Raw genomic sequence first — 71217 nt, 5'->3', positions numbered from 1 at the left:
CAGGGAAGGGGGAGGGGGGAGGGGTAGAGGCATTAGGCCCAAGGGAGGTGCAAGGGAAAGGGGGAGAGGTAGTGGTATTACCCAAGGGAGGTGCCAGGGAAAGGGGGAGGGGTAGTGGTATTACCCAAGGGAGGTGCCAGGGAAAGGGGGAGGGGTAGAGGCATTACCCAAGGGAGGTGGCAGGGAAAGGGGGAGGGGTAGAGGCATTACCCAAGGGAGGAGACAGGGGAAGAGGAGGGGTAGTGGTATTACCCAAGGGAGGAGACAGGGGAAGAGGAGGGGTAGTGGTATTACCCAAGGGAGGAGACCGGGGAAGGGGGAGAGCAAGCGGCATCACCCAAGGGAGGAGACAGGGGAAGAGGAGGGGTAGTGGTATTACCCAAGGGAGGAGACAGGGGAAGAGGAGGGGTAGTGGTTTTACCCAAGGGAGGAGACAGGGGAAGAGGAGGAGACAGGGGAAGAGGAGGGGTAGTGGTATTACCCAAGGGAGGAGACAGGGGAAGAGGGAGAGCAAGCGGCATCACCCAAGGGAGGAGACAGGGGAAGAGGAGGGGTAGTGGTATTACCCAAGGGAGGAGACAGGGGAAGAGGAGGGGTAGTGGTTTTACCCAAGGGAGGAGACAGGAGAAGAGGAGGAGTAGTGGTATTACCCAAGGGAGGAGACAGGGGAAGAGGAGGGGTAGTGGTATTACCCAAGGGAGGGGCCATGGGAAGGGGAGGGGCCATAGGAAGGGGAGGAGTGAAGGTATTACCCAAGGGAGTGGCCAGGGGAAGGGGGAGAGCAAGCGGCATCACCCAAGGGAGGAGACAGGGGAAGAGGAGGAGACAGGGGAAGAGGAGGGGTAGAGATATTACACAAGGGGGGGGCATGGGAAGGGGAGGGGCCATATGAAGGGGAGGGGCCATAGGAAGGGGAGGGGCCATAGGAAGGGGAGGGGTATTAAGATTAAGATGGCGCCGATGGAGACGGCAGCATCTCGACGAGCACTGAGAAAACTTTGCACTATTTAGATTTTTTTTTATGTACAATTATTTACATTATTAGCTCAGGAAATGTGTTGTGTCATGACATACAGCCGGGAAGAACTATTGGATATTAGAGGGGTGGTAACTCACCAGAACTACCAGTATTACGACCAGGAATACGACTTCCATGGAGCAGATCCTTTGTTCACTCTTCCCTAAACAATTTAACTTATTCCAGAGGTCGACCTAAAACATCGCACTCGAGACGGCCTGCCCACCAGCCACCGCTTCCGAGTAAATTACTAGCTAATGTTCAGTCTTTGGATAATAACGTTGATGAGCTTAGAGCAAGGATTACTTTCCAGGGAGACATCGGGCTTGTAAAATACTTTGTTTCACAGAAACATGGCTCTCTCGGGATACTCAGTACAGGATTCAATACAGGATACTCAGTACATCGCGCACACAGGAATATATATCTCTCCAGGGAAGCAGAAGTGCAGAGGGGGTAGGGGGTGTTTCATGATTAACAACTCATGGTGTAATTCTAGGAACAAGTAATTTTGTTCACCCAACCTAGAATACCTTACAATTAAATGCTGACCTTATTATCTCCCAAGAGAATTCCCCTCTGTCATCGCTACAGCCGAAACCTCGACAGCCCTCAAAGAACTTCACTGGACTTTATGCAAACTGGAAACCACATATCCTGAGGCTGCATTTATTGTAGCTGGGGATTTTAAAAAAAGCAAATCTGAGGACTAGGCTGCCGAAATTCCAACAACATATTGACTGTCCTACTCGCGCTACTAAGACTCTCGACCATTGCTATTCAAACTTTCGGGATGCTTAAAAGGCCCTCCCCCACCCTCCTTTCGTCAAATATGACCCGACGCCATCTTGTTCCTACCGGTTTATAGGCAGAAACTCAAACAAGGAGTGCCCGTGCTTCATATTATTCAATGCTGGTCTGACCAATCAGAATCGAAGCGTTGGGATTGTTTTGATCACATGGACTGGGATATGTTCCGGATAGCGTGCAAAAATAATCTAGACGCATACACGGATACGGTGACTGAGGTCATGAGGAAGTGTATAGGAGATGTAGTACCCACTGTGACTATTAAAACCTACCCTAACCAGAAACCGTGGATAGATAGTAGCATTCGAGTGAAACTGAAAGCGCGAACCACCCCATTTATCAATGGCAAGGTGACTGGTAACATGGCAGAATATAAACAGTGTCGTTATTCACTCTGCAAGGCAATCAAACAAGCTAAACGTCAGTATAGAGATAAAGTGGAGTCGCAATTCAACGGCTCAGACACGAGACGTATGTGGCAGGGACTACAGACAATCACGGACAACAAAAGGAAAACCAGCCACGTCGCCGAGACCGACGTCTTGTTTCAGAACAGACTAAACACCTTCTTTCTTCACACGCTTTGAGGATAACACTGTGGCACCGACGCAGCCCGCTACCAAGGACTGTGGGCTCTCCTTCTCCGTGGCTGACGTGAGTAAAACATTTAAAAGTGATAACCATCGCAAGGCTGCCGGTCCAGATGGCATCCCTAGCCACGTCCTCAGAGCATGCGCAGACCAGCTGGCTGATGTGTTACGGACATATTCAATCTCTCCCTATTCTAGTCTGCTGTCCCCACATGCTTCAAGATGGCCACCATTATTCCTGTACCCAAGGTCAAGGTAACTGAACTTAATGACTATCACCCCGTAGCACTCACCTCTGTCATCATGAAGTGCTTTGAGAGACCAGTCAAGGATCATACCTTACCTGCCACCTGAGAACAACTTCAATTTGCTTACCACCCCAATAGATCCACAGACGATGTAATCGCCATCACTCTGCACACTGCCTTATCCCACCTGGACAAGAGGAATACCTATGTAAGAATGTTGTTTATTGTCTATAGTTCAGAATTCAACACCATAGTATCCTCCAAGCTCATTATTAAGCTCGGGGGCCTGGGTCTGAACCCTGCCCTGTGCAACTGGGTCCTGGACTTCCTGACGGGCCGTCTCCCCAGGTGGTGAAGATAGGAAACATCACCACCACTCCGCTGATCCTCAACACTGGGGCCCCACAAGGGTGTGTGCTCATCCCCCTCCTGTACTCCCTGACTGCGTGGCCAAGCATGTCTCCAACTCAATCATTAAGTTTTCAGACGACACAACAATAGTAGGCTTGATTACCAACGATGACGAGACATTTTTACAGATGCACAACTGAAAGCATCCTGTCGCCTGGTACGGCAACAGCACCACCTGCATCCACAAGGCACTCCAGAGGGTGGTGTAGTCTGCCCAACACATTACCAGAGGAAAACTACCTGCCCTCCAGGATACCTACAGCACCCGATGTCACAGGAAGGCCAAAATGATCATCAAGGACATCAACCACCCTTAGCCACTGCCTGTTTACCACGCTGTCAACAAGAAGGTGAGGTCAGTACAGGTGCATCAAAACTGGGACCGAGAGACTGAAAAAGGAGGCCAGTCTAACCCTGATCACCAGTTTAATGGTGGCTAGGCTGGGAGGCCAGTCTAACCCTGATCACCAGTTTAATGGTGGCTAGGCCGGGAGGCCAGTCTAACCCTGATCACCAGTTTAATGGTGGCTAGGCCGGGAGGCCAGTCTAACCCTGATCACCAGTTTAATGGTGGCTAGGCTGGGAGGCCAGTCTTACCCTGATCATCAGTTTAGTCTCTTAGATGTAATGGCAAAATGTAGATTTCCACCTAAATAGACAGACCCAAAAGTAACTGCTATTTATGTGTAATTACATGATTCTTACATGGTATATGGTATTTGGAAAGAAGACATCTGGGAGATTATGAGGACATGATCATAAGATAGATAGGAGTTACATAGTTCATAATAAACAAGTTCAAGCACACACAAAATAACTTTTTTTTATTATTTTGTTTTTAAAGTAATTTTTCATTGACAAGCTATACATTAATTATTGATGACTAGAGCTGGAAACACATTAGATGTCTTGCACAACATGTGAATGATATCAGAATAAATTGGATTGATAGACCTAACTAGAAATGGGCAGATGTTTTAGTAAGTGGTGTCAGGTGTGGATGTTTCCAAGTGTCTCTAAACCTCTCCAAAGTGGCATAGGTCTGTTTCCAAGTGTCTCTAAACCTCTCCAAAGTGGCATAGGTCTGTTTCCAAGTGTCTCTAAACCTCTCCAAAGTGGCATAGGTCTGTTTCCAAGTGTCTCTAAACCTCTCCAAAGTGGCATAGGTCTGTTTCCAAGTGTCTCTAAACCTCTCCAAAGTGGCATAGGTCTGTAAATCAGATAATTCCAGTGATATTACATATTCAGATTCATATATATATTCATATTCATATTTTTGATGCGCAAAGATATAGTCACTCAGTGGACATTTAATGTTGCCATTAAGTCAAACATCATCAGATAACATGGCAATAAGCTAGATCTGTTCCAACCAACCTAAGGCTTCATTTGATACCACCCCGTGTAGCTTTAGCTCAAACACAGAACAAATCGAAGTATACCTTGTAAGATGTTTGCTGCTTGGTGAAAACATTGTGTAAAATAAACATTTTGACTCTCGGGGCTGGTGATCAATAACGGTAGGTCACAGCCAATCAGATAAGATTATCCTCATGATCTGTGGAGTCCCAGCTTTCAGTGTGTATCAACGTGTTCCGTGTCTATTTCCTTTATGTTTCACAACGCTAACCTGAATGTAGGTAGCAGCCATCTTGAAATTAGGTCAATCGGCTCGGCCTCCCCTTATAAATGCGTATACCCATATATGGTAGTAAGTCACACCAAAGATTAGAAGGCATCGGTCAATTGCCGAGATACTCAGCTTTCTGCAGACACCCTGCTTTTTCAGATAGGGACTACCATTCTCATACCAGACTGAATTGAATTGTAAAAAATCTATAGGGTCCCTAAATATGGGGATGTTACTTTTAAGAGTTTAATGGCAGCTAAGCCGGGACATCAGTCTAACCCTGAACACAAGTTTAATGGCAGCTAGGCCGGGACATCAGTCTAACCCTGATCACCAGTTTAATGACAGCTAGGCCGGGACATCAGTCTAACCCTGATCACCAGTTTAATGGCGGCTAGGCCGGGAGGCCATTCTAACCCTGATCACTAGTTTAATGGCAGCTAGGCCGGGACTCCAGTCAAACCCTGCATCTCTTGGCCCTGTACTCGGCATCAGGGTGTGTTCCCATGGAAAAGCCGTTAGACTGGCCGCGGCAATGAGGGATGAGGAACAAGTCTCCATCAGGTCTACCAGGCAACATGGATGTTCACATATTGTTGTGCCATGTTAAGACAGCCCCATAAATTGTAATACAGTGAAGCCTGAGGGGTTTAAACAGGTGGTTAAAATAGTCTGTAGGTGTTTTTTTAAATCATTCATACAGGTGTGTGTGTGTGTGTGTGTCGGTTTAGCCTCAGGTTTTTCACGGACGTGTTTCGAGTCGACCTATAGGATTGATTCGCTGGGGTTGTCTTTATTTGTGTTGTTGTTTTTGCGTCGTCAGTCTCCCTGTTGCCATGTAAAAGTAACTTCTCCTCCTCTAGGGCGAGGGTTCTCCTCTGGGGAATGGGTTTTCCTCTGGGGTGAGGGTTCTCCTCTGGGGAGTGGGTTCTCCTCTGGGGAGTGGGTTCTCCTCTGGGGAGTGGGTTCTCCTCTAGGGCGTGGGTTCTCCTCTAGGGCGAGGGTTCTCCTCTAGGGCGAGGGTTCTCCTCTAGGGCGAGGGTTCTCCTCTAGGGCGTGGGTTCTCCTCTAGGGCGAGGGTTCTCCTCTAGGGCGAGGGTTCTCCTCTGGGGAGTGGGTTTTCCTCTAGGGCGAGGGTTCTCCTCTGGGGAGTGGGTTCTCCTCTAGGGCGTGGGTTCTCCTCTAGGGCGAGGGTTCTCCTCTAGGGCGAGGGTTCTCCTCTGGGGAGTGGGTTCTCCTCTAGGGCGTGGGTTCTCCTCTAGGGCGAGGGTTCTCCTCTGGGGAGTGGGTTCTCCTCTAGGGCGTGGGTTCTCCTCTGGGGAGTGGGTTCTCCACTGGGGCGATGGTTCTCCTCTGGGGGGTGGGTTCTCCTCTGGGTCTGGTTCTCCTCCGGGGCATGACATCTCCTCCGGGGAGTGGCTTCTCTTCTGGGTCTGGTTCTCCTCTGGGGCGAGGGTTCTCCTCTGGGGAGTGGGTTTTCCTCTGGGGTGAGGGTTCTCCTCTGGGGAGTGGGTTCTCCTCTGGGGAGTGGGTTCTCCTCTAGGGCGTGGGTTCTCCTCTAGGGCGAGGGTTCTCCTCTAGGGCGTGGGTTCTCCTCTAGGGCGTGGGTTCTCCTCTAGGGCGAGGGTTCTCCTCTGGGAAATGGGTTTTCCTCTGGGGTGAGGCTTCTCCTTTGGGGAGTGGGTTCTCCTCTAGGGAGTGGGTTCTCCACTGGGGCGAGGGTTCTCCTCTGGGGTGTGGCTTCTCCTCTGGGTCTGGTTCTCCTCCGGGGCGTGACATCTCCTCCGGGGTGTGGCTTCTCTTCTGGGTCTGGTTCTCCTCTGTGGCGTGGCTTCTCCTCTGGGTCTGGTTCTCCTCTGGGGCGTGGCTTCTCCTCTGAGGCGTGGCTTCTCCTCTTGGTCTGGTTCTCCTCTGGGGCGTGGCTTCTCCTCCGGGGTGTGGCTTCTCCTCTGGGTCTGGTTCTCCTCTGGGGTGTGGCTTCTCCTCCAGGGCGTGGCTTCTCCTCCGGGGTGTGGCTTCTCCTCTGGGTCTGGTTCTCCTCTGGGGCGTGGCTTCTCCTCTGGGTCTGGTTCTCCTCTGGGGCATGGCTTCTCCTCTGGGTCTGGTTCTCCTCTGGGGTGTGGCTTCTCCTCTGGGTCTGGTTCTCCTCTGGGGCGTGGCTTCTCCTCCGGGGTGTGGCTTCTCCTCTGGGGCGTGGCTTCTCCTCTGGGGCGTGGCTTCTCCTCCGGGGTGTGGCTTCTCTTCTGGGTCTGGTTCTCCTCTGTGGCGTGGCTTCTCCTCCGGGGTGTGGCTTCTCCTCTGGGTCTGGTTCTCCTCTGGGGCATGGCTTCTCCTCTGGGTCTGGTTCTCCTCTGGGGTGTGGCTTCTCCTCTGGGTCTGGTTCTCCTCTGGGGCGTGGCTTCTCCTCTGGGTCTGGTTCTCTTCTGGGTCTGGTTCTCCTCTGTGGCGTGGCTTCTCCTCCGGGGTGTGGCTTCTCTTCTGGGTGTGTTTCTCCTCTGGGGCATGGCTTCTCCTCCGGGGTGTGGCTTCTCTTCTGGGTCTGGTTCTCCTCTGGGGCGTGGCTTCTCCTCTGGGTCTGGTTCTCCTCTGGGGTGTGGCTTCTCCTCTGGGTCTGGTTCTCCTCTGGGGTGTGGCTTCTCCTCTGGGTCTGGTTCTCCTCTGGGGCGTGGCTTCTCCTCCGGGGTGTGGCTTCTCCTCTGGGTCTGGTTCTCCTCTGGGGTGTGGCTTCTCCTCCGGGGCGTGGCTTCTCCTCTGGGTCTGGTTCTCCTCTGGGGTGTGGCTTCTCCTCTGGGGCGTGGCTTCTCCTCTGGGGCGTGGCTTCTCCTCTGGGTCTGGTTCTCCTCTGGGGTGTGGCTTCTCCTCTGAGGCGTGGCTTCTCCTCTGGGACTGGTTCTCCTCTGGGGCGTGGCTTCTCCTCTGGGTCTGGTTCTCCTCTGGGGCGTGGCTTCTCCTCTGCGGCATGGCTTCTCTTCTGCGTCTGTTTCTCCTCTGGGGCATGGCTTCTCCTCCGGGGTGTGTCTTCTCATCTGGGTCTGTTTCTCCTCTGGGGTGTGGCTTCTCCTCTGGGGCGTGGCTTCTCCTCTGCGTCTGGTTCTCCTCTAGGGGGTGGCTTCTCCTCTGAGGCGTGGCTTCTCCTCTGGGTCTGGTTCTCCTCTGGGGCATGGCTTCTCCTCTGGGTCTGGTTCTCCTCTGGGGCGTGGCTTCTCCTCTGAGGCGTTGCTTCTCCTCTGGGTCTGGTTCTCCTCTGAGGTGTTGCTTCTCCTCTGAGGCGTGGCTTCTCCTCTGGGGCGTGGCTTCTCCTCTGGGTCTGGTTCTCCTCTGGGGGCGTGGCTTCTCCTCTGAGGCGTGGCTTCTCCTCTGGGTCTGGTTCTCCTCCGGGGCGTGACATCTCCTCCGGGGTGTGGCTTCTCTTCTGGGTCTGGTTCTCCTCTGTGGCGTGGCTTCTCCTCTGGGTCTGGTTCTCCTCTGGGGTGTGGCTTCTCCTCTGGGTCTGGTTCTCCTCTGGGGCGTGGCTTCTCCTCCGGGGTGTGGCTTCTCCTCTGGGTCTGGTTCTCCTCTGGGGTGTGGCTTCTCCTCTGGGTCTGGTTCTCCTCTGGGTCTCCTGGGGTGTGGCTTCTCCTCTGGGTCTGGTTCTCCTCTGGGGTGTGGCTTCTCCTCTGGGGCGTGGCTTCTCCTCTGGGGCGTGGCTTCTCCTCTGGGTCTGGTTCTCCTCTGGGGCGTGGCTTCTCCTCTGAGGCGTGGCTTCTCCTCTGGGACTGGTTCTCCTCTGGGGCGTGGCTTCTCCTCTGGGTCTGGTTCTCTGGTTCTCCTCTGGGCGTGGCTTCTCCTCTGCGGTCTGGTTCTCCTCTGGCTTCTCCTCGTCTGTTTCTCCTCTGGGGCATGGCTTCTCCTCCGGGGTGTGTCTTCTCTTCTGGGTCTGTTTCTCCTCTGGGGTGTGGCTTCTCCTCTGGGGCGTGGCTTCTCCTCTGGGTCTGGTTCTCTTCTGGGGCGTGGCTTCTCCTCTGAGGCGTGGCTTCTCCTCTGGGACTGGTTCTCCTCTGGGGCGTGGCTTCTCCTCTGGGTCTGGTTCTCCTCTGGGGTGTGGCTTCTCCTCTGTGGCATGGCTTCTCCTCTGGGTCTGGTTCTCCTCTGGGGCGTGGCTTCTCCTCTGGGTCTGGTTCTCCTCTAGGGGGTGGCTTCTCCTCTGAGGCGTGGCTTCTCCTCTGGGTCTGGTTCTCCTCTGGGGCGTGGCTTCTCCTCTGCGTCTGGTTCTCCTCTAGGGGGTGGCTTCTCCTCTGCGGCATGGCTTCTCCTCTCGGTCTGGTTCTCCTCTGGGGCGTGGCTTCTCCTCTGGGTCTGGTTCTCCTCTAGGGGGTGGCTTCTCCTCTGTGGCGTGGCTTCTCCTCTGGGTCTGGTTCTCCTCTGGGGCGTGGCTTCTCCTCTGGGTCTGGTTTTCCTCTGAGGCGTGGCTTCTCCTCTGAGGCGTGGCTTCTCCTCTGGATCTGGTTCTCCTCTGAGGCGTGGCTTCTCCTCTGGGGCGTGGCTTCTCCTCTGAGGCGTGGCTTCTCCTCTGAGGCGTGGCTTCTCCTCTGAGGCGTGGCTTCTCCTCTGGATCTGGTTCTCCTCTGAGGCGTGGCTTCTCCTCCGGGGCGTGGCTTCTCCTCTGAGGCGTGGCTTCTCCTCTGGGGCGTGGCTTCTCCTCTGTGGCATGGCTTCTCCTCTGGGATATGTGTTCTGCCTTGCGTCATGGACTGCGGCATCACTTTTCCCATCCGCATCAACGCATTTTCTTTCCTCCGCAATTTTATTCAAGCAGGATTTTCAGCTTTTCCTCATTACCAGCTAATCTTCAGAATGTTATTAAAACAAGAACCAGATAAAAGGCCAAATAAATGGAAGAATGTGATATTCCCCCAGTCAAATGTATATTCATAATAGGTTGCTCATAGACGTGACTTCCTTTAAACACTGACTTCGTTTGTCGTGTTATGTTTTTCAATTTACTGTACCCTCCTGAAAGAAACAAATATTTTCGAGGATCTAGCCCACATCAAAGTCATTCTCAGCTCAAAATCCAGTGTTAATCGCATTCATTTGCCTTTCTTTTAAAAACTGCGGTCACAACCACTTGACAGATGATCTTTATCACAATCTCAGAGTATTATTATACTGCGTGTGTAAACAGTAGCAACCAAACAGAGCCTATCCCCAGTATTGAGTGCGGCTATTGCTTGGTTAGTTTTCTCCTCATTTACCCTCTCTTGTGGGGATACAAACACTAAATCATTGTTAACTTCAAATATGGATTAATAAAAGAGCCAACATCAATTTGAAAAACATCCCAGACTTCTTACCTGCTGTGAAATACTGAACAGCCTTCTTTTCTCTAAGACCCTTAGGCTTAGATATTAGATTGCGGCTTTGAGCTGGCACAATCATGCCAGGGAAATATCAATCTTGTCTTTCTGAAAACATATATCACAATCTGGTGTTTGTCTTTTGATGTGTAAGATCATCCCTGTAATGATGAGCTTGTTGCTCAACACTGAGCAAGCAAGTTCTTGGCTATCCACGTATTGTGACATGCAGAATTTCAGTTGCCATATACGTAAATATCCCATTGATATTGTCTTTGTTTTATATATGATTTTAATTGTACATATTATCTTTATTTTATATATTATCTTTGATTTATATATTATCTTTGATTTATTTTTTTACAGCCATACCTTCATCTGAGATTATATATCTGTGCTAAAATGTCCTCTTTTCTATGTCGTTTGTGCGCCGCTTGTGCCACCCAAACCCTAAAACATGTTTTTTCCACATGGTTCAAAAACACAAGTGGCACACACTTTCTAGGCTTAGAAAAACATTGCTTCGACCAACTATTTGTGGCTTTGCAGTGAACATTGCAATGCATGCTCTTAAAATGTTGGGGGAAATGTTGACTTTTATTCTTTTAAAAGCAAGTCCACAATGATGATGATGATGATGATGATGATGATGATGATGATGATGATGATGATGATGATGATGATTAATGAATCATTACTATTTGTTGCTGTTTTTACTATTATTATTAACTATTATTTACTATTAGTATAAATTATTATTTACTATTATTATTAACTATTATTTACTATTCATATTAACTATTATTTACTATTAGTATTAATTATTATTTACTATTATTATTAATTATTATTTACTATTATTATTTACTATTGGTATTAATTATTATTTACTAGTATTATTAATTATTATGTACTATTAGTATGAACTATTATTTACTATTAGTATGAACTATTATTTACTATTATTATTAACTATTATTTACTATTATTATTTATTATTATTTACTATAATTATTATTTACTATTAGTATTAATTATTATTTACTTTTAGTATTAACTATTATTTACTATTATTATTATTTATTATTATTTACTATAATTATTATTTACTATTAGTATTAATTATTATTTACTATTAGTATTAATTATTATTTACTATTAGTATTAACTATTATTTACTATTAGTATTAACTATTATTTACTATTATTATTACCTATTATTTACTATTAGTATTAATTAGTGGTCCTTTATTAGTTTAGCATGCGCTTATAACGCCAGGGTAGTGGGTATTAATTATTAGAATGTTACATGACTTAGTATTTGGATATTCTTTATATTATTTATTTATTTATTTTTATTATTTACTATTAGTATTAATTATTATTTACTATTAGTATTAATTATTATTTACTATTAGTATTAATTATCATTTACTATTAGTATTATTTATTATCATTTACTATTATTAGTATTAATTATTATTTACTATTATTATCATTTATTATTTACTATTAGTATTAATTATTATTTACTATTAGTATTAACTATTATTTACTATTAGTATCATTTATTATTTACTATTAGTATTAATTATTATTTACTATTAGTATTAACTATTATTTACTATTAGTATTCATTATTATTTACTATTATTATTCATTATTATTTACTATTAGTATTAACTATTATTTACTAGTATTATTAATTATTATTTACTATTATTATTTATATTATTATTATTAATTATTATTTACTATTATTATTCTTTATTATTTATTATTATTATTAACTATTATTTACTAGTATTATTAATTATTATTTACTAGTATTATTTATATTATTATTAATTATTATTTACTATTATTATTTACTATTGGTGTTAATTATTATTTACTATTTTATTAATTATTATTTACTATTATTATTTGCTATTGGTATTAATTATTATTTACTATTATTATTAATTATTATGTACTATTAGTATTCATTATTATTTACTATTATTATTAACTATTATTTACTATTATTATTAATTATTATTTACTATTATTATTAATTATTATTTACTATTATTATAAACTATTATTTACTATTATTATTTATTATTATTTACTATTATTATTATTTATTATTATTATTTATTATTATTTACTATTATTATTATTTATTATTATTTACTATTATTATTTACTATTATTATTTATTATTATTTACTATTATTATTTATTATTATTTACTATTATTATTTATTATTATTTACTATTATTATTTATTATTATTTACTATTATTATTTATTATTATTTACTATTATTATTATTTATTATTATTATTTATTATTATTTACTATTATTATTATTTATTATTATTTACTATTATTATTTACTATTATTATTATTTATTATTATTTACTATTATTATTATTTATTATTATTTACTATTATTATTTATTATTATTTACTATTATTATTTATTATTATTTACTATTATTATTTATTATTATTTACTATTATTATTTATTATTATTTACTATTATTATTTATTATTATTTACTATTATTATTAATTATTATGTACTATTAGTATTCATTATTATTTACTATTAGTATTAATTATTATTTACTATTATTATTTATTATTATTTACTATTATTATTAATTATTATTTACTATTATTATTATTTATTATTATTTACTATTATTATTTATTATTATTTACTATTATTATTTATTATTATTTACTATTATTATTAATTATTATTTACTATTATTATTATTTATTTGTAATTGCTGTCATTGAACATATTTTCATTCATCAAAATGTCATGAAAACCATTTGCATTATTGTTGAACTCTTTTTCATTGTATGCACATTCATGGTATGTGATTTTAATGTTTCGAAAGTCATTTAAACTGAGTGATATAACGTTGCCACGAGAAGCAAAATGAACCAAAGATGTTAAAATGTCATGACTAGCCACTAGCCAGGCATCACAATTTGCATCAGGTTCAACTAATCAGAATCAACTAATAAGGATGAACTAATTAGGTTCAACTAATCAGAATCAACTAATAAGGATGAACTAATTAGGTTCAACTAATCAGAATCAACTAATAAGGATGAACTAATTAGGTTCAACTAATCAGAATCAACTAATAAGGATGAACTAATTAGGTTCAACTAATCAGAATCAACTAATAAGGATGAACTAATTAGGTTCAACTAATCAGAATCAACTAATAAGGATGAACTAATTAGGTTCAACTAATCAGAATCAACTAATAAGGATGAACTAATTAGGTTCAATTAATCAGAATCAACTAATAAGGATGAACTAATTAGATTCAACTAATCAGAATCAACTCATCTCAAATCCATTCTATTCATGCGATACTTCACACCTAGTAAATGTGTTGCAAATAACATTAAAGTTGCTGAATCCTGTGTCATAAAGGCCACTTTCAGATGGATAAACTGTTGTTTGTCTAAAAACCATACCGTTTCCGTCATGTTTGCTTATGAAATATGTTAAAATGTAACTGTGACGTTTGGTTATGGAATTACAACAAAGTTGAAACCTCTGGCTCTTCCATCCGTATCCCCACTGGATTTCATGTGGAACTACCCCAATGCACCAATCAGCCCCCTCTTCTCCTTCCACCTAACCATGGCAGGCTTGCCTCTCAGTGTCATCAGCCCCCCCTAACCCTCCAGCCTTCCTCCCTCCCTCTCCCCCTAAGCTTAAGGCCAGCAGCCCCCTTCCCCTCCTTTAGAGCTGCAGCCCCCTCTCCTCCTTCCCCCTAACCTCTCAGTGTCATCAGCCCCCTTCCCCTAACCTCCCAGTGGTATCAGCCTCCTCCCCTCCTTCCCCCTAACCTCTCAGTGGTATCAGCCTCCTCCCCTCCTTCCACTTAACCTCTCAGTGTCATCAGCCCCCTTCCCCCTAACCTCTCAATGGCATCAGCCCCCTTCCCCTCCTTCCCCCTAACCTCTCAGTGTCATCAGCCCCCTTCCCCTCCTTCCCCTAAGCTTAAGGCCAGCAGCCCCCTCCCCCCTTCACCCTAACCTTTAGAGCTGCAGCCTCCTCCCTCCTTCCCCTAACCTTTCCTTCCCCTCCTTCCCCCTAACCTTTAGAGCAGCAGCCCCTTCCCTTCCTTCCCCTAACCTTTAGAGCAGCAGCCCCCTCCCCTCCTTCCCCCTAACCTTTAGAGCAGCAGCTTCCTTCCCTCTAACCTTTAGAGCTTGCAACCCCTTCCCCTCCTTCCCCTAACCTTAAGAGCAGCAGCCCCTCCCCTCCTTCCCCATAACCTTTAGAGCCGCAGCCCCTCCCCTCCTTCCCCCTAACCTTTAGAGCTTCAGCCCCCTCCCTCCTTCCCCCTAACCTTAAGAGCAGCAGCCCCCTCCCCTCTTTCCCCCTAACCTTTAGAGCCGCAGCCCCCTCCCCTCCTTCCCCCTAACCTTTAGAGCTTCAGCCCCTCCCCTCCTTCCCCCTAACCTTTAGAGCAGCAGCCCCTCCCCTCCTTCCCCCTAACCTTTAGAGCAGCAGCCCCTCCCCTCCTTCCCCCTAACCTTTAGAGCAGCAGCCCCCTCCCCTCCTTCCCCCTAACCTTTAGAGCAGCAGCACTGTGCAAAATACCCAAATGTAATAAACTGTTATTTATAGGACCGTAACAGCCTTGTAGTTTGTCTTTCACAAACCCCAGAGGAGGACACTTATTGATGCAGCGGCAGAGAAAGACGACTGGGAAGCAGAACACTACATTGCCCTCCCCTGGCAGCATGTGCATAGGTTCCTGCAGCAAACCAGTTTGGTTCATAATTTTTTTTCGGCCACATGAAAGCTGAAAACTTAAGCGTATAAAATTTTTGTGGTGAAGAAAAAAATGGTAATAATCAAACTCAACCCAAGTCTTCGTCATAATGTCATTGGAAAAAATCTGTAACATCATTAAAATATATACGCAAAGAGGAAGAAGAGGACAAGAAAAACTTATGACACCACATTTGCAGCATGGCGAAAACATGTGTCCCTCGCTTGTTAAAATGTCAAAATAAAATAGCTGGTGGATTATTATTTATTTATTTATTTTATATATATATATATATTTAACCTTTATTAACTAGGCAGGTCAGTTAAGAACAAATTCTTATTTACAATGATGGCCTACCCCCGGCCAAACCCTAACCTGGACAACACTAAGATGCAGTGCCTTAGACCGCTGCACCACTCGGGATAAAAATGTTGAGAGAAAAAAAAAACAGGTCAACATGAGGTAAGAGTAGGTTTGGAGAGAACATTGGTCGTGTTGTTGGATCAGCACCGTGTTTACGAGGCATATGCTGTTGATGAATTTGACTGAGTGTTCTCCTTCCATGAGAATCAGTGAGCTCCCCCAGTTCTCACACTAGGAAGCCGGTGAGTGAGTGGGATTTTCCAGAATGAGCCACCGCTGAAACCCTCCATTAGTTCATAGGAAGGCTGAGTGTGGCTTGCGTCTGTCCGTTCAAAGCGCGGGAAACAAAAACATGGCTTCTGCGGCTTGCTCTAGGGCCATCATGGCCACTGAAACTGCAAAGGAGCATGGAATATGTAGTTGAACAAGTCCATGTTCAACCAGGTCCAGAACCCCTTCGATTGATTCCCTGTCTCCCACTGTCACTCGTGATGGAGCTGACCGCTCAGAAATGTAGTCGTTCATGTAGATGAACACCACATGTCCGCTCTTATTGCTCACTGGCCGGCAGAGAGTATTATAACCCCTCCAGTTGGCGCATGAAGATAGGCGACAATGAGCGTTTCCACACCACCTGTTGACAGGGAATATTCACCTCTGATCGGCCTGGTTCCAGACCAACCTTCTCTTTTTCCACAATGGGCCTTTGTCACAGACAATATCTGGCAGGTATTCAGGGGGTACGCCCCTGAAGCATGCTGATGCCGCCATCACCAACCACGGTGTGTCACCCAAGCCGTGGCCAGGAGCACTGTCCGAATCCATCAGAGTCCACCTTCGGAGCCAATTTACACTGTATATGTGGATTCACCTTCGGAGCCAATTATATATGTGGATTTTTGTCAAGAGACCAAGTGTTTGGACCTGGTTCAACCTGGGCTGGTTCAAACTGGACCTGGTTCAACCTGGACCTGGTTCAAACTGGACCTGGTTCAAACTGGACCATGTTCAACCTGACCTGGTTCAAACTGGTCCTGGTTCGACCTGGACTGGTTCAAATTTGACCTGGTTCAACCTGGACTGGTTAAACTGGACCTGGTTCAAACTGGATCTGGTTCAAACTACACTGGTTCAAACTGGACCTGGTTCAAACTGGACCTGGTTCGACCTGGACCTGGTTCGACCTGGACTGTTTCAACCTGGACTGGTTCAACTTGGACTTAGGGGTAGACGTAACATAGTAGATGTAAAGCTATGAGACCAGGCTGCCTGGTTGGGTGTAATTGGTGACAGCTTTTCTCATTCAGGGTGGTATGGATGGGGGCTCTGTCTAGCTCCAGCCTGGATTTCAATGAGGAAGAAAGAGTGGGAGAGAGAAGGGGGGGGGATGCCAGAGTGAAATAGATTTTCCTCTCTAGGAGTGAGTAAGAGGGTGACAGGAACAGGTTCTTTTCAGTATAGCTGAATACTGTTTAGCTGAATAATGTATAGCTGAATACTGTATAGCTGAATACTGTTTAGCTGAATACTGTATAGCTGAATACTGTATAGCTGAATACTGTTTAGCTGAATACTGTTTAGCTGAATACTGTATAGCTGAATACTGTATAGCTGAATACTGTTTAGCTGAATACTGTTTAGCTGAATACTGTATAGCTGAATAATGTATAGCTGAATAATGTATAGCTGAATACTGTTTAGCTGAATACTGTTTAGCTGAATACTGTATAGCTGAATACTGTATAGCTGAATACTGTTTAGCTGAATACTGTATAGCTGAATAATGTATAGCTGAATACTGTTTAGCTGAATGTATAGCTGAATACTGTTTAGCTGAATACTGTATAGCTGAATACTGTTTAGCTGAATACTGTATAGCTGAATAATGTATAGCTGAATACTGTTTAGCTGAATAATGTATAGCTGAATACTGTTTAGCTGAATACTGTATAGCTGAATAATGTATAGCTGAATACTGTTTAGCTGAATACTGTATAGCTGAATACTGTATAGCTGAATACTGTTTAGCTGAATACTGTATAGCTGAATACTGTATAGCTGAATACTGTTTAGCTGAATACTGTATAGCTGAATAATGTATAGCTGAATACTGTTTAGCTGAATACTATATAGCTGAATAATGTATAGCTGAATACTGTTTAGCTGAATACTGTATAGCTGAATAATGTATAGCTGAATACTGTATAGCTGAATACTGTTTAGCTGAATACTGTATAGCTGAATAATGTATACATAGCTGAATACTAAATATACTTAGGTGGCAGTGGTAGCTTCAAGGTTAGAGAGATGGGACAGTTACTGGATGTTTGTCTGTTTGTGTCCCAGGGCTGAGAAATCTGGTGAGAGGGAGCTGGCAGCTGGACGGCTGCTGGCATCAGAATCTTCAGGTGCCACCTACTGAGTTGTGCCCTTCACCAAGAGAGTGGTAGGGTATCCTAGTGGTTAGAGCTTTGGACTAGTAACCGGAAGGTTGCAAGTTCGAATCCCCTAGCCGACAAGGTACAAATCTATCGTTCTGCCCCTGAACAGGCAGTTAACCCACTGTTCCTAGGCTGTCATTGAAAATAAGAACTTGTTTTTAACTGACTTGCCTAGTTAAGCTCTGCGGCTGAGACTGTGCTTGTATGATATCCAGGGGGTTAGGGATAATGCACGAGAGAAAGAAGACATTTAGGTTGTATGGGGTTGTATGGGGTTGTATGGGGTTGTATGGGGTTGTATGGGGTTGTATGGGGTTGTATGGGGTTGTGTTGGGGTTGTATGGGGTTGTGTTGGGGTTGTATGGGGTTGTGTTGGGGTTGTATTGGGGTTGTGTTGGGGTTGTGTTGGGGTTGTGTTGGGTTGTGTTGGGGTTGTATTGGGTTGTATTGGGTTGTATTGGGTTGTATTGGGTTGTATTGGGTTGTATTGGGGTTGTATTGGGTTGTATTGGGTTGTACTGGGGTTGTGTTGGGTTGTGTTGGGTTGTATTGGGTTGTACTGGGGTTGTATTGGGTTGTGTTGGGTTGTGTTGGGGTTGTATTGGGGTTGTATTGGGTTGTGTTGGGGTTCACTGGAGAGGTGCAGTGAAATGTGTTGTTTTACAGGGTCAGCCATGGTTGTACAGTGACACTGGAGCAATTTAGGGTTAAGGGCCTTGCTTCCCCAGTGAGTTTTCACTGGAGGACTAGGTGCAGTCAGGAAATCTGTTCAGGACTAGGACCCTTTCAGGACTAGGGTCAGGACTAGCCATGGACTAGAACCCTACCACTCTCAGGACTGACACTGGAGCAATTTAGGACTTACCACTCTCAGGACTAGGCCTTGACTTACCACCCAGGTAGGAGTTTACCCATGACTCTACCACTGACTAGGACTCTACCACTCTCAGGACTAGGACTCTACCACTCTCAGGACTAGGACTCTACCACTCTCAGGACTAGGACTCTACTACTCTCAGGACTAGGACTCTACCACTCTCAGGACTAGGACCCTACCTATCTCAGGAATAAGAGCAATCGTAAATACAGTAAGGAAAGGACTTATTTTGGGGAATGAATGCTTAGTCCTTTGGTATTTCGAGAGAGCAAATAGTGCCACTCTGTGGTCCAAAACAGAAAGTGCTTCAACAGAATGCACCGTAGCGCGAGGCCACCTCTCCAAATTGTATCATATTGCTCGTCGATGGAACTTTTGCCTTGTCCACCTTGGAATGTAGGTCGGGTAAAGTTGTATAAGTGTTTCAGATCTACACAGCATCATTTCTTCGCTGCATTCGCAATCGATGACCATACATTACTGAAGTCAACCGCGCGGCAACTTGCTCATAAGAGAAACGCGCACTGCAGATGTCGAAAGACAACGTGTTTCCTTCATGACAAAGTGTTAGAGAATCATTTAAAATGTATGTTTCTGAATTACATCCTTGACATGGGTATCAGATTTGACCATGGTTCATTTAACTCATTGCCTGAGCCTAACCGGAAGGGCGCATAGGCAAACGGAGCATCTTCACCTGGGCTCCGCTATGTTATCTCTGTCGCATCAGTAATGTTTGTGGGGTCTGACACGCTCGACAAATCGAATGAACCATAGGCTTTTGATCGTTACTGACGGGTTAGAGTACACGTTATAGGGACAGCAGGCACACACACGTAATGCTTGTAGTTGCATGGGAATCGCACGGCAGACTAAACCCATGCATGTCCCCCAGGTCGATGCCCAAATGGATGCATTGATATAAAGTAAATGAGCATTAGTATCGTCTAATATCTACCAATTACTGACAATAACCAAGGAAACAGCCTATCAGAGAGCGCATATTAGGCTACAATTCTACAGCAGGTCCACACGACGCACAACCCCCCAAAGTTCAGTTTCATTCTCATTTACAAGGAGGTTGGAGTCGTTGTAATTGCCTAGATCTTTTGAATTCAAGTTATAGACACTCGTGTTTTAAAGTTACGCATTATTCATTATTTTTTTTCACATGTTGGTGCACAGGCTGAATAGACCTATTTGTTATTATGAGTTACTGTATATCAATAGAAAATACAGCTGACTAACGAATACATAATTCCAAACAAAAATACACATTTATTTACCAAGACAGTACATCTTTTGGAATGGTGTTTGATTTAACCCCCCCCCCCATTCTGCGTTAATGAGTGGGTTTATCATTCCCCACGAAATCTGTTGCATTTAACAAGTCAGGTCTTGATTTCTTTGGAACTCATTGTCCAACCTCATTTCCTCGCGGTGGGTGGTTGGCATTTGAATAGAGTATCATGTGTCTGCCAATGCCACACTGCTACACTTGTGAATTGCATATCATTGCTCCTTTTCAAGCAAAGCAATTAAGTATTGTTTTGGTGGAAAACCAGTCGTAGTGGTGCATGGTGAAACAGTAATGTAATGGGTTTTTTTTTGTTTTATTTAATTAATTTAAGCCATAATGACCGGTGTAGATATCATTTTAATTCATAATTTAGCATGACGCGCTCCTCAATAGATTACGCAGGTAGGCCAATGCAGAAGGGGAAAAAAAACGAAATTGGCAAGGTACAAGAGGGAGGGGGAAGGAAGACCATTACGCAGGTTGTCATGACATCACCAGCGGCCGGCTATAAAGCCGTGAGTAGTAATTCGTAGAGTTAGAGTAGCACTTGGGAAGCTTGGAGTAAAGACCGACGCAAAGACAGAGAACCAATATAATTTATCGTATACTGAACTTCGCCAAAGAGGAATCCTTTACAACAAAAAACTTGTCAGAATGAACATCTCACATTTGGTGGCATGTGGACTTATGATCACCCTGCTTTCACTGCGGACAGGGGCGAAGCCTCTGACACCGGCGCAACAGAAGGTGAGGTCACTTCATTGATGTGCGCGCTGTCATTTGTGAGCGGAATGCGATTATTTGGAGAAATATATTTGCATGGTGCACAGCTATAGGCTAACTAATAGTATTCACATTACGGTTCCCCAAATAGCATCAACAACTGATGCAAGTGTATAGACTACTGGGAATGTACATATTGGTATGCATACTATCAATGGCCATGTATCATATATAAACTAGGCTATACTATATACTATACTAAGACCATTGCATTTACATTACATCGCTCATATTGAAGATGGGGGTTTGTATCTTTCTTAATTAACGTACGCATAGGCTATTACTGGAAGGAAAGGCTTGGTTTTTTATTTATTTTTAAAACGATCAGGGCGATATATGGATAGATACTGTGTTCAACGGCGAAACTACAGCCACTTAGGCTACTTAATTGCATACGGTTGACTATATTCATGCTGGTACCCAAGCGCGCGTCTTGAGAAGCGCTCGAGTGGACATAGGATACGAGGACACAGTGACCTTTACATGTAGACTACCCAAATGAGCTTTTGCGCGTCCTACATGTAACATACATATTGGTTGCCTTCAATAGGCTACTAAGTCAATCTTAGATATCTTTGAAAAAGTGTTTTTTAAACCAGATAACATCCATTTCCCACCCGTTGAAAAGGCGCATCTGCCATCAAGAGAGAGACTCATAGCGCAAATAATTCAACAACAAAAATCATTATGTCCTTTAATCAACGTTGAAAACTGATTGGATTTGCAAAAATTCATCAATGTAAGGGAATTTAGTAATTGTTTTACTCAACTTTAAACCTAAATACAACGACATGGTTAAAAAAAAATCACGTTGAATTCAAGTTAGTTGACAACTCAACCAAATGTAAATCAAAACAAGACGTTGAACTGACGTCTGTGTGAGTGGGTATTCTACTGCATGCGCACCTGTCTCTCCAGCTGCATCCGATAATCCCCGGGACTGGGAGACTCATTTCTGACCAGTGTTTATCGCTTTATTCAACGAATGTGCAATTAGAAAGGCTACACACCGTTTCCCATGTGTTAAAACGCAACACCACACACAAATTCAGGATTTGGTTTCAAAGGACGGGCCAATTAATTGCAGCATTTTATGTGATTTCTATTCAGTATCTAACTTAGGTCAGAACTCGTCGTGTAGCTACTGTCTTTTGGTTCTTCCTGACGCGAGTCAAGTGTAGACAGCACTGACATTACTAGATGTAGCCTATAATTGAGCAAAGGTTTCATATGGAACATAAATACATTTACAAGGCCAGCTGAAAACAAAAAAGTGTCGGGAAAAGTGCAGGATAGTGAGTTTACTGCTTCCTGAAGTATGCAATTGATGAATACGCATATTTGTCGTTAATCAGAATCATTCCCAGATGCGCTATCTGCTGACAGGTGCTTACATAAGTCGTTTCCATATAGAATGTATTATCTAAAGCGGGTGTCTCTTGTTTCTGTATCCCAGTCTCTCAGAAGTTTGCTGGGGGAGGAACTGTCGGAGTTCATGGCGTCGGACGAGCGAGAGCAGAGGCTGGAAAAAGTGCGCTCCCGGGTACGCTTGCTGCGAGACCTGCGCATGGACACTCGCGCCAAGGCCATGTGGGCGCGACTGCTGAACGACCAGCCCAGCGCACGGAGACACAAATCAAACACCAAGAAAGGATCCGCGGCCCGGAGCGGCTGCTTCGGACACAAAATGGACAGGATAGGCACCATTAGCGGCATGGGCTGTTAGAGAAGGCATATCAAGACTTGTTGGTAAGTAACCTAACCTCTCACGCTATCTCCCTTTCTCCTTGCGCAATTGCACATCATGTGATTAAATCAGGAGGAACGTACATCACCACCAATTTAGGATGGGAGACAAAAAGGCAAATGATATATATATTTTAAAGACTATTTGAAAACAACCTAATTTGAGGATCGTTCTATGAGTCTACTACAAAATCCCCAATGTAACTCCTGTGACAATTTCAGATGAGTCACCCATAGACTACAGACTGTAAAAGCGTTGAACAGGTTGCAGTAAATACCCATGCTTTTGTTTTTTTAATTGAACCTTTATTTAAGAATAAATGTATGCTCGTGGAGGTGATGATGTGGCCCCCTGTGAGCACGTCAGACTGGCAACATGTTGCAATTTCTCAACCTGGAAGGTGCAAAGACCTTTCAGGCTGCAGGTCCTCAAAATAAAATACAAATACGTTCATCATTCATTTCTCGATATTCATAAAAAATCAAGCTAGCTCACTAGCAGAGTTACATTCATCAACATCAATGATCCGCTGATAGCCCACCCTCTTGCCGATGTAAATCATGCGTTTAGGAGGCACTGTAACTACCTTGCATTTTTGACGTGTGTGTTTTTGCGGAAATAAATTGGCCTATGCTCAAAAATGTTAGAATGTTGTGACTTATCTTCAATGCTCTCAAATGGTTAAATAACGACTTCATAATAGAGCCCATGTAACAGTATAATTTGAAACCGTCCCCTCGCCCATACCCGGGCGCGAACCAGGGACCTTCTGCACACATCAACAACAGTCACCCTCGAAGCGTCGTTACCCATCGCTCCACAAAAGCCACGGCCCTTGCAGAGCAAGGGGAACCACTACTTCAAGGTCTCAGAGCAAGTGTCGTAACCGATTGAAACGCTATTTAGCGCACACCGCTAACTAAGCTAGCCGCTTCACATCCGTTACACCTAGTATTCATGCTATTTTAACTCATAGTGGCTTGTTAGCTAGAGTCCAGACTACCTATGCTGCCACTGCTGCACTGACACATGTGCAACTCCTGGCAGAAGGGATGGAGTTGGATGGGAAGTAGATGCAACGGCTCCTCTTTTGTCTTTCTGCCTCTCTCTGTGTCGCGTAGCAGCCAACCAGATCCAATATTGATGATTATGTAAATCTAAGTGTTGTTCAGTGTCAATCAAATGTTATGCTGCTGTGGCAGTATTGTTGATATTTAAACTAAGTAGCTAGCTACACAGGATCGACCGGTCACCGCATCTCAAGCCATGCATGTTTGGATTCTGGGCATGCGAGCACAGTACAGGGCAGGCCACCAACGGACGGGTATGGGTGGCAAACTTCACGACGTCACGACTAATTGCGGGCAGAACAACAGACAAAACTGAATACAAAAAAAAATATTCCACCACCAATAAGAGCACTTGGCGTGTGGGAGGGCAAAGCGACAGGTGCTCTGCACAGGTAGACTCTTATCTGTGCAAGACACATGCCTGACCTGAAAATTCAGAGTAGGGATAAATCCTTCAGACTAATCCTTTTGGTTTAGGCCTACTGACTAATACAAACACATCTGGTTAAGACTGCATTAGGAAGAAGGATAGGGAGAGACCTACAAATGCATCTGCTTCTTGATTGAAATCATGAACAATCGCCTGCAAATTGACTTTTACAAGCAGTCCATCTATGTGCTATCTGCCTTTCCTGTGTGGGACAGTGGGAGAGGGCATAACGATGTGTCCCACTGATGCTGTAACAGAACATTGTGTTGAGGACAAAAGCCCCGTAGAATGAGATCACAAATCCCCTCTTGAAATGTTCCAAGTCTGTGGGAAGCGATCAAATTGGCCTTAGGAAGTCCATACACATTGCAGGACATCATCATAAGTAATCATAGCTATTGGCTGAAAGCCTAATGGGACATATGTGAACACGATGAGGACATAATCAATGACTTCATAATTGTCCCACACTCCAGTCTGCTTTATCAATGGCCTTTGGCCTGACAATAAGATCTACAGTAGATCTCAGAGTCAGGCCAAAGGCCGTTTGGTAATGCAGAATGGATTATGGGACAATTATGAGGTCATCGACCAGTCTCTAGTGGGTAGGAAGAGGAACACCTACAGAGAGAGAGAGAGAGAGAGAGAGCAGGTTCCTCTCTTTGTAGATGGACACACTCACAGAAAACATGTAACACACACACACACACACACACACACACACACACACACACACACACACACACACACACACAGCACCCTAGGAGGAATGTTCCAGGAAACCCTTCCCTTTTGCTCAGAAAGAAAAGCAGAACATGAAAGGGGCGGTATGCAGGATGAGGCAATGGGGAAACCAGGTGAATCACGCTAAGGGGTGCTTGGCCTTCATGTGGTTGTGTGTGGCTAACAGTGAAATCCTGCCGGGGGGGGGCTGGTGTGGTGCCTTGCGTACGCTGTGGCTCACAGACTGTCTATACAGTATGTGACTAAGTGTGTATGTTTCTTGGGCAGACACCTCTCTTCCTCCTTTTACTAACTTTAATGAGAAGTGAGAGATGAGCAGAGTATTGGGCAGTCAATTAAGGATTGTGTGAGAGACTAGGTCTGGACTGTGGTTGGTCGGAGCAGAGGTGTGCATTGAGACTGTTTAGTTAGAGGGTTTGTTTTAGTGAGACTGACAGGTGATCGGCTATAATTTGTGTCCATATCTATTTAGAGGTTTCTGTGAACAAATCCATCTATTTAGAGGTTTCTGTGAACAAATCCATGTATTTAGAGGTTTCTGTGAACAAATCCATGTATTTAGAGGTTTCTGTGAACAAATCCATGTATTTAGAGGTTTCTGTGAACAAATCCATGTATTTAGAGGTTTCTGTGAACAAATCCATGTATTTAGAGGTTTCTGTGAATAGATCCATCTAACCAGGTCTTTTCTTCTTCTTTCTTCCCAGAGCGTTCAGACGATGGGTTCGGACAACTTGGGTTAAGTTGGTCCTCGCCTGAGGAAAATTACCTAAAAAGTGACCGATTTTTGGTACGAAAAGCCACCATGACCAACATATTCAAGGACTGAGACAACAATGATAAAACCAATCCATATGTATAACATAAAGACCAACACACAATACAAAATGGCGGATAAGGGTGGAAAAACTAGAAACCGCAAAGCTGTATATTGTCGCTGCTGCTGTACATTCGTGTACTTTCATTCCGCATAAATGTATTTATGTTTTAAAAACTATTTATATGTTTATAAAAGAGATATTTATAAATATGAGTTTTATTTATGCAACATTTTGAAATGGATGCAAACTGCAGGTCAATTCTGTTTGTAACCTTTTTTTTGTCCTAAACAGTTGTACATGTTTTCAAAATGATTAAAAAAAACATTCCATGCACTTATGAGTCTCCTTCCAGTTTCTGTATATGTGGAAATCATGTCTAGGGCTCTATTCAGTGGGAGTCTGAGGCTGAAGCTTTGTTCTGTGATAGTGAACCGCTTACATAGGCCAACAAATCTCTTCATTGAGTGCTGTTGTAAATTATCTTTTTATTATTAAGAAGGACAAGTGAATGGACAGAGATATACAAGAACACAAACTCTTAGGCAAGACCAAATGGCAAATATAGATACTGTATACATAACTTGCTTCCTCTCAACAGTTTCATCATCGGAGTCAACTGTTGTTTCTTAAGCTGCAAACAGCTTTTAACATGTCAGGCTGGAGTGCTTGGATATCCTCATTAATCCTCATGAGGATCACGTATGTATGCAGGGAGCTCCTTTTTACCATCATGTGAATGTGTGTATTCATTGGAACAACTACAGCAGAGGTATCCGTATGAATCACCTGGATGTTGAGCATTAGGGCACACGACACCTAATGTTTTTACAGGGGAAAAATGAAAATAAGCATTTCTTATTGGAGAAGTCCAGGAAGTACCTATTTCAATCCGTTCTCTTCCATTTGGTACTTATTGAACACAACCCTGCAAACAGCTCTTGATAAACATAACCATTTTTGAACAAAGGCAAGTGTTCAGCAGTGTGATATTTAAACACAAGAGGGCGGCAGTGAGAAAATAAATGTGGAATTCTCCCAACTGTGCAGGTGCATGAGCTGTATGCCAGTGAGCCTGAGCTATAAGGCAATCAGAGACCACTGAAAATGGATAACTAACTCCCTGACAGAAACATTTGAAGGGTATTGTCTAGAACATGTCAAAATGGACAGACCTTCAAAGAATATATAGCAATACATGTGATCAATTTCCCTGTATTTACCATAATGCTTGATGTAATCAACACCATCCATCCATCTCATCATGGTCTCTCATCTCATGGTCCATTCATTTTAGTTACAGACTACATAGGAATTCATGTGTTGCAGAGAAGTCACTATGAAAAGACAGGAGCGTGGAGGTTCTGTGTAAGAGTGACGCTCTCCCCTAATTTGATTGGTTCCTATCTAAGAGGCAAGGAAAAGGACATCCTGTTCTTGTTTAATGAGCTGCTCCTCAGTCTTTGCCATGGTCTTGTTTCTAGGGCGGTATTGGAAATTGTAAGACCTAATGCATTTAATTTCTCCACTCGGAAGAATAATATGTTGGTGGATGGTCATTGGGGTTGTGTAATATAAATCTAGGACACCAGTTTACTGTGTTCTAATCAGCCATCTGTTCTTTATGAGTAGTTTCTAGGGCAAGAACAACCTAATTGTGACTCAACCTGACTCATAAGAGGTGTAATGACACCTTATTCAAGTTTCCAGTTTTATTGTCACGTGCACAAGTACATTGAAATGTCTCTTTTGCAAGCTCTAAACCCAACAATGCAGTAATCAATATCAGTAATACAAATACTACACTACAAAGTAGAATAAAAACACACAATAAATTGAAATAAGAAGACGAGAAAGTATGTACAGTGCCTTCGGAAATAATTCAGACCCCTTGACTCTCCACATTTTGTTACGTTACAGCCTTATTCTAAATTTGATTAAATAAATAAAAATCCTCAGCAATCTGCACACAAATAACCAGTAATGATACAGCAAAAAAAAAATATTTTAGTAAATCTATTAAGATACAGTATAATAAACAAATACTGTTCTGGCCCCTATAGTTGGGTTTGAGTTCCTTTAGGCGATGATGTAATTCCAATTGTTGACCACTTGGGGGCCACTGTCCTGTGTCGAGGTGTGTTGTTCGTTTAATGTGCTGAACCTTGTAGAAGAAGAATTGTTTACGTTCCGAAATGGTGAAAGTCACTCTGTGGAGCTGCAGACGTTATTAAACTCCATCCTTCTTGCTATCATTTTGTAGAAAAAAAAATAATCATAACATATTTGACATTCAATTCATGATGATATTTTGTACAGCTTATTGTTTTAATGATATTTATGAATCTTGATAGCCACATGAATATATGTTCAGTGCATTTGATCTTGTCATGTTTTGGATAATTATTTCCTTCCGATTTAATACATAATGCTGCATATTTCTGTGTTTATGAACATGTATACAAATACAATGAAGCCTAGTATTCATTCATACACATTGTTATTTTCATTCTATATTTCAGTTTTACTCATTTCAGTCACTATTACTGTACCTACGAAGCAGTGGCAATAAGTTATCTTCCAACACAACAGTAGCTGTACCGGTTTTATCAATCTGCTAAGTTTAAGAAGGGGACTCTTTTGCGAGGGTAGAATATATAGACAGGATTGTGTCGAGGCACAGATCTGGGAAAGGGTACTAAAACATTTCTGCAGCATTGAAGGTCCCCAAGAACACAGTGGCCTCCATCGTTCTTAAATGGAAAAAGTTTGGAACCACCAAGGCTCTTCCTAGAGCTGGCCACCCGGCCAAACTGAGCAATTGGGGGAGAAGGGCCTTGGTTAGGGAGGTGACCAAGAAAACGATGGTCACTCTGACAGAGCTGTAGAGTTTCTCTGTGGAGATGGGAGAAACTTCCAGAAGGACAACCATCTCTGCAGCACCAATCAGGCCTTTATGGTAGAGTGGCCAGACGGAAGCCACTCCTCAGGAAAACGCACATGTTTTGAGTTTGTCAAGAGGCACCTAAAGGACTCTCAGACCATGAGAAACAAGATTCTCTGGTCTGATGAAACCATGATTGAACTCTTTGGCCTGAATGCCAAGCATCACGTCTGGAGGAAACCTGGCACCATCCCTTCGGTGAAGCATGGTGGTGGTAGCATCATGCTGTGGGGATGTTTTTTAGTGGCAGAGACTGGGAGACTAATCAGGTTCGGAGCAAAGTACAGAGAGATCCTTGATGAAAACCTGCTCCAGAGCGCTCAGGACTTCAGACTAGGGCGGAGGTTCACCTTCCAACAGGACAATGACCCTAAACACACAGTCAAGACAATGCAGGAGTGGCTTCGGGACAAGTCTCTGAATGCCAATGACTGGCCCAGCCAGAGCCCAGACTTGAACCCATTCAAACATCTCTGGAGAGACCTGAAAATAGCTGTGCAGCAAGGCTCCCCATCCAACCTGACAGAGCTTGAGGGGATCTGCAGAGAAGAATAGGAGAAACTCCCCAAATACAGGTGTGCCAAGCTTGTAGCGTCAAACCAAAGAAGACTCGGGGCTGTAATTGCTGCCAAAAGGTGTTTCAACAAAGTACTGAGTAAAGGGTTTGAATACTAACATAAATGCGATATATATATATATTTTTTTTTTTTTCATTTGCTAAAATGTTTAAAATATATTTTTGCATTGGTATTATTTGTTGATTGATGACGATTTTTTAAATGATTATTATTATTTTATTTTTTAGTAACCCCTTTTTCTCACCAATTTTGTGTTATCCAAATGGTAGTTACAGTCCTGTCCTGCAACTCTTGTACGGACTCAGGAGAGGCGAAGTTCAAGAGCAACCCAGCCAAGCTGCACTGCTCAGGGATGCAAATTAGACCGTTTTGAATCCAAAATAGGTGACCGACGTGATTCGTGTAGATCCAATGAGAAAGGTTTGGAGAGGGAGGTTGGATCACTACTGGCTATAAGCGAATGAGTGATGCGCGTTTGGAGCAATACTGGCTGTATCCAAGGCTCAGCCAATCGTTGACATAACAACAGAATGCAGCGTAGCTCCCGACTGAAGAGAGAAGAGACAACCAACTTACTAGCTACAGCATCAGCGAGAGCTCTGGAAAGGCAGCTTGCCAGTTACAGCATCAGCGAGAGCTCTGGAAAGGCAGCTTGCCAGGTACAGCATCAGCGAGAGCTCTGGAAAGGCAGCTTGCCAGGTACAGCATCAGCGAGAGCTCTGGAAAGGCAGCTTGCCAGTTACAGCATCAGCGAGAGCTCTGGAAAGGCAGCTTGCCAGGTACAGCATCAGTGAGAGCTCTGGAAAGGCAGCTTGCCAGTTACAGCATCAGCGAGAGCTCTGGAAAGGCAGCTTGCCAGGTACAGCATCAGCGAGAGCTCTGGAAAGGCAGCTTGCCAGTTACAGCATCAGCGAGAGCTCTGTAAAGGCAGCTTGCCAGTTACAGCATCAGCGAGAGCTCTGGAAAGGCAGCTTGCCAGTTACAGCATCAGCGAGAGCTCTGGAAAGGCAGCTTGCCAGGTACAGCATCAGCGAGAGCTCTGGAAAGGCAGTTTGCCAGTTACAGCATCAGCGAGAGCTCTGGAAAGGCAGCTTGCCAGGTACAGCATCAGCGAGAGCTCTGGAAAGGCAGCTTGCCAGTTACAGCATCAGCGAGAACTCTGGAAAGGCAGCTTGCCAGGTACAGCATCAGCGAGAGCTCTGGAAAGGCAGCTTGCCAGTTACAGCATCAGCGAGAGCTCTGGAAAGGCAGCTTGCCAGTTACAGCATCAGCGAGAGCTCTGGAAAGGCAGCTTGCCAGGTACAGCATCAGCGAGAGCTCTGGAAAGGCAGCTTGCCAGGTACAGCATCAGCGAGAGCTCTGGAAAGGCAGCTTGCCAGGTACAGCATCAGCGAGAGCTCTGGAAAGGCAGCTTGCCAGTTACAGCATCAGCGAGAGCTCTGGAAAGGCAGCTTGCCAGGTACAGCATCAGTGAGAGCTCTGGAAAGGCAGCTTGCCAGTTACAGCATCAGCGAGAGCTCTGGAAAGGCAGCTTGCCAGGTACAGCATCAGCGAGAGCTCTGTAAAGGCAGCTTGCCAGTTACAGCATCAGCGAGAGCTCTGGAAAGGCAGCTTGCCAGTTACAGCATCAGCGAGAGCTCTGGAAAGGCAGCTTGCCAGGTACAGCATCAGCGAGAGCTCTGGAAAGGCAGTTTGCCAGTTACAGCATCAGCGAGAGCTCTGGAAAGGCAGCTTGCCAGGTACAGTATCAGCGAGAGCTCTGTACATATTCTTCATCCCTTTAAGCCAGTTTATTACTTGTTGAAAGGCAGCTTGCCAGTTACAGCATCAGCGTGACAAAGAGCTCTGGAAAGGCAGCTTGCCAGGTACAGCATCAGCGAGAGCTCTGGAAAGGCAGTTTGCCAGTTACAGCATCAGCGAGCGCTCTGGAAAGGCAGCTTGCCAGGTACAGCATCAGCGAGAGCTCTGGAAAGGCAGCTTGCCAGTCAGGTGCAACTCTCGCTCTCTTGAAGACGGAAGGGACGTAGCCAGCGGTCAGGGATGAGTTGATGAGCGAGGTGAGGTAAGGGAGAAGGTCTCCGGAAATGGTCTGGAGCAGAAAGGAGGGGATGGGGTCAAGCGGGCAGGTTGTTGGGCGGCCGGCCGTCACAAGACGCGAGATTTCATCTGGAGAGGGAGGGGAGAAAGAGGTCAGAGCACAGGGTAGGGCAGTGTGAGCAGAACCAGCGGTGTCGTTTGACTTAGCAAACGAGGATCGGATGTCGTCGACCTTCTTTTCAAAATGGTTGACGAAGTCATCTGCAGAGAGTGGAATGCGAGCCACTTTACAAGGGGGATAGGAGAGGAGGGGGAGAGGGGGAGGAGGATTTAGGAGGGAGGAGACGGTGGCAAAGAGCTTCCTAGGGTTAGAGGCAGATGCTTGGAATTTAGAGTGGTAGAAAGTGGCTTTAGCAGCAGAGACAGAAGAGGAAAATGTAGAGAGGAGGGAGTGAAAGGATGCCAGGTCCGCAGGGGAGGAATATTCATCTAAAGGATGTTTTCCTCCATTTCCGCTCGGCTGCCCGGAGCCCTGTTCTGTGAGCTCGCAATGAGTCGTCGAGCCACGGAGCGGGAGGGGAGGACCGAGCCGGCCTGGAGGATAGGGGCCATAGAGAGTCAAAGGATGCAGAAAGGGAGGAGAGGAGGGTTGAGGAGGCAGAATCAGGAGATAGGTTGGAGAAGGTTTGAGCAGGGCGATAAATGATAAGGATGTTAAGCTTGAAAGGGCTGGTAACTGTGACAGCATGGAATTCAAAGGAGGCGATAGACAGATGGGTAAGGGGAGAAAGAGAGAATGACCACTTGGGAGAGATGAGGATACCGGTGCCACCACCCCGCTGACCAGAAGTTCTCGGGGTGTGCGAGAACACGTGGGCGGACGAAGAGAGAGCAGTGGGAGTAGCAGTGTTATCTGTGGTGATCCATGTTTCCGTCAGTGCCAAGAAGTCGAGGGACTGGAGGGAGGCATAGGCTGAGATGAACTCTGCCTTGTTGGCCGCAGATCAGCAGTTCCAGAGGCTACCGGAGACCTGGAACTCCACGTGGGTCGTGCGCGCTGGGACCACCAGATTAGGGTGGCCGCGGCCACGCGGTGTGGAGCGTTTGTATGGTCTGTGCAGAGGAGAGAACAGGGATAGACAGACACATAGTTGACAGGCTACAGAAGAGGCTACGCTAATGCAAAGGAGATTGGAATGACAAGTGGACTACACGTCTCGAATGTTCAGAAAGTTAAGCTTACGTAGCAAGAATCTTATTGACTAAAATGATTAAAATGATACAGTACTGCTGAACTAGGCTAGCTGGCAGTGGCTGCGTTGTTGACATTGTAGGCTAGCTGGCAGTGGCTGCGTTGTTGACACTACACTAATCAAGTCGTTCCGTTGAGTGTAATAGTTTCTACAGTGCTGCTATTCGGGGGCTAGCTGGCTAGCTAGCAGTGTTGTTTACGTTACGTTGCGTTAAAAGAACGACAATAGCTGGCTAGCTAACCTAGAAAGTCGCTCTAGACTACACAATTATCTTTGATACAAAGACGGCTATGTAGCTAGCTATGTAGCTAGCTACGATCAAACAAATCAAACCGTTGTACTGTAATGAAATGAAGTGAAAATGTGATACTACCTGTGGAGCGAAGCGGAATGCGACCGGGTTGTTCTATTCGGTAGACGTTGGCTAGCTGTTGGCTAGCTAGCAGTGTCTCCTACGTTAAGGACGACAAATAGCTGGCTAGCTAACCTCGGTAAATAAAGATAATCACTCTAAGACTACACACTCTAAACTACACAATTATCTTGGATACGAAGACAGCAAAGACAGCTAGCTAACACTACACTAATCAAGTCGTTCAGTTGAGTGTAATAGTTTCTACAGTGCTGCTATTCGGTGGACGTTTGCTAGCTGGCTAGCTGCTGGGTAAATAGCAGTGAAGACTACGTTAGGACGACGAAATACGATAATTACGCAATTATCTTTGATACAAAGACGGCTATGTAGCTAGCTAAGAAGAAATGGCTAAGATTAGACAAATCAAACTGTTGTACTATAATGAAATGTAATGAAAAAGTTATACTACCTGCGGAGCGAAGTGCGGATGCGACCGCTCGCTCCAACCCGGAAGTAGCGCTTTCGGGTTGGGTTGCTTCCATTCAGCCACAAGAGCAGGTCTCTCTAGAGATGTTCAATCGGGTTCATGTCCAGACTCTTGCTGTGCCACTCAAGGATATTCAGACTTATCCCGAAGCCACTCCTGCATTGTCTTTGCTGTGTGCTTAGGGTCATTGGGTCACTTATGGTTGTTGTTCTATTGGAAGTTGAACCTTCGCCCCAGTCTGTGGCCATGAACGCTCTGGAGAAGGTTTTCATCAACAATCTCTCTGTACTTTGCTCCGTTCATCTTTTCCTACTATATTACCAGTGTTAACCTTCCTTCAGAATTCTGTCAGTGAATTTGAGTGTTAACATTTCTCCAACTCAACCCCACCAAATCTTCATAGTATCCAAGTGCTGGGTGTGAATTACATATCATGATGTAACTATGCATGTATACCAGAGAGGGCAAAGCAGCAAGGCCATGGCTGTGGACTAGTGATGCGCAGGGTTGACTCATAAACCACAGTTCCTGCAGTTATATCTGCTTGAGAGGCGTGTCTCGGATCATGAAATATATATACACTTACATTTACATTTAAGTCATTTAGCAGACGCTCTTATCCAGAGCGACTTACACGTATATTTTTTTAAGAGGGGGGGGGGTATAATTGCATTTTCTCCCTGGTCTCTGAACATCTTTGCTGCATGAGAGAAGCAGAGATGAAAGATTGAAGCAATAGTTAGACGGATATAGGACATTCTGGTGAGCAAGGGATTATTCCGTATTCTAGGGCAACAAGTAATGAAGGAAGAAAAGCTGCATGTAGGCCTCTCTCATTATAGACAACAAATATCCTACCAAAATGTCGGCACAGACTAAATTTGTCAGGGGATGGGCTCTACATAGGGATGCTCGCACATGTTGACTCCAACAGTTGTGTCAAGTTGGCTGGATGTCCTTTCGTTGGTGGACCATTGTTGACCGTGGAAAAGAAGAAAAAAAACAGCAGCATTGCAGTTCTTGACACAAACCTGTGCATCTGGCATCTACTACAACACCTAGTTCAAAGGCACTTGCATATTTTGTCTTGCCCAAATACCCTCTGAAGGGCACACAAACACAATCCTTGTCTCAAGGTTTAGAAATCATTTTTAAACCGGTCTCCTCTCCTTCATCTACAATGATTGAAGTGGCTTTTAAAAGTGACATTGTGACGGGCCGGGTGCCTGCAGGCTTGACCTCGGTCGTCAGTTGAACAGTGTTTCCTCTGACACATTGGTGCAGCGGACAGGTGTTAAAATAGTTGGTTTGGCCAACCCCCCCACACACAAACAGCTTTGCAATACATGAGAGCAAGAGCAAGCAAAGGAGTCGGGGTATAGTCTTCATGAATGCTTATTCTTGGACATCCAGTCATCCCATCCTCAAATTCCACATCAGTGTGTGCTTCTGCATCTTGATAGAAATTAGTGACCAAACGATGTAGCTTACTAAAAGGCGGTCGACCACTTCAAAGGGAATCTCGATTTGGTTTGCAACGGAACTGAGCACTACAAACTCCTGGGAGCATATGAACTCCAAGAAGTCAAGGTCGAGGGGAGCTCGCTCTAGCAATTGCATTTTTCTTATAGTTAAGGTGAACGTTTGGAGTAGTTCAAGCTAACTACACTGATTCATGCTTGGAGCCAAATGTATCTCTGTGCATCTGTACTAAATAAAGCAAGCACTGGCAACAGCCCTAGTGGACGCAAACAACAGCTCATGGACCCCCGGCACAGCCATTTAGGTGAATCACTAACATACCTGGCAGCACGAGTCCAAATGAGCCCCGCTGGGCAACTGAAAGATGTCCTAGCAGTGACAGGGATTTATTGGAGAATTGCTTTTAATTTCTTCTGTAATTCAAACCAATATTAAGAAAGGCCAAACTAGTCCCATGTAAAAGATTAATCACGCAGTCTGGATGTCCATTGGTCTCATGTGCAGCACAGTCACACAGATATACTAGCTTGCCATTGTTGCCCATTTCGTCACAATAATGCATTGTCGAACAGCACTGATTAACATCAAAATTGCATTATTGTGGATTGGATATACAATATTTCCAGAGTGCAAATGACTAGTAGGAAAACTTTTGTCATTTTGTGTCGCCATGCAGATTGACTTCAGATGCAGTATAACGTTAGCTAGCTTAGATTGAGGGGAGAACACCGGATTTTCTGCTCGCCAATGATAACTTTGATTGCTATTTGCGGAGGTTTAACCTATGAATACTTTACATTAACATTAATGTTGCTTTTATTCACAATTTTCCTGTGCTGCTTTACACATGAATTAGTCATATTCCAACTAACTAAAAGGATTCATGTCAAAAACTCACCTGAGGTGGGTTTCACCGAGCCATGCTTTCACCGGTCTCCAAGGTGAAACCACAGAAGTATAGAGTGAAACACATGTCCAGCACATTCCAGAATGACACCTCCCCTGATTGGTCAGAATAAAAAGCCCTGTCCACCAGAGCTCGTGTTTCTGTGCTGCTTGCTTGTAGATTTTTAATCTGCTCATTTTTTTTTTGGCATAGTTTAGTCACAAAATGGAGCGCCAAAGCTATGGGTCCACAGATTCAACATAGGCAAATTTAGTTTTGATTTGCAGAAGAATGTGTCACAAAGTAAGTAAATTAGTTGGATTAATTCTCAAATGTCGTTGCATGCTTGCAAAGCTTATTGAATTGATTCACATCTCAATTTACATGTTTGCAAGTGTTGTATTTAATCACACATCAGGTTATGAGTTTGTTTTATTTATTCACAAAAGACTCATACAGGTGCAACTCATATTTTACATGTGCAAGTTATACTTTACATGCTTGTATAATTTTGTCATTAATTTACATCCATAGTTACAGCGTGATTTTAAAATTGATTCAATTTCGATAAAAAAAAAAAAGTATTTATTTTTAAACTGGCCAACTCATAAAAGCCCATAATGTCAAAGTGGAATTGGGTTATTACACCAAACCGGTAGGATTGAGTCTTTGACATTGTGATTTTATACCAAAAAAATGCAAAACTATTCTGAACACCCCACGATACATATTTAAACTTCAAAGAAAAAATATTTCCCCATCTTGGGCATCAACGCCCTATTAGCATAGGCCATTCCGATGTGGATTTGTCTTCAACCCCGTTGTGGACACTATGGAAGTTGTCCGATTAGGATACGTAATTAAATGAACATTTCCATATTAATCCTGTGTCCCTCAAACCAATTAAATTACTGAAAACATAAAATCTCAGAGACCTCAATTAAAAAATAATAATAAGTATGGTTTCACTTCCGAATTCGAGCTAAAATAAATTCTCGTAATGACTCTAAACATTTTAGACCGAGTTACACAAAACATTAAATTAATATTTCAAACCTTCCAAAATGTTATCACAAAATTCTCACGTTACTAGGGTAACGGGGGTAAAGAGATGCATACGGTTTCCACATAAATTGGTTATTTACTCTCAATACAAATTGTATTTCATAGATATAACCATGTAAATGAGGACAACATAATGTTAATTACAAGAGCTTTATTAACCCAACTGCAGTAAGACACTAAACAAAAACATAGCAGATATTAACATTGAAACGGTCATCAGAGCAGGTCATGAGAGCAGGTCAGCTTACCAAACCGGTCATCAGAGCAGGTCATGAGAACCGGTCAACAGAACCGGTCAACAGAACATGAAAGCGTGTGAACATTATGACCTTTTCAGAGTAATGTAGGCTCCCAGAACTGCTGTTACAACACCTACGTCATCACAACCATCTTCTACACTCCTCAACAGCTACTGGAGGAATGGAAATACCCCCCGAAAAAAACACTACAGGCTGGGTTCCCATTGGGCACACTTCCTGTTGTCAGGCTGTGGCATTGAGGTATGTTCTGTGTGTTTGTGCAGCATGGAGCTGGTTTCACAGGTAGGTCGATATTTTAGGGTTGTGTGTGTGTGTGCCTCTTGCGTCATGGTGTTCATCCTGATAGTCTGGCCCACACCTCTTGTTCAAGATCTTTCTGTGGCAAAATATCAGTGGAAGACAACAGTGGATGTCAACACGAGCAGACCAGAAGTAGCCGTTTTATCCGAGCCAGATGTATACGCTTCACCCGGACATGTGTTTTCATGTGTTAAAGATGATGCCTGGATACTGTAGGTCTTCATTGTATCCGAGACTACACCAAAGCAGCCCTGGATTTCCCCATTTCCTTCCATGGCTGCGAGTTTCCTTCAATGACAGCCTAGGAACAGGGGGTTTTACTGGCCTAGGAACAGGGGTTTTTACTGGCCTAGGAACAGGGGGTTTACTGGCCTAGGAACAGGGGGTTTACTGGCCTAGGAACAGGGGGTTTACTGGCCTAGGAACAGGGGGTTTACTGGCCTAGGAACAGGGGGTTTACTGGCCTAGGAACAAGGGGTTTACTGCCTGTTCAGGGGCAGAACGACAGATTTGTACCTTGTCAGCTAGGGGATTCGAACTTGCAACCTTCCGGTTACTAGTCCAACGCTCTAACCACGAGGCTACGCTTGCCCCCCCCTCTAACCACAAGGCTACGCTGCAGATCAAACGAAAACAAGTAGAGTGACGAGGTTTTGTTTTTGGGCACAAAATGGCCACCACTCCGGTGAAGAACTGGAGATCACATGGCATGCAAGAAAAAAAAATATATAGTTTTAGTAAGTAGTAGGTTATTTAATGTAACAAAAGTTAACCCCAATCTAACAAAAATCTATGAAATATAGATAATCTTTTATAACTTGCCTGTCTTTACACCATATTGTTCAGAACTTGTATGTCGCCAGATAAGTTCACTATTTTATGGGGGGGTCGTTGGTACAACGGGGTTGAGGGTAGACTGAGGTAATAATAATAATAAATGCCATTTAGCAGACGCTTTTATCCAAAGCGACTTACAGTCATGTGTGCATACATTCTACGTATGGGTGGTCCCGGGGATCGAACCCACTACCCTGGCGTTACAAGCGCCATGCTCTACCAACTGAGCTACATACACAACTAGATGGTGTGATTCAAGTCAATCATGCTTTTATTTGGGGGAAAATATATTCTCAACAAATGAGCACATCTAGATGTTAACATTTATGGCTTATTTGTTCATTTGAGCCAAAGTACAAATTCAGCGAAGGCCACGACAAACTGCTCGGTGTGGACTCACTGTGTGCAATAAGTGTTCAAAAAAAAAAAGCAATGTGTGACTTCCTGATCTCTGTACCCCACACATAAAATATATTCTCTTTAAAAAAGGTCCCTCAGTTGAGCAGTGAATTTGAAATACAGATTTAACCACAAAGACCAGGGAGGTTTCTTGCCCTGAATACATTGGGTTTGGGGCAAATCTAATATAAACACATTACTAAGTACAACAATCCACCAATACAAGCAGAGGTGCCTGCATCATGTGACAGGTATTCCTGTAATCATCAAGGACTGGGTAGCGTTTACAGATAAATCCAAACGGAATAGTTAAAACCAGACAGTGGGTGATGAATTCACCTTTCAGCAGGACAATAACTTAGAACTACACTATAGAGTTGCTTTCCAAGACAGTGGAAGGTCCTGAGTGGCTGAGTTAATTTATTTTAAAATCAGCTTGAAAATCTATGCTAAAACCTGAAAATGAGTGCATAGAAATAATGGACAGCGGTCTAAGGCACTGAATCTCAGTGCTAGAGGCGTCCCTACAGACCCGGATTCGGGTCTCCATCACAACCGGTCATGATTGGGAGTCCCATAGGTTGGCGCCGGTGTCGTGAAGAGTTTGGCCAGGGTAGGCCATCATTGTAAATAAAAATTTGTTCCTAAACTGTCCTAGTTATGCAAATATTGTTTTTTTTTTTTTTTAAAACATGTGCGCAAAGCTTACTCACCCTGAAAGACCGCTGCAATCACTGCCAACGGTGATTCTAGCATGCATTGACTCAAGGGTGTAAAATGCAATATTCATACAAGCAATGAATTTAAAATTTCAATAACTGTGCAAAAAAAAAAAACTATTACCTTTGTCGTTACGGGGTATACTTTGTAGATGGGAGTAAAAAAGATCAATGTAATCTTATTTGATTTCAGGCTTTAAGGCAACACAAATAAGTCAAGGGGTATGAATAGTTTCTGACTGTTAATCCTGCTTTATTTAACACACCTCACTGCTGGAGCAAGTTACATAAAGTGGATGATCAATTTCAAGTGTGGATTAAGGACCCGAGTTTTCCTTAAAATTGTGTTGTATTTTTTTTTCTTTTTAACATTGGACTACTGTGATCACGGCACGAGGCCCTGGGCTCAACGGGTTCTCTCTAAATACCAAAAATAATTAGCTGGCTTCAGCTTGTCGTCATTAGTCAACTTACTCATGTCACACTAGTTTTTTTTTTTAACCACTTCAGGAAGTTCCATCACAGGAAAGAAATAATGTACACAATCGTTGGAAGCTCCAAGTATTATGAAAGGAAAGGACAAGACTTTAAATCACCACTTCAGTTTATTCAATTATCACATTTGTGAAAACCTTAAAAGTTTCAAACAGCAAGATTTAGTCAATGCACTACAAATATCAACAGTAATATAAATGTACCTTTGTCCCCCTGGGAGTTTCCTTTGCTGCGGGTCTTATCCATCTTCAACTCCTATCCCATGCACTTCTTGCCGTTCAGCTCCAAGGCCGTCTGCATGTCCTCCACTGAGGCAAATTCTACGTAGCCAAACTTCCTGGTGCGCAAGACAATGTGCATTAGAAGACTGCATATAAAACCCATCAACTAGGCTTTGTCTTTTTCAAGTGTGCCAGCGATTGAGGATAGGACCAGCAGACGATAACACACACTGGTACCGAAGACATAGCACTGGCTTTGTTCTACCTCCGTACAATCACACGTGAGTACTGAGCAACTACAGGTGTGCCAAGAAATGGAGGGAATGCCCGTTCTCCCGTAGATGTGCCAACACCAAAAGGTGGAGGCAGGGGCTAATGTAGTGTTCACCTGCTAGTCACAACTAGGAAACTGAAATGGGGCAATAGGGGCATCACTCAGCGGTGATGACTGCCGGCGACCCCTTTCACCAAATTAGTAATTAACCTTAATCAAAATATCACTTACCATCATCGTCAGACTCTTTAGCCTTGACCATGCCTGCTTTCTTTGCTGCGGGTGCCGGGGTGGTGTCCATCTCCTCTTCCTCAGAGTCTGGAAGGCACGACAGATGGCTTTAGTCTCACTAGACCCAAACCATAAACTACAGACCCATTTACTGACCAGGGATTGGGCACATCAGATCAAAATAAGTAGCGACATCAAATACATTCAGTATTAAGTCCCTTGTTGTTCATCAAGTGTGCTCGTGCTCAGCTGACCCCCTATATCGATCTGCCAGTGTGGCCTGTACCACATTGAAAGTACCATAATGTTGCGTACCACCCATTCTTTTGACCAATAGGCCCAAGATAGGCCGCAGCGGGCCCCATCCTTACCTCTCATCATCGTCGTCAGACTACTCCTTGGCTGCCGTGACCTTCAGCCTTCTTTGGGGGTGGTGCCTCCTCAAATTCTTCATCTAAAGACAATGGAGTTAGATTAATCAGCGTTTGCAGTCTAGTTGGTAAAACCACTTAAAAACACAATAGGGCCCCAGGTAGAATTTAATATTAAGGGTCTACCACCTATAAAAGAATAACTTGTTCAGTTGTTGTGTTTCCAATGAAATCTGTGTGCATTGAGTGATTGACCAATAGCGAGTAGGCATTGTGTTTCCAATGAAATCAGTGTGCATTGAGTGATTGCATTGAGTGATTGACCAATAGCGAGTAGGCATTGCCTACAAACATCTTCCTCTGCTACGAAACATAGAAAGACACCTTACATGTTGATGTGGTGCTGGAGATTAATATGTAGACTTAAAAATTAAAAATAAATCATTTTAAGGAACACTATACCCTATACTATATAAAATCGTTTAAGGGTGTTGCATTTAATGAGGCCCCGTTCCATATTTGTAAGTGTGCCAGCGATTGAGGATAGGACCAGCAGACGATAACACACACTGGTACCGAAGACATAGCACTGGCTTTGTTCTACCTCCGTACAATCACACGTGAGTACTGAGCAACTACAGGTGTGCCAAGAAATGGAGGGGGATCAGTGAAATTGTTCAAACCATAAACCACTGATAAGTGTCGAACCCTCATTAAATTGTCCCGACAGTTTCACTGTGTATCCATTAGAAATATAAAAATTACGTATGGGGAGATATTCATACCGTAATCGTCATCTGACTTCTGCATTGGCTGGAGTTTTTGTGGGTGTGGTTTCAGCCTTTTGGGGTGGTGGCGGTAGAGGGGCTTCCTCAGACTCCTCCTCTGAAAGGGCAACAAGTGTAAGGGCAGTACAAAAAAAGAACCGATGGTCAGTACAAGTAGCCTTAGCAAACAATCAAATTTCAATAAACAGAACCTTGGAAGGGAAGTGTTTAAACAGTTCCCTTTGAAATCAATGCTGCCGATTGAGAACTTAATTCAATATCTACCATTAACTTTATGAGGGGGGAGTACAGAAAATTATATGGTTCTTACCCAAGTCATCCTCACCTTTAGCTGCTTTCGGTGCTGGCTTTAACACATCAAGGCGCGTTTCTGGAGAGAACATGTCCACTCGAGAGGTTAGTCTTACCTCCTCTGCATCACTTCCTTCCTCTTCCACGGCTTTAGGTGGCAGGGCCTTTTCTTGGGGGTTAACTTGTTTCTCTGGGTGGCTAATTTGAAATATTAAAAAGGACAGTGGCGCAGCTTTGCCTAAATGGTGCATTTTTCTGCTTAACGTTTACCGCTATCGGGGCAGCCGCGAGAATGAGATCCTGGGTGCAATCGGGTTATCCTTAACTATCTCTAAAAAAAAAAAAAAAAAAAAAAAAAGGGTCATCTAGCTTCACCGAATGCTTGTCTTTAGTCAACTGATTAAGTTCCTCTTCAACGGAAATAAAGGGCCATAACAACAGGAAAAGAACAAATTATTCTTTGGAAAGTTCCAGAGTATTATGAAAGGAAAGGTCAAAAGACGTTTAAAAAAAAAAATCTCCACTTCGGTTTATTCAATTATCACACTTTGTGAAAACCTTTACATTTTCAAACAGCAAGATTTAGTCAATGCACTACAAATATCATATGATACATTTTTTTTGTATAACGTTATTCGAGGCCTCTAGTCTTGACTTCTAAAGACATTGACTGTACCCCACCCAAAACATGACAAAACACCGATTTACGAGATTCTAAACGCCCAACAGACATGGGCTGATTTAATCTTCCATCCATTACAATATGCCTTGCACATTTTTACCGTTATACAGTCTCACCTAGAGCAAACTAGAACAAAACAAGGATATTAAAGGATACAGGACTTTCTTACAAAAAAGGTAAAATGAAATACAAATTGTTGAATGTACAATATGTACCTGAACAAACAGGGCTTTTTTCACAGCAAACAGGGTTGCCAGACATTCCATTAACTCTTTTGGGGGGAGAAAAACAAAAACAAACAAACTCATGTGGATGATGCAGGAAGGACAATTCAAAACTGACAGGCAGCTCTCAAGCTGAGAGGGTGAAAAGGTTGGTGCGGGGGGGGGGGGCGCTAGAGAGCCCATTACAGTTATATATATATCAATGAAGCTTTCTGGAATGTCCAAAAGGCTCTGCCAGCGTATGGGTACGGTGATGAAAACAGAGTCTTTTCAAAACAGTAAAATAGACAGGGGTTTTAATCATCAAATTTGATCTTCTTGCCCTGGGGCTTGTCTCCGAATCCACCGCCTCTTCCACCTAGAAAAGGAAAGAAGAAAAAGAAAGTCACGGTCCGTTCCTTTGAAGGAAGCACAGTAACACAAGGGTCTAAGTTAAGAGACTGCTTCGGCAGTTCAATGGACCAGATCAGTACCTACTATCTATGAGATTCATCACAAGATATCAGAGTGAAAAGTATCCATCATCTCTGGTCTACACAACACAAGAGCCAAACTGTCCCTTTACCTCTGAATCCACCGCGTCCACCCCCACGGTCACCTCCTCTGCCCCCCCTGAAGCCACCGCCACGTCCTCCCCTGCCGCCGCCGAAACCGCCGCCGCCACGGCCGAAACCACCACCGCGACCTCCCCGTCCACCGCCGCCAAAGCCTCCGCGACCCCCACGGAATCCACCGCTGTCTCCTTTGGGCTTGGCGTAGTCCAGGTTCACACTGCTGCCGTCAATTTCGCCGCCCTCCATGGCCTCTTTAGCCGCCTTGCAGTCGCTCTCACTGTCAAAGTCGACAAATCCAAAGCTGGAGGGGGAAGGAAGGTGACAAATGAAGGGAGGAAAGAGAAATGCACGTCTGCAGAAAGGAACAGGAAGTGGTGATATCTAACAAGCACAATTGATTTGCAATGCAAATGCAGTAGCCCTTCAGTAATCACTAGAGGCATATTGCTAACATCTCATCCTTTTGTTTCACATCAGACATGGGCAAACTGCCACGGAGATCAAGGTAGGTGCCTGTTTTGACTGTGATTTGGCTCTACTTCTCGTGCGAATCCATTCACTGTCATGGTGAGGGACAGGAGGAGCTCATGAGAAGAAGTCCCAAGGCTATATAGGAGTTACAACATCATTTACCATTTAGAGTTGCCCGTGTCACGGTCCGTCACCACTCTGGCTCCAGTGGCACTGTCGAAGGCATCTCTGAGTGACTGGTCTGTGGTGTCTCCAGAAAGCCCTCTGACAAACAGGGTTTTTGTGGGACCTCCTGGCAACGAGGGGGGGAGAGAGAGAGAACTTATCAATGCTACATTTAGCTGGATGAGCCAACCACTCACACAGGAGCCAAGAAGCCAACTTCCTTTCTAACGGACAACAGTCTACACAACTGAAGACCGACAACGGGAGTAAAGTTTATTGTATTTTTTTAAACCTACCGGATCCTCCTCTGCCGCCAGCGTCTCTTCCTCCACTGTTCTGGCTGTACTCTAGCCGGATTTGCCTGCCCTCAATCTCTGTTCCGTTAAGGTTGTCCAGCGCCTCCTTGGCTGCCTCTGCACTCTCAAACTCCACAAAAGCAAACCTGCACAGGAGAGACAAATGGGTTTAAGTTCCCGAAGCTTTGATGGGGGAGGGTTGATGAGATCTTAAAATTGTTTCACAGCAGACATGGGCAACACCTGTTGAGATTAGGGGGTGCCTGTTCTATTTGTGATTAGTCTCTACTTCTCGTGCGAATCCATACAACGCCACTGATTGGCAGAGAGGAGCTCATGAGAAGCCCCTGAGGGTTTTGGTCTGACCAATCCAACAGTAGGCACTGCCGCTGCAGGAAAACCCCCACTCGACTCACCCTTTGGGCCTGCCGTTGTTCTGTGGTACCCTGATGGAAACAGCCCCCTCGAACGCACTCTGAAGGGAGTCTTCTGTAGCACTGTAGGACAGGTTGTTAACGATGAGGGTCTTGCTTTCAGCCGCTGCCTGAGCTAAGAGAAGGAACAAGATGATTGTGGTGGATGTTGGCGTGCATCGGCACCACGGAAGTATACATTGCAACAGACCAGTATTTCAGTACTTGACTATCCTTGAAATCATCACAGAGTGTCAGGAAGGAAAATGTTTCATCACGACCTGGTCCCGATTGAAGAACTAAAATGCCCCGTAGTCGGTGGTGAGTACCTGGTGGTCTTCCTCCCTTCTGGCTCTTGATGCCTGTGTAGTCGACCATGATTGAGCGTCCCTGGACATCAGCACCCTGTGCCTCTGTTAGCATCTTGTCCGCCATGGCCTCAGTCTTGAACGCAATGTAGGCAATGCTGTGGGGGGGGGGGTACAGCTTGGTTAAATTTACTACTATAAATCAGGCCTTAAGAGAAGATACAATATGCAAATGCATTAACCAGGAAACAAAGACAGGTCCTCACCCTCTATTGGAACCGTCCTGGCCTGGGGGTATCCTGATTTCAACAGCATCCGCAAACACTTCCTTCAAGTCGTCTTCCGTGGCCGAGAAGGGCAGGTTTTTCACAAATAGGGTCCGCGCGTCCCTATCTGTTAATTGAGATGGAGAGCGTGAATATTCCAATTGTGATGGTACAGTACAGACCGCTGCATGTGTTTACACAAGAGGGCAATGTGCACGAGAGTTGAGACAGGTGCATTCAGCTGCACCCAAAAAAATGTCACTATGCAAAAGTTAGTGCAAAATACCGACAATCATAGCATCTGTTCAAGCAATAATCAAAACAACTCTAAGTTAACATGTACAGAAGTAACAAATGTAAATCTGGGTTGAACAAGCACAGATCTCTATGGCTTTCTCACCTAAGCAAAGAGCACGAATCGGTCTGCAAAGAAAGAACCCCCCCCCTACCTTTCTTCTCATCCTGGGAGTTTCCTTTGCTGCGGGCCTTGTCCATTTTCAACTCCTGTCCCATGCACTTCTTGCCGTTCAGCTCCATGGCCGTCTGCATGTCCTCCGCTGAGGCAAATTCTACGTAGCCAAACTTCCTGGTGCGCAAGACAATGTGCATTAGAAGACTGCATATAAAACCCATCAACTAGGCTTTATTGTCTTTTTTCAAGTGTGCCAGCGATTGAGGATAGGACCAGCAGACGATAACACACACTGGTACCGAAGACATAGCACTGGCTTTGTTCTACCTCCGTATAATCACACGCGAGTACTGAGCAACTACAGGTGTGTCAAGAAATGGAGGGAATCCTGGCCAATAAAGTCAAAATCAATTACCCTCTCCCATCAAGAACACCAGTTGTGTCTGGCCAATTGAAAAGTAGGAACAATCATAACACAGGAATCCACCGTCACTTACTTTGATGCGCCAAGTCTGACGTCCTGAACTTCAAGGTTCTTCTTTGAGAAGAAAGCTGCCAGGGCTTCTTTGATTTCATCAAAGTCCTTGTTTGAGTTCAGGTTGCCGATAAATAGACAGAACGTATCTGGGGGGGAGAAACGATCAATTAGGTTACGCTTTAAATGATGGTCTTCGTAGGTTGCCGGTGATGACTGTCAGGACAGTGGTCCTTCTGTAGCTCAGTTGGTAGAGCATCTGCTAAATGGCATATATTATATTATTATTAGAATAACATGAAGGTGACAGCAAATTAATCAGTAATAATAATAAATGCCATTTAGCAGACGCTTTTATCCAAAGCGACTTACAGTCATGTGTGCATACATTCTACGTATGGGTGGTCCCGGGGATCGAACCCACTACCCTGGCGTTACAAGCGCCATGCTCTACCAACTGAGCTACAGAAGGACCACATTAAGTCCCTTGTTCATCATGCGTATTATGGTTCAGTGGGGGAGCAGGTGTTGAAAGGGCTGAATGTAAGGCCTTTACCATCACTTTCGGACTTGGCCTTCTTGGCAGGCGGGGTCTCCTTTTTGTTGTCGGCCTTCCTCTTTGCAGGAGTCGCTGGGGCCTCTGTGGAAAAAGACAGCCTGCTTAGGACCAAAATACCTTCAAATAACAGGTGCGCTTTTGTATAGAGCAGCTCTGTACTATATGTGCCAACACCAAAAGGTGGAGGCAGGGGCTAATGTCACGTTCACCTGGTAGGCACAACTAGGAACCTGAAATGTCACATTCAACTCGTTATCAAGTTGGACATGTTTGCCTACATGTTAGCAAGATGGTCATTTCAGAGTACTGGTCAACATGTGAACAAGACTGCCGGAGACCAAGCCATCCCTTTCACCAAATGGGTAACAGAAATAAACCTGTATTACTTACCATCATCCTCGTCGTCCTCATCATCCTCCTCATCGTCTTCGTCATCATCCTCCTCGTCGTCGTCAGACTCCTCCTTAGCCTTGACCATGCCTGCTTTCTTTGCTGCGGGTGCCGGGGTGGTGTCCATCTCCTCTTCCTCAGAGTCTGGAAGGCACGACAGGTGGCTTTAGTCTCACTAGACCCAAACCATAAACTACAGACCCATTTACTGACCAGGGATTGGGCACATCAGATCAAAATAAGTAGCGACATCAAATACATTCAGTATTAAGTCCCTTGTTGTTCATCAAGTGTGCTCGTGCTCAGCTGACCCCCTATATCGATCTGCCAGTGTGGCCTGTACCACATTGAACTAGCACCCTACGTGTAACGTCCAAGATAGACAGCGAGACCCATCCTTACCCTCATCATCATCCTCGTCGTCAGACTCCTCCTTGGCTGCAGTGACCTTCACTGAGGGTTTGGCAGCAGCCTTCTTTGGGGGTGGGGCCTCCTCCTCTGATTCTTCATCTACAGAAGAGAGTAACGTTAAACATGCCCATGTCCAGCTTAAAATCAGTAAAACAACCTAAAGGTGCATCTAGAACTCATCAATTGGGCTTCAAATGTGCCAGCGATTGAGGATAGGACCAGCAGACGATAACACACACTGGTACCGAAGACATAGCACTGGCTTTGTTCTACCTCCGTACAATCACACATGAGTACTGAGCAACTACAGGTGTGCCAAGAAATGGAGGGAATCCGGGTTACTAGTAGTCACGTAAATCGTTCAAACCATAAACCACTGATAGTGTCCAACCCCCATTAATTGTCCTGACACTTTCACGGTGTATCCAATATATATACATTAAAAAAAATACGTATGGGGAGATACTCATACCATCATCGTCGTCATCATCATCGTCATCTGACTCTTCTGTCTTAGCTGGAGCTTTCTTTGCAGGTGTCGCTTTGGCTGGGGCCTTTTTGGGTGGGGGGGCCTCCTCCTCAGACTCTTCCTCTGAAAAGGCAACAAGTGTCAGGGCAGTGTAATTGAATTCACCAAAACTACAATCGTTGATGGCCTGTAATTTCACGAAACAGACACGTGAAAGGTGTAAATAGCTCCTTTGAAATGAATGCTGCCGATTGAGCGCATGATTCAAATATTTCGCGTCAAATCTCTAATGACGAAGTACAGAAAATTACATGGTTCTTACCAGAGTCATCGTCCTCTTCACTTTCTGCTTTTTTTGCTGCTTTCCCATTCTTAGCTGCTTTCGGTGCTGGCTTGGCTGGTGTGACTGCCTTCTTCGCTACTGCTTTTGGTGGAGCCTGGAACATGTGAAAATAGTCAACACATTAAAAACAAAGTTATTTCTGTAGAGAATGGCATCACATGTTACACAGGTTAGTTTTACCTCTTCCTCTTCACTTTCTTCTTCACTGGATTCCTCTTCCACCTCTTTAGGAGGTGGTGGGGCCTTTTTCTTGGGGTTAGCCTGTTTCTTCGCTGCCTGTGAAAATTGGAAACTTGGGTTCAGCATTAAAAAGTTATGGACAACAAATCAAATCTAGAAATGTGTTTAGTGGTTTTACTTGCTAGCCATTTACCTGAACGCAAAAGCGACTTGCTATGAACATATGGGCAAAAATGTATTTTAGGACAGCCAGTAACTAACCTATTTAAATTTGAGGCAATTTCGAGCGAATGTGACAAACCATTCATGCTTGACAGACCAGACTTGCTTGTAACTTGCCGACTTTGGGGCTCGCACCTCGTGTGTGGCATTTGGGGGCTGGCGCACAACCCACGTGGAGAGCACAAGTACGGCGCTAGCTAGCTAGCTGCTAGTGTTAATTATTTTTGTCAGTTTTGTTATACACCAAATCAGCGTGTCTCAAAGTATTGTCGCCGCGTTTAATTAGCAATTACGCCGGGTTGAAGAAACATTCAGCTCATAAATAACGAACATGATACAACGACAGACCTCAAAACATTTGCGCTAGGCAGCTAGTTAGCATTAGCTAGCTAAACCAGCACATTGCCTACGGAAGCCAAAATCCAACTAGTCTTAAGATTGAACTAATAAAATGTCATATCGCCATAAAAATACATTTAAAAAAAAATCCAACTACTAATCAAAATTACAGAAATAAGTTGTTAAACTAGTTAACGTACGAGCGAGCCGGGGTACGAAAGAGCACGCTTGATTCGCGAACGCGCATGTATGGCCATTTTAGACTGTAAGAACAGAGAAAACATGGCTGATCAAATCTGGGTCGAGATAAACGTTTAACTGCTTAACCTCCAATAAAAAATATAAATTTAAAAAAGGCCACAAAACGATTGTATTAGACTTAGCACCAAATACATATATATACATACATTTTGTTGCTGTTAGGTAGTAGTAGAATGAAAAGGGCAAGCCAACATTAAATGCGTGTCTCTGCCATTTTCTAATGTCGGGCTGTCGTCTATTCGCAATAGAGGATACCTCATTTTGGATGTAAAAAAAATAAAATAAAAACACCCGCATTTGACAAACCACACGATTTAATAAGTAACGGAACATAAAGAGTGTAAAAAAAAAGTTATCTTACCTTAGCTAATTTCACCATGGTTGTGTTGGTTTTGGACGTGTAGAATGTTATAAAGCTCAACAACAAAAAAAAGAAGGATTTACTGTTCGCTGCACGTGGCCCAACCTACTCTTTCGAACACCGAGGAAGAAAGACAGATACGTAGAGAGACGCGCGGGTTACTTTCCTGCTCTGCGCGTGCACTGTACCCCGCCCACATTACAAATCTCCTCCACTCACAGAGCAAACATTTGCATAGTGTCTGCGTATGGGGCTTTCACGTGCACGCGGATTTTGCACATTTAAAACAAGCCACCCCCCCTCCCACCACCACCAAAAAAAAAGCAGTTTACTCGAATGTGAATTTAAACGAATCGGTTATCGTTGAATCACACGCTTGGTTATTTCAAATTATATTTCTTTGTTCACATCTGACTAATTATATAACTGCAAAAAAAAATGATATCCTTGAGGCTTGGGCTATGCTTATGTATGTCCAATGTAAGCCTACAAGCGTCCTTGGTCCACCATACCTACACATATTTTGAAGCCATTATGTATGTTTGTACATGTCACCTAGCTATTAGACGGCTAAAATTTCATGACATGTCGATCTGCCCAAAAATACACTATAATGCTCAATAAGTTGCTGGAATTTGTTACAATTTTTCGATTGAAATGACACTTTGTATTGATACACAGCTGTTTCGATTTGAGCCACGTGGTCTCCTCCAGCTGCCTATCAACCACGTGCTTCTTCTTTGACTCTTGTATGCTGATGTTCAGCACTGCGCTAATTATCTGATCCACATCAACTCTACGTTATACAACAGAACTGTGACTGGTATAATGATGAAGACATGATACGCTCCAGATCAGGGAATCTGCGCAGGCTTTTGAGCCACAAAGAGTTTATAAACCCAGAGGCGCAACATCACGACTTTCAGAACCGCATGGTGAAGCAGACCGGGATTTAGGGTTTGAGAAGTCAATGCTAGAAGTGAACAATTCCTCCTTAGCTGGTCATTTTATCGAAATCTAAAGGCACAACCCAGATTCGAGCCACATTCTTACGCAGTTGAACATGTTTTTACTCCAACCTATTGGAAGTGACAAACTGACACGTTTTCATTTTCTTCAAAAACGACTTTAATATCGGAGCGTGACGACCGTTTAGACCAGATGACGTATTTCTGCTCATGAGTTTTTACATAGCCGACGTCGCCTTACAAGCGTGATCGGGGGATTTCTATTGTAGAAGCAGCTTCTGCCAATCTTCATACTATTTATTACTGACTTTGCTTGAGCCTTCTGAACAAACTTTTTTTAGGCCACACAAATGTACCTTCCTGCTCTGTGCGTGCACTGTTACTCCGCCCACATTACAATCTCCTCCACTCACAGATCAAACATTTGCATATTGTCTGCGTATGTTCTTCACATGCACGAGGTTTGCGATTGACAAGGAAAACAACCCAAAAGCAGTTACTCGAATTAATCGACATGGTGAATCACACGTTTTGATATTTAAATGTCATTTCTTTGTTCATCATACAGGTTCACCATCTATTTAAAAACATTGAATAATTACATAACTGCGAAAATAATACCCTTGGGACTTGGGCTAGAGCATGGTCAATGTAGGCCTTACAATGGCGTCCTTAATCCACCATGCCTATACATATATTCATGTAATGATGTATACATTTCTACATTCCATCCAACTGGACAGCTATAATTGCAATATGTGTTGATATGTCTAAATAATATACCAGAATGCTCAAAGGTGGTTTAAAAATTCTAGATTGAAATTGTATTCATTTGAACCAAATCTCCTCCAGCTGCATATCAACCAGTGGAGGCTGGTGGGAAGAGCTATAGGAGGACGGGCTCAATGTAAATGCTGAAATGGAATGGTTTTAAACAAAACATATGGAAACCATTTTTGACACCCATAACAATGAGCCTGTCAATCAATCAAAATTTATCAATAAAGCCCTTTTTGGATCAGCCGATGTCACAAAATGCTGTGTAGAAACCCAGCCTAAAACACCAAACAGCAAGCAATGCAGATGTAGAAGTTTGCTGATGACACAACAGTGGTAGTCCTGATCACCGGCTACGAAGAGGCAGCCTTTAGGGAGGTCAGAGACCTGGCCGTGTGTTGAGAGAATTAGAGGGAGCATACTTAAATTCACACAGGACACCGGATAAGACAGGAGAAATACTCCAGACTGACCCTAGCCCCCCGACACATAAACTATTGCAGCATAAATACTGTAGGCTGAGACAGGAGTGATCGGGAGATACTGTGACCCTGTCCGACGATACCCTCGGACAGGGCCAACCAGGCAGTATATAACCCAACCCACTTTGCCAAACGCACAGGTGCAGTAGATGGTATAAAATACAGTATATACATGTGATATGAGTAATGTAAGATATGTAAACATTATTAAAGTGCCATTATTTAAAGTGACTAGTGATCCATTTATTAAAGTGTCCAGTGATTGGGTCTCAATACAGTATATACATGTGATATATATGATTGGGTCTCAATACAGTATATACATGTGATATGAGTAGCTCGGGTGGTTGTTGTCCTTGATGATCTTTTTGGCCTTCCTGTGACATCAGCTGTTGTAGGTGTCCTAGATGGCCGGTAGTTTACCCCCGGTGATGCATTGTGCAGACAGCACCACCCTCTGGAGAGCCTTCGTGTTGAAGGCGGTGCAGTTGCCGTACCAGGCTGTGATACAGCCCAACAGAATTCTCTCGATTGTGCATCTGTAAAAGTTTGTCAGGGTTTTGGGTGACAAGACAAATTTCTTCAGCCTCCTGAGGTTGAAGAGCTGCTGCTGAGCCTTCTTCACCACACTGTCTGTGTGGGTGGACCAATTCAGTTAGTCTGTGATGTGTACGCTAAGGAACTTAAAACTTTCCACCTTCTCCACTGCTGTCCCTTAGATATGGATAGGGGGGTGCTCCCTCTGCTGTTTCCTGAAGTCCACAATCATCTCCTTTGTTTTATTGACGTTGAGTGAGAGGTTGTTTTCCCGACACCACACTCTTAGTGCCCTCACCTCCTCCCTGTAGGCTCTCTCGTCATTGTTGGTGATCAAGCCCACTACTGTTGTGTCGTCTGCAAAGTTAATGACTGAGTTGGAGGCGTGCGTGGCCATGCAGTCGTGGGTGAACAGGAAGTACAGGAGAGGGCTGAGCACACACCCTTGTGGGGCCTCTGTGTTGAGGATCAGCGAAGTGGCGATGTTGTTTCCTACCTTCACCACCTGGGGGCGGCTCGTCAGAAAGTCCAGGACACAGTTGCACAGGGAGGGGTTGAGACCCAGGGCCTCCAGCTTGATGATGAGCTTGGAGGGTACTATGGTGTTGAATGCTGAGCTGTAGTTGATTCTCACATAGGTAGTCAATGAACAGCATTCTTACATAGGCATTCTTTTTGTCCAGATGGGATTGGGCATTGTGCAGTGCGATAGCTGATTGCGTCATCTGTGGACCTGTTGGGGTGGTATGCAAACTGAAGTGGGTCTAGGGTGGCTGGTAATGTGGCGGTAATATGATCCTTGACTAGCCTCTCAAAGCACTTGATGATGACAGAAGTAAGTGCTACGGGGCAGTAGTCATTTAGTTCAGTTATTTTTGCCTTCTTGGGTACAGGAACAATGGTAGCCATCTTAAAGCATATGGGGACAACAGAATGGGATAGGGAGCGATTTAATATGTCCGTAAACACACCAGCCAGCTGGTCTGCGCATGCTCTGAGGGATGCCATCTGGGCCAGCAGCCTTGCGAGGGTTAACACGTTTAAATGTTTTACATTTGAACTGGAAATCTATTTGAAATTGCAATCAGGTCATGATCTTGGTGAGGACAGCGAGCACGCAGATCAGCTTCCCTGAGACGGTTTCTGACAGTTTGTGCAGAAATTCTTCGGTTGTGCAAACCCACAGTTTCGTTAGCTGTCCAGATGGCTGGTCTCAGGTGAAAAAGCCAGATGTGGAGGTCCTGGGATGGCGCGCTTACGCTTGGTCTGTGGTTTTTAAGTCAAATCTAATAAAATTGAATTGGTCACATACATATATTTAGCATATTTTATTGCGGGTGTAGCGAAATTATTGTGTCCTAGCTCTAACAGTGCAGTATGATCTAAGAATTCACAACAAAACACACATCTAAAAGTAAAATAATGGAATTAAGAAATATACTGTATAAATATTAGGACGAGCAATGTTGGAGTGGCATTGACTAATATACAGTAGACTGGAATACAGTATATACACATATGAGATGAGTAAAGCAGTATGTAAACATTATTAAAGTGGCCAGTGATTCCATGTCTATGTATATAGGGCAGCAGCCTCTACAGTGCAGGCTTGAGTAACCAGGTGGTAGCCGGCTAGCGATGGCTATTTAACAGTCTGATGGCCTTGAGATAGAAGCTGGTTTTCAGTGTCTTGGTCGCAGCTTTGATGCACCTTCTAGAACAGGCCAGGGTGAACAGGCCGAGACTCTGGTGGTTGATGTCCTTGATGATCTTTTTGTCCTTCCTTGACATTGGGTGCTGTAGGTGTCCTGGAGGGCAGGCAGTGTGCCCCTGGTGATGTGTTGGGCAGACCGCACCACCCTCTAGAGAGCCCTGCGCGGCTGCGGGCGGTGCAGTTGCCGTAACAGGTGGTGATTCAGCCCGGCAGGATGCTCTCAATTGTGCATCTGTAAAAGTTTGTGAGGGTCTTAGGGGCCAAACCAAATTTATTCAGCCTCCTGAGGTTGAATAGGCGATGTTGCGCCTTCTTCACCACACTGTCTGTGTGGGTGGACCATTTCAGATTGTCAGTGATGTGTACGCATAGAAACTTGAAACTTTCCACAATCTCCACCACGTCCCGTTGATGTGGATAGGGGCGTGCTCCCTCTGCTGTTTCCTGAAGTCCACGATCAGCTCCTTCATTTTGTTGACATTGAGGGAGAGGTTATTTTCCTGGCACCACTCTGCCAGGATCCTCACCTCCTCTCTGTAGGCTGTCTCGTCATTGTTGGTAATCAAGGCTATTACTGTTGTGTCTTCTGCAAACTTGATGATTGAGTTGGAGGCGTGAGTGGCCACGCAGTCATGGGTGAATAGGGAATACAGGAAGGGGCTGAGCACGCACCCTTGTGGTGCCCCTGTGTTGAGGATCAGCAAAGTGGAGGTGATGTTTTCTACATTCACCACCTCGGGTGGATCTGTCAGGAAGTCCTGGACCCAGTTGCACAGTGTGGGGTTCAGACCCAGGGCCTAAGCTTAATGATGAGCTTGGAGGGTACTATAGGGTTGAAGGCTGAGCTGTAGTCAACAAACAGCATTCTGACGTAGGTATTCCTCTTGTCTAGATGGGATAAGGCTGTGTGCAGTGCGATGGCGATTACATCGCCTGTGGACCTATTGGGGGTGGTAAGCAAATTGAAATGGGTCTAGGGTATTGGGTAAGGTAGAGGTGATATGATCCTTAACTAGCCTCTCAAAGCACTTCATGATGACAGAAGTGAGTGCTACGGGGCAGTAGTAATTTAGTTCAGTTACCTTTGCTTTCTTGGGTACAGGAACAATGGTAGACATCTTGAAGTAAGAGGGGACAGCAGGCTGGAATAGAGAGAGATTGAATATGTCCGTAAACACTCCAGCCAGCTGGTCTGCGCATGCTCTGAGGACGCGGCTGGGGATGCCGTCTGGACCGGCAGCCTTGCGAGGGTTAACATTTTTAAATGTCTTACTCACGTCAGCCACTGTGAACGAGAGCACATAGACCTTGGGTGCCAGCCACATTGGTAGCACTGTGTTATCCTCAAAGCGGGCGAAGAAGGTGTTTAGCTTGTCCGGGAGCAAGACGGTGTCCGCGACATGGCTGGTTTTCCCTTTGTAACGTTTTGCCTGTTTGATTGCCTTACAGAGGGAATAACTACAATGCTTGTTTTCAACCATATTCCCAGTCACCTTGCCATAGTTAATGCGGTGGTTCACGCTTTCAGTTTTGTGCGAATAGTGCCTTCTATCCATGTTTTTTGGTTTGGGTAGGTTTTAATAGTCACCGTGGTAACAACATCCCATATCCACTTCCTGATAAACTCAGTCACCTTGTGTCTGTGTAAACGTCAGTGTTATTCTCAGAGGCTACCTGGAACATAACCCAGTCCGCGTGATCAAAACAATCTTGAAGCATGTATTCCGATTGGTCAGACCAGTGTTGAATAGACCTTGGCATGGGTACATTCTGTTTGAGTTTCTGCCTATAGCAAGGGAGGAGCAAAATGGAGTCGTGATCTGATTTACCGGAGGGAGGGCGGGGGAGGGCCTCGTAGGCATCTCGAAAATGCTAATTGCAGTGGTCAAGGGTTTTTCCTAAGCGAGTCCTACAGTCTATGTGTTGATTTTTTTATTTGACCTTTATTTAACTAGGCAAGTCAGTTAAGAACAAATTCTTAATTTCAATGATTGCCTAGGAACAGTGGGTTAACTGCCTTGTTCAGGGGCAGATTGACAGCTTTTTACATTGTCGGCTCAGGGATTCGATCTTGTAAGACCAAACCTCTAACCACTAGGCTACCTGTTGCTACCTGCTACCCTGATAGATCTTTGGTAGCGTTTTCCTCATATTTGCTTTGTTAAAATCCCCAGCTACAATAAATATTGCCTCAGGATATGTTGTTTCCAGTTTGCATAAAGTCCATTGTAGTTCCTTGAGGGCCGCCGTGGTATCGGGTTCAGGGGTCAATACACACGGCTGTGACTATAACCGAATAAAATTATCTTGGGAGGTAATACGGTCTGCATTTGATTGTGAGGTATTCTCGGTCGGGTGAACAAAAGGTCTTGAGTTTTTGTATGTCATCACAATCACACAAAACATACACCGCAAACTTCCCAGAGAGTTCTTTATTCCTGTCTGCGTGATGAACTGAGAACCCAGCTGGTGAGTTACCACCGCTCTGATATACAAAAGTTCCTTTCGGCTGCATGTAATAACACAAAAACATTCTGGGCTATAATAATGTAAGAAATAACACACAAAACAAAATACTGCAAAGTTGCTTAGGAAATAGAAGCAGATCTGTAATGTCTGTCGGTGCCATCTCTTGAGGCCGGTTGGATGTACTGCCAAACTCTCTTAAATGATGTTGGAGGTGGCTTATGGTAAATAAATTAACATTAAATTATCTTGCAACAGCTTTGGTAAACATGCCTGCAGTCAGCATGCCAATTGCATGTTCCTTCAAAACTTGACACATCTGTGGCATTGAGTTGTGTGACAAACATCACATTTTAGAGCGGCCTTTTATTGTCCCCGGCACAAGGTGCACCTATGTAATGATCATGCTGTTTAATCAGTTTCTTGATATTCCACACCTGTCAGGTGGATGGATTATCTTGGCAAAGGATAAATGCTCACTAATAGGGATGTAAACAAATTTGTGCACACAATTTGAGAGAAGTAAGCTTTTTGTGCATTTGTAAAATGTCTGGGATCTTTTATTTCAGCAGGGCAGAAATTTGATAAACTGACTTGTTGGAAAGGTGGCATCATATGACAGTGTCCACACATCCCTTAACCTTTTCAACATTTTGTTGTGTTACAGCCTGAATTTAAAATGTAGTAAATGTAGATTTTGTATCACTGGCCTACACACAATATCCCACAATGCCAAAGTGGAAGTATGTTTTCAAGTTACTTAAAAATGAAAAGCTGAAATGTCTTGAGTCAATAAGTATTCAACCCATTTGTTATGTCAAGCCTAAATAAGCTCAAGAGTAAAAATGTGCTGAATAAGTCACATAATAAGTTGCATTGACTCACTCTGTGTGCAATAATAGTGTTTAACATAATTTTTTCATGACCACCTCATCTCTGTACCCCCCACATACAATTATCTGTAAGGTCCCTCAGTCGAGCAGTTAATTTGAAACACAGATTGAACCACAAAGACCAGGGAGAATTTACAATCCCTCGCAAAGAAGGGTTGGTACAGTAAGTTGGTTAAACATGTACATTTACATTTAAGTCATTTAGCAGACGCTCTTATCCAGAGTGACTTACAAATTGGTGCATTCACCTTATGACATCCAGTGGAACAGTCACTTTACAATAGTGCATCTAAATCTTTTAAGGGGGGGGTGAGAAGGATTACTTTATCCTATCCTAGGTATTCCTTAAAGAGGTGGGGTTTCAGGTGTCTCCGGAAGGTGGTGATTGACTCCGCTGTCCTGGCGTCGTGAGGGAGTTTGTTCCACCATTGGGGGGCCAGAGCAGCGAACAGTTTTGACTGGGCTGAGCGGGAGCTGTACTTCCTCAGTGGTAGGGAGGCGAGCAGGCCAGAGGTGGATGAACGCAGTGCCCTTGTTTGGGTGTAGGGCCTGATCAGAGCCTGGAGGTACTGAGGTGCCGTTCCCCTCACAGCTCCGTAGGCAAGCACCATGGTCTTGTAGCGGATGCGAGCTTCAACTGGAAGCCAGTGGAGAGAACGGAGGAGCGGGGTGACGTGAGAGAACTTGGGAAGGTTGAACACCAGACGGGCTGCGGCGTTCTGGATGAGTTGAAGGGGTTTAATGGCACAGGCAGGGAGCCCAGCCAACAGCGAGTTGCAGTAATCCAGACGGGAGATGACAAGTGCCTGGATTAGGACCTGCGCCGCTTCCTGTGTGAGGCAGGGTCGTACTCTGCGGATGTTGTAGAGCATGAACCTACAGGAACGGGCCACCGCCTTGATGTTGGTTGAGAACGACAGGGTGTTGTCCAGGATCACGCCAAGGTTCTTAGCGCTCTGGGAGGAGGACACAATGGAGTTGTCAACCATGATGGCGAGATCATGGAACGGGCAGTCCTTCCCCGGGAGGAAGCAGCTCCGTCTTGCCGAGGTTCAGCTTGAGGTGGTGATCCGTCATCCACACTGATATGTCTGCCAGACATGCAGAGATGCGATTCGCCACCTGGTCATCAGAAGGGGGAAAGGAGAAGATTAATTGTGTGTCGTCTGCATAGCAATGATAGGAGAGACCATGTGAGGTTATGACAGAGCCAAGTGACTTGGTGTATAGCGAGAATAGGAGAGGGCCTAGAACAGAGCCCTGGGGGACGCCAGTGGTGAGAGCGCGTGGTGAGGAGACAGATTCTCGCCACGCCACCTGGTAGGAGCGACCTGTCAGGTAGGACGCAATCCAAGCGTGGGCCGCGCCGGAGATGCCCAACTCGGAGAGGGTGGAGAGGAGGATCTGATGAACAGATATTGAATATCCCTTTGAGGATGGTGGTTAATTAGTCTTTGGATGGTGTATCAATACATCCAGTCACTATAAAGATACAGGCGTCCTTCCTAACTCAGATGCCGGAGAGGAAGGAAACCACTCAGGGATTTCACTGTGAGGACAATGGTAACTTTGAACAGTTGCAGAGTTTAATAGCTGTGGTAGGAGAAAACTGAGGATGGATCAACAACTGCAAAGAATGTGACAAAGAAATTAATTGTATGTCCTGAATTCAAAGCGTCATGTTTGGGTCAAATCCAACACAACATATCACTGAGTACCACTCTGCATATTTTCAAGCATGTTGGTGGCTGCATCATGTTATGGGTATGATTGACATGGCTGCATCATGTTATGGGTGTACTTGTCATCGACAAGGACTAGGGAGTTTTGTTTAGGATAAAAAGAAATGGAAAGGATGATTTCCATTCAGTTTGCAATTCACCTCTGTCAATCGAAGAAATTAGAGACTCTGAATTCAATGAAAAAAGGGAAATAACTTGGCCCCGATGGCCTGTCAGTTTAATTCTATAGGCAGTTTTGGGAGTTTCTGTAATGAACTCAGTGATCACTGTTTTAGAGCCTGTGTTCGTAATGGCTGCTCAGTGAAATGACCTGTCCTGATATGTCATAGAAACTTGCTAGAAAACTTGAATGAGCAAGCCTTCCTTCATGACCTGGTCTCTGGTATAGAATCAGCTTGATCCCCTCTATCGAAGACTCTTGGACCTTTATATTTTCAGTGGTTTCATGCCCCCATGAAGAAAATTAGAATTAAAAACAGGTTCAGTCCCTGGTTCCACCATAATCTGGCAGAGTTACTTCACCTCAAGAATTCCGTTTGGTGAAAGGCTTGGCACACACATACTCAGGCTGACTGGCTCTCGTTCAAGCAAATGAGAAATAAGTGCACTCAGGCTGTCTGGAAGGCCAAAGTTAGTTATTTTAAGGAGCAGTTCTCTCTCTTTGGGTCTAACCCCAAGAAGTTCTGGAAAATGGTTTTAAAAACCTGTAGAATAAGCCCTCCTCCTCACAGCTGCCCATGTCCCTTAATGTTGATGATGTGGTTGTTACTGACAAGGAGCACATGGCTGAGCTCTGTAATCACCACTTCATTAAGTCAGGATTCCTATTCGACTCAGCCATGCCTCATTGCCTGTCCAACATTTCCTTATTTCCCACCCCTTCTAATGTGACTTTCCCTAATGCTCCTCCATCTTTCTCCTATGCCCCGCTACAAAGGTTCTCCCTGCAAGCAGTGACTGAGTCAGATGTGCTAAAGGAGCTCCTGACTTGACCCCAAAAAGCCATCTCAGTCAGATGGTTTAGATAATTTATTCTTCAAAGTTGTAGCCCGTATCATCACAAAGCCTATCCCTGACCTTTTTAACCTCTCTCTCCTCTCTGGGGAGGTTCCCATTGCTTGGAAGGCAGCCACGGTCCGTCCTTTTATTTAGAGGGGGAGATCAAAGTTGATCCTAACTCTTATAGGCCAATTTCTATTTTGCACTGTTTATCAAAAGTGTTGGATAAACTTGCCAATAATCAACTGACTGGCTTTCTTGATGACTATAGTATTCTCTCTGGTCTGCAATCTGGTTTCCACTCAGGTTATGGATGTGTCACTGCAACTTTAAATGTCCTAAATTATGTCACCGTTGGCATTGATTCTAAGCAATGTTGTGCTGCTATTTTAACTGACTTGGCCAAAGCTTTTAGACCCTTCCATTCTTGAAGGCCGGCTGAGGAGTATTGGTGTCTCTGAGGGATCTTTGGCCTGGTTTGCTAACTACCTCTCTCAAAGAGTGCAGTGTATAAAGTCAGAACATCTGCTGTCTGTCAGACTGCCTGTCACCAAGGGAGTACCCCAAGGCTCGATCCTGAACACCTCCAAAACTAAGGTAATGTGGTTTGGTAAGAAGAATGTCCCTCTCCCCACCGGTGTGATTACTACTTCTGAGGGTTTAGAGCTTGAGGTTGTCACCTCATACAAGTACTTGGGAGTATGGCTAGACGGTACACTGTCCTTCTCTCAGCACATATCCAAGCTGCAGGCTAAAGTTAAATCTAGACTTGGTTTCCTCTATCGTAATCACTCCTCTTTCACCCCAGCTGCCAAACGAACCCTGATGCAGATGACCATCCTACCCATGCTAAATTACGGAGATGCAATTTCTAGATCGGCAGGTCAGGGTGCTCTCGAGCTGCTAGATGTTCTTCACCATTCGGCTATCAGATTTGCCACCAATGCTTCACTAAACACTATACTCCTCTGTAAACTGGTCATCTCTGTATACCCGTCGCAAGACCCACTGGTTGATGCTTATTTATAAAACCCTTAAGTCTTCACTCCCTCCTATCTGAAATATCTACTGCAGCCCTCATCCTCCACATACAACACCCATTCTGCCAGTCACATTGAGTGGGTTGAGTCACTGAAGTGATCTTCCTGTCTGGGTTGGCGCCCTCTCTTGGGTTGTGCAGTGGCGGAGATCTTTGTGAGCTATACTCGGCCTTGTCTCAGGATGGTAACCTACACCTGCATTGCTTGCTGTTTGGGGTTTTAGGCTGGGTTTCTGTACAGCACTTTGAGATATCAGCTGATGTAAGAAGGGCTATATAAATACATTTGATTTGATTCTGATAAAGGTCCCCAAAGCACACACATCCCTGGGTCACTCCTCTTTTCAGTTCGCTGCAGCTAGCGACTGGAACGAGCTGCAAAAAAACACTCAAACTGGACAGTTTTATCTCCATCTCTTCATTCAAAGACTCAACCATAGACTCTTACTGACAGTTGTGGCTGCTTGTTTTGATGTATTGTTGTCTCTACCTTCTTGCCTTTGTATTGCTACCATGTTGTTGTCGTGTGGTGTTGCTACCATGCTAAGTTGTTGTCGTTGGTCTCTCTTTATGTAGTGTTGTGGTGTCGCCCTTGTCGTAGTGTGCGTTTTGTCCTATATATATATATATATATATATATATATATATATATATATATATATATATATACTGCTCAAAAAAATAAAGGGAACACTTAAACAACACAATGTAACTCCAAGTCAATCACACTTCTGTGAAATCAAACTGTCCACTTAGGAAGCAACACTGATTGACAATAAATTTCACATGCTGTTGTGCAAATGGAATAGACAACAGGTGGAAATTATAGGCAATTAGCAAGACACCCCCAATAAAGGAGTGGTTCTGCAGGTGGTAACCACAGACCACTTCTCAGTTCCTATGCTTCATTGCTGATGTTTTGGTCACTTTTGAATGCTGGCGGTGCTTTCACTCTAGTGGTAGCATGAGACGGAGTCTACAACCCACACAAGTGGCTCAGGTAGTGCAGGTCATCCAGGATGTCACATCAATGCGAGCTGTGACAATAAGGTTTGCTGTGTCTGTCAGCGTAGTGTCCAGAGCATGGAGGCGCTACCAGGAGACAGGCCAGTACATCAGGAGACATGGAGGAGGCCGTAGGAGGGCAACAACTCCAGCAGGCCACAAATGTGCATGTGTCTGCTCAAACGGTCAGAAACAGACTCCATGAGGGTGGTATGAGGGCCCGACGTCCACAGGTGGGGGTTGTGCTTACAGCCCAACACCGTGCAGGACGTTTGGCATTTGCCAGAGAACACCAAGATTGTCAAATTCGCCACTGGCGCCCTGTGCTCTTCACAGATGAAAGCAGGTTCACACTGAGCACATGTGACAGACGTGACAGAGTCTGGAGACACCGTGGAGAACGTTCTGCTGCCTGCAACATCCTCCAGCATAACCGGTTTGGCGGTGGGTCAGTCATAGTGTGGGGTGGCATTTCTGTGGGGGGCCGAACAGCCCTCCATGTGCTCGCCAGAGGTAGCCTGACTGCCATTAGGTACCGAGATGAGATCCTCAGACCCCTTGTGAGACCATATGCTGGTGCGGTTGGCCCTGGGTTCCACCTAATGCAAGACAATGCTAGACCTCATGTGGCTGGAGTGTGTCAGCAGTTCCTGCAAGAGGAAGGCATTGTTCCCCAGACCTGAATCCAATTGAGCACATCTGGGAAATCATCTCGCTCCATCCACCAACAGACTGTCCAGGAGTTGGCGGATGCTTTTGTCCAGGTCTGGGAGGAGATCCCTCAGGAGACCATCTGCCACCTCATCAGGAGCATGCCCAGGCATTGTAGGGAGGTCATTCAGGCACGTGGAGGCCACACACACTACTGAGCCTAATTTTGACTTGTTTTAAGGACATTACATCAAAGTTGGATCAGCCTGTAGTGTGGTTTTCCACTTTAATTTTGAGTGTGACTCCGAATCCAGACCTCCACGGGTTGATAAATTTGATTTCCATTGATAATTTTTGTGTGATGTTGTTGTCAGCACATTCAACTATGTAAAGAAAAAAGTATTTAAAAGTATTTAATAAGAATATGTCATTCATTCAGATCTAGGAAGTGTTATTTTAGTGTTCCCTTTATTTTTTTTAAATCCCAGCCCCGTCCCCGCAGGAGGCCTTTTGGTAGGCCGTCATTGTAAATAAGAATCTGTTCTTAACTGACTTGCCTAGTTAATAAAATAAATAAATGTGACAGGGGCATTATATGGCAGTACTGTATTAATCCCCAAGGATACAGTCATGTGACAGGGACATTATATAGCAGTACTGTATTAATCAAATCAAATCCAATTTTATTTATATAGCCCTTCGTACATCAGCTGATATCTCAAAGTGCTGTACAGAAACCCAGCCTAAAACCCCAAACAGCAAGCAATGCAGGTGTAGAAGCACGGTGGCTAGGAAAAACTTTCTAGAAAGGCCAAAACCTAGGAAGAAACCTAGAGAGGAACCAGGCTATGTGGGGTGGCCAGTCCTCTTCTGGCTGTGCCGGGTGGAGATTATAACAGAACATGGCCAAGATGTTAAAATGTTCAGAAATGACCAGCATGGTCGAATAATAATAAGGCAGAACAGTTGAAACTGGAGCAGCAGCACAGTCAGGTGGATTGGGGACAGCAAGGAGTCATCATGTCAGGTAGTCCTGGGGCACGGTCCTAGGGCTCAGGTCCTCCGAGAGAGAGAAAGAAAGAGAGAATTAGAGAGAGCATATGTGGGGTGGCCAGTCCTCTTCTGGCTGTGCCGGGTGGAGATTATAACAGAACATGTCCAAGATGTTCATAAATGACCAGCATGGTCGAATAATAGTAAGGCAGAACAGTTGAAACTGGAGCAGCAGAATGGCCAGGTGGACTGGGGACAGCAAGGAGTCATCATGTCAGGTAGTCCTGGGGCATGGTCCTAGGGCTCAGGTCAGTTGAAACTGGAGCAGTAGCATGGCCAGGTGGACAGGGGACAGCAAGGAGTCATCCTGTCAGGTAGTCCTGGGGCATGGTCCTAGGGCTCAGGTCCTCCGAGAGAGAGAAAGAAAGAAGGAGAGAATTAGAGAATGCACACTTAGATGCACACAGGACACCGAATAGGACAGGGGAAGTACTCCAGATATAACAAACTGACCCTAGCCCCCCGACACAAACTACTGCAGCATAAATACTGGAGGCTGGGGCAGGAGGGGTTAGAAGACACTGTTGCCCCATCCGAGGACACCCCCTGACAGGGCCAAACAGGAAGGATATAACCCCACCCACTTTGCCAAAGCACAGCCCCCACACCACTAGAGGGATATCTTCAACCACCAACTTACCATCCTGAGACAAGGCTGAGTATAGCCCACAAAGATCTCCGCCACGGCACAACCCAAGGGGGGGGGGCGCCAACCCAGACAGGATGACCACAACAGTGAATCAACCCACTCAAGTGACGCACCCCCTGCAGGGACGGCATGAGAGAGCCCCAGTAAGCCAGTGACTCAGCCCCTGTAATAGGGTTAGAGGCAGAGAATCCCAGTGGAAAGAGGGGAACCGGCCAGGCAGAGACAGCAAGGGCGGTTCGTTGCTCCAGAGCCTTTCCGTTCACCTTCCCACTCCTGGGCCAGACTACACTCAATCATATGACCCACTGAAGAGATGAGTCTTCAGTAAAAACTTAAAGGTTGAGACCGAGTTTGCGTCTCTGACATGGGTAGGCAGACCGTTCCATAAAAATGGAGCTCTATAGGAGAAAGCCCTGCCTCCAGCTGTTTGCTTAGAAATTCTAGGGACAATGAGGAGGCCTGCGTCTTGTGACCGTAGCGTACGTGTAGGTATGTACGGCAGGACCAAATCAGAGAGATAGGTAGTAGCAAGCCCATGTAATGCTTTGTAGGTTAGCAGTAAAACCTTGAAATCAGCCCTTGCTTTGACAGGAAGCCAGTGTAGAGAGGCTAGCACTGGAGTAATATGATCAAATTTTTTGGTTCTAGTCAGGATTCTAGCAGCCGTATTTAGCACTAACTGGAGTTTATTTAGTGCTTTATCCGGGTAGCCGGAAAGTAGAGCATTGCAGTAGTAGGATTAATTTTTCTGCATCATTTTTGGACAGAAAGTTTCTGATTTTTGCAATATTACGTAGATGGAAAAAAGCTGTCCTCGAAATGGTCTTGATATGTTCTTCAAAAGAGAGATCAGGGTCCAGAGTAACGCAGAGGTCCTTCAGTTTTATTTGAGACGACTGTACAACCATTAAGATTAATTGTCAGATTCAACAGAAGATCTCTTTGTTTCTTGGGACCTAGAACAAGCATCTCTGTTTTGTCCGAGTTTAATAGTAGAAAGTTTGCAGCCATCCACTTCCTTATGTCTGAAACACATGCTTCTAGCGAGGGCAATTTTGGGGCTTCACCATGTTTCATTGAAATGTACAGCTGTGTGTCATCCGCATAGCAGTGAAAGTTAACATTATGTTTTCGAATAACATCCCCAAGAGGTAAAATGTATAGTGAAAACAATAGGGGTCCTAAAACGGAACCTTGAGGAACACCAAAATTTACAGTTGATTTGTCAGAGGACAAACCATTCACAGAGACAAACTGATATCTTTCCGACAGATAAGATCTAAACCAGGCCAGAACATGTCCGTGTAGACCAATTTGGGTTTCCAATCTCTCCAAAAGAATGTGGTGATCGATGGTATCAAAAGCAGCACTAAGGTCTAGGAGCAGGAGGACAGATGCAGAGCCTCAGTCCGATGCCATTAAAATGTCATTTACCACCTTCACAAGTGCCGTCTCCGTGCTATGATGGGGTCTAAAACCAGACTGAAGCATTTCGTATACATTGTTTGTCTTCGGGAAGGCAGTGAGTTGCTGCGCAACAGCCTTCTCTAAAATTTTTGAGAGGAATGGAAGATTCGATATAGGCCGATAGTTTTTTATATTTTCTGGGTCAAGGTTTGGCTTTTTCAAGAGAGGCTTTATTACTGCCACTTTTAGTGAGTTTGGTACACATCCAGTGGATAGAGAGCCGTTTATTATGTTCAACATAGGAGGGCCAAGCACAGGAAGCAGCTCTTTCAGTAGTTTAGTTGGAATAGGGTCCAGTATACAGCTTGAAGGTTTAGAGGCCATGATTATTTTCATCATTGTGTCAAGAGATATAGTACTAAAACACTTGAGCGTCTCTCTTGATCCTAGGTCCTGGCAGAGTTGTGCAGACTCAGGACAACTGAGGTTTGGAGGAATACACAGGTTTAAAGAGGAGTCCGTAATTTGCTTTCTAATAATCATAGTGAAAACAATAGTGGTCCTATCAATCCCCAAGGATACAGTCATGTGACAGGGGCATTATATAGCAGTACTGTATTAATCCCCAAGGATACAGTCATGTGACAGGGGCATTATATAGCAGTACTGTATTAATCCCCAAGGATACAGTCATGTGACAGGGGCATTAAATAGCAGTACTGTATTAATCCCCAAGGATACAGTCATGTGACAGGGGCATTATATAGCAGTACTGTATTAATCCTCAAGGATACAGTCATGTGACAGGGGCATTATATAGCAGTACTGTATTAATCCCCAAGGATACAGTCATGTGACAGGGGCATTATATAGCAGTACTGTATTAATCCTCAAGGATACAGTCATGTGACAGGGGCATTATATAGCAGTACTGTATTAATCCCCAAGGATACAGTCATGTGACAGGGGCATTATATAGCAGTACTGTATTAATCCCCAAGGATACAGTCATGTGACAGGGGCATTATATAGCAGTACTGTATTAATCCCCAAGGATACAGTCATGTGACAGGGGCATTATATAGCAGTACTGTATTAGGATACAGTCATGTGACAGGGGATACAGTCATGATACAGTCATGTGACAGGGGCATTATATAGCAGTACTGTATTAATCCCCAAGGATACAGTCATGTGACAGGGGCATTATATAGCAGTACTGTATTAATCCCCAAGGATACAGTCATGTGACAGGGGCATTATATAGCAGTACTGTATTAATCCCCAAGGATACAGTCATGTGACAGGGGCATTAAATAGCAGTACTGTATTAATCTCCATGGCTCACCACTGAGCTAAAGGACAAGGCTTGGTTTGTCGTGCTAGTCGTTCTGTTGTTGGTCCAGGCGTTTTGTTGACCAAAGGGCGATGGCGGAGCTTGGGTGTCTGTGAGAGGAGGGAGAAAAATCACTGAGAAAGTGAAAAGAGGAAATATGTTAATAAATATTGTTTTGTTGATCATTTTCTCTTTATGTTGCCTAACTACACACCAGAGAGCACCAACCTTCGTTGTAGCAATAGCAGTCCTGTGTAATCCACTCTGATGTACCTGGTTGTTGAAGTGTTGCAGGAGTCCATCACACACTGTGTTAACATTATAGCTCCCATCGTCTCTGGAAGTGGCACTGCAGGCTGCTGAAATGCTGCATTCGCATTCGAAGAGGGACACAAAGGTGGAACAATGCATCATGTCTCTCCCACAAATAGTACTCAGCCCTTTTGCAGAGGACCTGGAAAGTCTCTGCCAACATACAGGAGTTATCGATCCATTGTGGGTCTGAAAATTGTGCAACAGGGTCCAGACAGTGGGCGGTTGCCTGCAGTTCGGCAACGTGATAGATCTGAAACACATATATATTACAGATCGTTTCTATAGCTTCATGGTATTGTAATAGTATTTTGTCTGCGGTTAGTACTTTATCCCACACCCACACCCACAGAGATCCTGAGAGCACTCACATTGACCATCCAGATGGCCTCTCCTGATCAGACAGTCTGGACCCAGGGAATCAATAGAATGTAAACTGGCCACTCCAGTCAATGAAGGGACACACATCAACTCACCATAGAATAGGTGGAGATAAAACATAGTTGATTCATTATCATCTGACTAGGTCAGGAAGTGTTTTTCGAACAATAACAACGCTCAGCTAAAGTACTCTTGAAGTATTGAATGAGAATAGCTAGCTATTACACTTGCAAACGGTGCAGTCTGCAATATTACTCATTCAGTATGTCATGTATGATGTAACGTTAGGCCTAGGTTTGTACTGGATCTAACTTAAAACAAAAGATAAACATGATGTAGTTAGCTTGCTAAACATAGAACAATGTATATCACACCAGCATACTGCAGAGTAATACCGTATTGCAGGACTGACCCTTATTGCAAAGCAACTGTTACAGCTGTCCTCTTTCAATATACGTCTTGAACAATTCATGAAGACAAGATGGAGCTTCTCTTTCAACCGGCTGAAGCAACCCTTTTCTCGCATGATTATACGTTGTGCATTTCTTCTTAATATAATAATAATATATGCCATTTAGCAGACGCTTTTATCCAAAGCGACTTACAGTCATGTGTGCATACATTCTACGTATGGGTGGTCCCGGGGATCGAACCCACTACCCTGGCGTTAGAAGCGCCATGCTCTACCAACTGAGCTCCTCTATAGTCTGTTCAGTCTCCATTGCTGCCCACCAATGAAAGAAGGATGGCATAAATTGCTCGGCCAGCACATCTCCCTTCTCCACACTTAATGCCAGTCACCGAAGATCACAACAATATCGCTGTCGAATGTTGCCGTCTTAAAATAGTCACTAGCAGTTCCCCCCCCCCGCAAATTAAACCTAATCCTGTTTCCAGTTCCACAGCAATTGGAAAAACAACCAAGGATCAACAAGGCTAGTTCGTGTTGGTTCCTGTTTCTTTCAAACGCACGGTTTGGTTCCTCTTGTGGAATTGTGACATTTTTAGACTGCTTAAGTGCATTTTATCCTGAACCCATTCTACTGGGGTAAAAGAATAGGGACTTCATGCACCACAGCAGGAGGCGTGCATGTAGCCTAGTTGTTAGAGCATTGGACTTGTAACCGAAAGTTTGCAAAATTGAATCCCTAAGCTGACAAGGTAAAAATCTGTCAGTTCTGCCCCTGAACAAGGCAGTTAATGCACTGTTATTTGGCAGTCATCGAAAATAAGAATTTGTTTTTAACTGACTTGCATAGTTTAAAAAAGGTTAAAAATAAAATAAAAAATGCTTTGCAAACATGCCTGGGCTTTAGACTGGCGTACTGTATTTGGGGCAAAAATGTTTAGGGACGCCTGGGTTTTTAGATCTTTGTGAAAGCAGAGGTTTCATGTAAAAGGGGCTCTGTATTTATTTTACCAGGCAAGTCAGTTAAGAACAAATTCTTATTTTCAATGACTGCCTAGGAACAGTGGGTTAACTGCCTGTTCAGGGGCAGAACGACAGATTTTGTACCTTGTCAGCGCAGGGATTTGAACTTGCAACCTTTTGGTTACTCATCCAATGCTCTAACCACTAGGCTACCCTGCCTGTATGACAAGGTATGTGTCTGTGGATTTTATGGTGCCATACTACTGTGACAAAAAAATAAGAAAAGGGAGAATAAAAATGTTTTCAGGCTTGTGGAAAGGTGGGTTGCATGCATATTGGTCAAACGTAAAGTCTCCTGAAATAGGAGCTCTGTGATTGAATGGGTGTCAACCTTGACACACTGCTATAGTGCTTCTGTTGTTTGTGGGGAGTGTTGGTGAATGATTTACAGTGGGTAAAAATGGCCGATAGGCCTACACTGTTATGAATGTCTAAGCTATGGATTTGTTGACTTTGCGTAGTTGAAAACACAAGAATGTAACAAATCGGCTCAAGAAAGAGGTCGTCTTAAACACAGGTCTAGGATCAGATGACCCATTAGGCGGGTGAACAAATATTTGACCCTTTATCGGTAGTTAGTGTTAACTTCCACTAACATGTTCCAGCTCAGCCATGTTCCTACATTGCTGAGGCATGTCTACTTATTGACTAGAGAATACGTTGGTGAATCTAAAGAGGACTTATAAAAGCCCCCCCCCTCCTCCTCCCAGGTAGAGAACCACTGCTCTAACGTTGTTGTTGTTGTTGTTGTTGTTGCACAAAACGTTTGCGACGATGTCCATGCACTCGGATGATGTCATAATTGTCTGCGGATTCTATGTTGTCTGTCAGCTTGGCTGTCCGTCAGAAGGTAGCACATACTTGTCAGGAAACGACAATAACCAGAATTCATAGCATATTTCAGGACGGTAGTACCGCCCCGTTGGACATGGATTCAGTTGATGGAGAAATAGCAAATTGTCTGTATTTGTAGCCAGCACTTTCAGCCAGAGGATTTCGAAACGGATCTGAAGTCTCAACTGATGGGGTTGCCAGGTTGTCGCATGTTGAAAAGTGATGCTATTCCATAAATTTTCCAAAATTGAAAACAATAATGTAACGGTCGTTGGTGGAAGAAGGTGAGGACCAAAGCGTGGTACGTGTTCGGCATTTTAATAATGGAACTGAACACTGATTAACAAAACAACAAAGAGAACAACCGAAACAGTTCTGTCTGGTGCAGACACAAAAACAGAAAGAAACTACCCACAAAACCCATGTGGGCAAGAGCTACCTAAGTACGGTTCTCAATCAGAGACAACGATTGACAGCTGCCTCTGATTGGGAACCATACCAGGCCAAACACATAGAAATACAACACACAGAACAAAACATAGAATGAAAAACATAGAATGCCCAACTCACGCCCCGACCAAACCAAAATAGTGACATAAAAAAGGAACTAAGGTCAGGACGTGACAAATAAGTTGAAGTTGAGCTGAGGTAATGCAGTTTGTGTTACTTAGCTAACTAACTACACTGAGTAAATATATAAAAGCAATATGTAAAGTGTTGGTCCCATGTTTCATGAGCTGAAATAAAAGATACCAGAAATGTTCCATATCACAAAAAAAAGTGTCTCCGTTAGTGGAGCATTCTTCCTTTGCCAAGATAATCCATCCATTTAGCATCTCAAAAAACTGTTAAAACAGCATGATCGTTACACTGGTGCACCTTGTGCTGGGGACAATAAAAGGCCATTCTAAAGATTTGAGGGAGTGTGCAATTGGCATGCTGACTGCAGAAATGTCCACCAGAGCTGTTGCCAGATAATTTAATGTTAATTTCTCGACCGTAAGATGCCGTTTTAGAAAATATGGCAGTACGCCCAACCAA

The 71217-nt window shown here is 44.3% G+C and overlaps 2 protein-coding genes, 1 long non-coding RNA gene and 8 other non-coding genes across 12 annotated transcripts; 1 reads left to right on the top strand and 10 right to left on the bottom strand.

Annotated features, from left to right (window-relative positions):
* Positions 1–20359: 20359 nt before the first annotated feature.
* LOC123991093 (C-type natriuretic peptide 4-like) lies at positions 20360–25761 on the top strand. Its single transcript, XM_046292300.1, has 3 exons — positions 20360–20580; positions 22073–22365; positions 25315–25761. The coding sequence occupies exons 1-2, from the start codon at positions 20488–20490 to the stop codon at positions 22340–22342; spliced, it is 363 nt and encodes a 120-aa protein (XP_046148256.1). The 5' UTR covers positions 20360–20487; the 3' UTR covers positions 22343–22365; positions 25315–25761.
* A 12010-nt stretch (positions 25762–37771) lies between these two features.
* Positions 37772–41365, bottom strand: LOC123996628. Its single transcript, XR_006832017.1, has 3 exons — positions 40620–41365; positions 40249–40335; positions 37772–39859 (listed from the first exon to the last, which is right to left on the bottom strand). It is a non-coding gene; the product is annotated as an uncharacterized LOC123996628 (long non-coding RNA).
* Positions 39928–40064, bottom strand: LOC124016039. The gene has a single exon (XR_006835295.1). It is a non-coding gene; the product is annotated as a small nucleolar RNA SNORA57 (small nucleolar RNA).
* Positions 40415–40488, bottom strand: LOC124016011. Its single transcript, XR_006835287.1, has one exon. It is a non-coding gene; the product is annotated as a small nucleolar RNA SNORD82 (small nucleolar RNA).
* LOC124016032 lies at positions 41143–41279 on the bottom strand. The gene has a single exon (XR_006835294.1). It is a non-coding gene; the product is annotated as a small nucleolar RNA SNORA57 (small nucleolar RNA).
* Positions 41366–42197: 832 nt separating the features above from the next.
* On the bottom strand, positions 42198–49654 carry ncl (nucleolin). 2 transcript variants are annotated; one of them, XM_046300131.1, is made up of 16 exons: positions 49500–49654; positions 48317–48412; positions 48116–48230; positions 47797–47916; positions 47316–47423; positions 46914–47057; positions 46521–46604; positions 45987–46113; positions 45527–45663; positions 45078–45204; positions 44833–44969; positions 44507–44639; positions 44091–44236; positions 43792–43921; positions 43170–43459; positions 42198–42962 (listed from the first exon to the last, which is right to left on the bottom strand). In XM_046300131.1, the coding sequence occupies exons 1-16, from the start codon at positions 49515–49517 to the stop codon at positions 42901–42903; spliced, it is 1974 nt and encodes a 657-aa protein (XP_046156087.1). In that variant the 5' UTR covers positions 49518–49654; the 3' UTR covers positions 42198–42900. The 2 variants fall into 2 exon arrangements, with proteins under 2 accessions (XP_046156087.1, XP_046156094.1); XM_046300138.1 differs by lacking the exons at positions 46914–47057; positions 47316–47423.
* LOC124015977 lies at positions 43620–43755 on the bottom strand. Its single transcript, XR_006835272.1, has one exon. It is a non-coding gene; the product is annotated as a small nucleolar RNA SNORA75 (small nucleolar RNA).
* Positions 44305–44436, bottom strand: LOC124015974. The gene has a single exon (XR_006835269.1). It is a non-coding gene; the product is annotated as a small nucleolar RNA SNORA75 (small nucleolar RNA).
* On the bottom strand, positions 45736–45872 carry LOC124016046. Its single transcript, XR_006835296.1, has one exon. It is a non-coding gene; the product is annotated as a small nucleolar RNA SNORA57 (small nucleolar RNA).
* Positions 47137–47210, bottom strand: LOC124016005. The gene has a single exon (XR_006835286.1). It is a non-coding gene; the product is annotated as a small nucleolar RNA SNORD82 (small nucleolar RNA).
* On the bottom strand, positions 47517–47653 carry LOC124016027. The gene has a single exon (XR_006835293.1). It is a non-coding gene; the product is annotated as a small nucleolar RNA SNORA57 (small nucleolar RNA).
* Positions 49655–71217: the final 21563 nt, after the last annotated feature.

The sequence above is a fragment of the Oncorhynchus gorbuscha genome, linkage group LG02, assembly GCF_021184085.1.
Source record: "Oncorhynchus gorbuscha isolate QuinsamMale2020 ecotype Even-year linkage group LG02, OgorEven_v1.0, whole genome shotgun sequence".
NCBI classification, from domain to species: domain Eukaryota; kingdom Metazoa; phylum Chordata; class Actinopteri; order Salmoniformes; family Salmonidae; genus Oncorhynchus; species Oncorhynchus gorbuscha.
The sequence above is the reverse complement of the archived record's forward strand: the minus strand, read 5'-3'. Positions and strand labels throughout refer to the sequence as shown.

Coding starts and splice junctions, on each gene's coding strand:
- LOC123991093 (XM_046292300.1), top strand. CDS start 20,488: ATGAACATCTCACATTTGGTGGCATGTGGACTTATGATCACCCTGCTT. Junction 20,581..22,072: donor TGACACCGGCGCAACAGAAG/GTGAGGTCACTT, acceptor TCTGTATCCCAG/TCTCTCAGAAGTTTGCTGGG.
- ncl (XM_046300131.1), bottom strand. Junction 45,205..45,526: donor CTCCCAGGATGAGAAGAAAG/GTAGGGGGGGGG, acceptor CTCAATTAACAG/ATAGGGACGCGCGGACCCTA. Junction 44,640..44,832: donor GAAGGGAGGAAGACCACCAG/GTACTCACCACC, acceptor TCCTTCTCTTAG/CTCAGGCAGCGGCTGAAAGC.